The 52,348-nt window shown below is 42.9% G+C and overlaps 4 protein-coding genes across 5 annotated transcripts; 1 reads left to right on the forward strand and 3 right to left on the reverse strand.

Annotated features, from left to right (window-relative positions):
• Nucleotides 1–2,427: 2,427 nt before the first annotated feature.
• Nucleotides 2,428–23,998, forward strand: LOC113080962 (Fanconi anemia group M protein-like). Its single transcript, XM_026253033.1, is given in 28 exon segments — nt 2,428–2,514; nt 2,927–3,024; nt 3,026–3,332; nt 4,524–4,624; nt 4,626–4,697; nt 4,774–4,818; nt 4,820–4,852; nt 5,270–5,428; nt 12,245–12,376; nt 12,692–12,824; nt 12,906–12,998; nt 13,268–13,360; nt 13,462–13,643; nt 13,748–13,954; nt 14,400–14,604; nt 15,037–15,188; nt 15,655–15,810; nt 17,705–18,415; nt 18,502–18,748; nt 18,998–19,071; nt 20,085–20,156; nt 20,228–20,332; nt 20,425–20,578; nt 21,006–21,112; nt 21,319–21,693; nt 21,779–22,094; nt 23,309–23,600; nt 23,686–23,998. Coding segments are annotated over 28 exon segments (4,782 nt in total). The 5' UTR covers nt 2,428–2,465; the 3' UTR covers nt 23,798–23,998.
• LOC113080964 (heme-binding protein 1-like) lies at nt 6,211–11,201 on the reverse strand. The gene is made up of 5 exons (XM_026253036.1): nt 10,833–11,201; nt 8,503–8,597; nt 7,450–7,591; nt 7,144–7,327; nt 6,211–6,806 (listed from the first exon to the last, which is right to left on the reverse strand). The coding sequence occupies exons 1-5, from the start codon at nt 11,026–11,028 to the stop codon at nt 6,635–6,637; spliced, it is 789 nt and encodes a 262-aa protein (XP_026108821.1). The 5' UTR covers nt 11,029–11,201; the 3' UTR covers nt 6,211–6,634.
• A 103-nt stretch (nt 23,999–24,101) lies between the features above and the next one.
• LOC113080963 (mitochondrial basic amino acids transporter-like) lies at nt 24,102–28,514 on the reverse strand. Of its 2 annotated transcripts, XM_026253034.1 has the most exons (4): nt 28,393–28,514; nt 27,549–27,592; nt 26,118–26,201; nt 24,102–25,571 (listed from the first exon to the last, which is right to left on the reverse strand). In XM_026253034.1, exons 1-4 carry the CDS (start codon nt 28,424–28,426, stop codon nt 24,825–24,827), a joined length of 909 nt encoding a protein of 302 aa, XP_026108819.1. In that variant the 5' UTR covers nt 28,427–28,514; the 3' UTR covers nt 24,102–24,824. The 2 variants fall into 2 exon arrangements, with proteins under 2 accessions (XP_026108819.1, XP_026108820.1); XM_026253035.1 differs by lacking the exon at nt 26,118–26,201 and having other exon boundaries at nt 28,393–28,513.
• Nucleotides 28,515–31,861: 3,347 nt separating this feature from the next.
• Nucleotides 31,862–35,683, reverse strand: LOC113080961 (tryptophan--tRNA ligase, cytoplasmic). The gene is made up of 11 exons (XM_026253031.1): nt 35,576–35,683; nt 35,309–35,404; nt 34,984–35,194; nt 34,777–34,885; nt 34,214–34,333; nt 33,961–34,143; nt 33,762–33,862; nt 33,551–33,663; nt 32,473–32,646; nt 32,256–32,396; nt 31,862–32,135 (listed from the first exon to the last, which is right to left on the reverse strand). Exons 2-11 carry the CDS (start codon nt 35,396–35,398, stop codon nt 31,977–31,979), a joined length of 1,401 nt encoding a protein of 466 aa, XP_026108816.1. The 5' UTR covers nt 35,399–35,404; nt 35,576–35,683; the 3' UTR covers nt 31,862–31,976.
• Nucleotides 35,684–52,348: the final 16,665 nt, after the last annotated feature.

Genomic DNA, 52,348 nt, shown 5'->3' on the forward strand with positions numbered 1-52,348 from the left:
TTCCCTTACGAAAATTACCCATGGTTTTTAAAAAATAACACCACAAATCAATTGTTCTTGTAGCCATGGTAACTGCAAATTAACCATGGTTTGTACAGTATTAATATACTGTAATGTTTTTTTGTTGTTGTTTTTGCTATAAAAACGGACCTAAGCATCAATAGCCTTTAAAATGACTTAAAATGCTGTTATATAAAAAAATAATGAGGCCATAATGATTGGTTAATAATAACACTGTTACAATACATAATGTAGGCAAATAAAAATAAACAATTTATGTACATGTTATTACAAATGTCATGTGATTGCTGCTGTTACACTGGACGATCAAATCCTTGTTTAGGCGACTGACCAAACATTTAATTCAAATATTCACTAAATCTTTCATTTCTGGCCACCTTTTTGCTATAGATGACACAGCCTTTATAATTTCTTCAACAAAAAACGTGCATATCACACCCTTACAGAAATAAACCATGGTTTTATCATAGTAAAACTGCTTAGTTTCCTTTTGCATGATTTCTGAATCCTTGAGACTATAAAATAAATTAGAGTCATAATAAAGTTATAGCCACAGGTAAATGTGGAGAGCTACAATCGTGAATTGTAAATGATACAATTTATTCATTTAGTTTTTATTTGATTAAAGTTCTTTTTTCACCCCTATAGTAGGTGTTTATTTCATATTTGAGGAAGGGGGCACAACAATACACTCCTGCTCAGGGCACACATTTGGACAGCAGCCGCCCTGAAGGTGTTGTTATACACGTCTCTGGGAATGTGTGCTCTACACACACACACACACACACACACACACACACACACACACACACACACACACACACACACACACACACACACACACACACACTCACACACACTCACACACACACACACACACACACACACACACACTCACACACACTCACACACACACACACACAGTTTTCAGCTCTTCACTATATTAACACATGATGTATGCTACACATGTGTACGTCAGCGCGCTATGAGAGGATTTCACCATTTCTTTTGATAAAACTATCGTCATTCATTCGTATCGTATACACAGACTGACAGAAACGGCAATGTCTTTATGACAACCTGGCAAAATAAATCTCGTTATAACTTGAAGAAATTCAAACAGAAATATAGTAATATTGCACAGTAGAGTATGCTGTACTTCAAGTAGGCTTAATAGCTAATAATTAATAGTTTATTAATAAACACAGAAACTCTGGTTACAACCCACCAAAATAAAAGTTTGGTCTAACTCAAAGAAATTATTTAAGATATTGCACTGTAAAATATACTTAAAAGATATACTAAAACATTATTTTAAAGGAATATCACACAAGTTTTCATAGATGTCATTGGCTGTTAAAGTCTTGTGTTTCTTATAATAAATTGACATATTGATAACACTGAATCTTTTATAATGCTCTTAATGACATGTGGATGCATACTGTATGCATTAGTGAGTGTGTGGGGCTTATGGGGTCTGGTCACTTATTCCTTATATGAACTGTTTCAAATGCAAGACATTGATTGCATGAGATTAAGTTTGTAAATGATAGCCTGTGTCCTTTTGTAGTGTGTACATATATTTATCATCAAACTGTGATAACTGTGACTAAATTCAGTATATATACGTCTGCCATATGTTGCCACCCCTCAAAAACTCCTGCCCTCTTCTCACCACCCCATCAATATTTTTCTAGATCCGCCCCTGACTGTATTATAAATGTGTAAATTATTTCCTGGAGATTATTCAGTTTCTATTATATCGACTCTGTACAATTCGTCCTAATCTATTAGATTTTAAAGAATAGTAGAGTTAAAATATAATATAAAAAATTATTTATTATTAATAGCCCTATTGTTATTATTACGTGTTGCATTATTAACAAAACTACATTATAAACGTGTCAAATATTAGTTTCTAGGACATTGACTCTATCATTTTCTAACCACTATTAAAGTAAAGATTTATAAACCTAAACGTTAAATGTTGAGTCTGGATAAAATAATTTTATATAAGAAACCGTGATTAAATCAAGTTTTGTAGAACTTTTTAATTATTTTAACAGTAGTTTTCACTGAGGTTACCTCATGATATAATCAATACAGCGATAAAACAATCGTATTCAGATTGATTGCGCTTTTTATTGATTTTCGCTCAAGCGAACGTCGCAGGCGTCTGAACACGCGTTCCCCGTCTGCGCATGCGCACGCGCACGCGCACGCACGCTCTTTGACGCACGGTGACGTCAGCCGTCCGCGCCACATTCGAGTCGCCTTTTTCGCGCTTTCTGCTGTGTTTACGTTTGTTTCGATAATTAAAAACCGCGTTTGTGTCGGTTATGATCGTTAATAAACACACCGAGCTTCAGCGCGTCTGATGTTCGCTCGGACAGGATTTATCCGCGTTTTGTGAGTTAATAAGCTGAAGATGAGGTGATTCTACAATGAACGCTAATCAGAGAACATTGTTCCAGACCTGGGGCCGCAAACCAGGTGTGTACACACACACTTGCACACAGAGACACACACACTCTCACACTGGGAAACAGTACACTAATGATGTTTATTACATATGATTCATGTTTTTAAGGATGCTGGTTTCGTTCTAAACATGGAGGTTATTAACATGGACTCACAAATAATATAAAATATGATATTTACTTTCTGAATCTTGTCATGTCAACACATGGACCAGTCACTCTTCTGTTAATGATCCTGTTAATTACTGTCTTTAGCCCCAACAGCAGGAGCGCGTTTCACCCCACACTCCACACTTTTACAGAATCTGTGATTATTAAATTATGGTTACATCATCATACTGTATCTCTTCGCTTTACCGCCCAGCTCTAACTGAAAGCTGCTCTGTTTCTGGAACATATTTCATAACAAACATGATGTGTCACAGAGCCTGCTCCAGCTCCGTCAGCGGCTCCTGATGAAGAGGAGGAGGAGGATGATGATGATGTGATGCTGGTGGCTGTGTACGAGGCCGAGCGCTCGCTGCAAGGCTGCTCCAGAGCTGGGCTTCGACCCCTCGGCGGGCCGCGTCTGGATCTACCCCGTTAACTTCCCTCTCCGTGAGTACCAGCTGCGGATCTCGGAGGCGGCGCTGCTGAAGAACACACTGGTCTGTCTCCCCACCGGCCTCGGAAAGACCTTCATCGCCTCCGTGCTCATGTACAACTTCTACCGCTGGTTCCCCGCCGGCAAGATCGTCTTCATGGCTCCCACCAAACCCCTGGTGGCCCAGCAGATCCAGGCCTGCCACGGGGTCATGGGCATCCCACAGGAACACATGGCCGAGCTCACAGGTCAGCAAACACACAAGGTCATGACCTCAGGGGTCATGGGGACCAGACTCTAGTGCAGGAGTTCATGAAGGAAATCCAGTTTAACATTAAAGGAAAATAACAGGGCTGCTCAGTTTATCAAAATAAATATTGTTGGTTATGAAGAAGCCATTTCTTAAAATGATGGATAAATTACTTACAATGTACACTGATGACTGCTTCTGTGCTGCAGGGACACTGATTTGCATTATTACACCAATTAAAAAAACTAAAGCAGTCAGATATCAGAGGTTTTAGTAACAAAATTGATCATTTAACTTAGAATCCACAAAGGAGAGGAATATAAAATATTTATTCTATTTAATGTCAAATAACCAGGCTTAATAATGTTTAACTACAACCACAATTAAAACCGTACAAAACGTAGTGTTTTAAAATAATTAACAGTGCAATGAAACTGAATAGAACTACTTAAAATAAATGGTAGATACATAATAGACATGTTTACAATAAATAGAAATCCAAAAATGCACAATAGAACTTTTTTTTAACTTCATCTAAAATTAAAACGAAAATAATTTAAAAATTAAAACAAGTATTAATAAAAAAACAATAACATTATATCAGTGATACTAAAATTACATGGCATAGAACTCACAGGCTTATAAACAAATAACCTTTTTGTGATATTATTGTCTTTCTTATTCGTAATATTAATATTTATTATGATTTTTTATTAATTTGCTGTTCAATTATTTAAACTACTATTTAAAATGTACTGTTTAATATTATTATTTGTTAAAATAATTGTAATGTTATCTGTTATTTAAATATTTTCTTCACCACTAGAAGGTGCTGGTTCTCCATAAACTGCTGAACCTGTAATCATGACTGGATTGTGTGAAGTGTATGTTGGTTAGGGCTGGGAGAATAAATAATGCATCGAGACTCGAGAAAACATTTCTGAGATTTTCCGAATGGACAGCAGATGGCGCTGCATGCTTTAGAAACAGAACTCTGCTCGTTACCAAATCCTCACACACTTGAACCTAAAACAATCATTCATGAGATTACAAAAGGTTAATCAGGAGGGTGTTCACAGTGGGTTGTGTTTACATTAATCTGGTGTAATAAATGTATTCTGAGACGAGGTGAAGTTACAGACTCGATGCTGATGTGTGTGTGTGTTCTGTGTGTGTGTGTGCGCTCTAGGCTCGACGGCAGCGCAGCAGCGGAGGGAGCTCTGGAGATCCAAGCGTGTCTTCTTCTTGACTCCTCAGGTGATGGTGAACGATCTGAGCCGTAACTCCTGTCCCGGCCGCACACGTCCGGTGTGTAGTGATCGACGAGGCCCACAAGGCCACCGGGAACCACGCGTACTGTCAGGTAGAGCGTCACCTGCTTGATTGAGACACAGTGCATGATGGGAGATCAGTTCTGATGGTTCGTGTGTGTTCTGCAGGTGATTCGTGAGCTGAGCAACCAACGCAGCAAGTTCCGTGTTCTAAGCGCTCAGCGCCACACCTGGAGGAGACATCAAGGTGAGATGTGGAGAGATGCAGCACTGCATCAGTGTCTCATCAGTGGATGCTCTGCAGTGAATGGGTGCCGTCAGAATGAGAGTCCAAACAGCTGATAAAAACATCCTCTGGTGAAAAAGTGCATCTCCTGTTGTCTCTCACAGATTAGTTTAGATCTGTTTAAACGCTGCTTGATCTGCGCAGATTTCTCTCCTCATTCAGACCACTTTTCCACCGGAGGAAGTGTTATTATGGATTATTTGAGTTAAAATCATCTTAATGCTGGATTAGTTTCATCTTTTGTCTTCTCCAGATGTTCACTGATGGACTGGAGTGCTGTGGATTATTGTGATGTTTTTATCAGACTCTCATTCTGACGGCACCCATTCACTGCAGTGCTGAGCTGAAGTCCATCAGGTGTGTGTGTGTGTGTTTCAGGCGGTGCAGCAGGTGATCTCTAACCTCCTGATCTCTCACATCGAGCTGCGATCGGAGGACAGTCCAGACGTCCAGACACACGTCCATCAGCGCAGTCTGGAGAAGATCGTGGTGCCGCCGGGAGAGACGCTCGCACAGTATCAGACCAGATACCTGCAGGTACACCTCCGCTATCACTGCTCTCTGCTTCATCTGTTTTTATCCTCTGGCTGTCGTTTTATTTTGGCTAGGGATTTTTGCTGTGGTATTGAACTCTCAGTGGTTCGAAACAGTGTTTGTGAAGTGATTTCTATAATCTTGTGCTTGTTGTGTGTTTCATCAGAGCAGTGATGATGATAGGGCTATGACAGTGTTTGTGTGTGTTGGGGTCCTCTGCTGGGCTCAGATCAGCATCACACGTCTGCAGTGCTTTATTCAAGGTTTGCTGGGTTTATCCACGTCTCACCGGAGCGCTGGAATCTGTCAGAACGCTCTGCTGTATCACGCTTCAGCTGCTTCATCTGCTGCAGGGGTTTATTTACAATAATCTTATCATAATGTTTTGTTTTTTTAAGTCCCCATCGGATTGAGTTAAAACTTCAATTTCAAAAATGATTAATCATTAAAAAAAGAAACCTCCAGAATTCCACAGAAATTCTAAAATATAAATATATAATTGTAGTATTTAAAATAAAGTTTGAAGTCCCCATGAGATTTTAAACTAATGCATCCGTTCCAAAAAGATCAGTCATTCAAATAAATGGAATTAAACTTCAAATATAATTATTTTATAGTCTTGAGAGTTGTAAATATTTGTGGCTTTATCTGCCCTTCTGCAGCTCTGTGTGTGTAGTGGATGAGGATCTGTGTTCCTGGCTCTAACCCTGAACTCTGTCATTCTGTGTGGATTCAGGTTTGTTGACTCTGATTGGTTGGAGTTGATGTGACATCATCAGCCATGGTGTGATTCAGTAATAGTTTATTCAGATCAGAACAGAAATGTGAACAGAAGCATTCACAGTGGTGTAGTGTCTATACGAGCGTTTACATTCACAGCCGTCAGACCCTGATCAGAGATCAGCTCATTCAGAAAACTCTCACTGTGCTCGTTTGACATCTGTGCTCGTGACAGAGAAGCTGGAAAAATACTTGACAAAAATAGCACTATGACAATATTATATTAATATATGTGCATCTATATGTTGATCATCACTAGTAGAGCGAGAGACAGACAGAAGAGGGGAGACGTGATGATTGTCTTACAGCAACAGTGTTTCACAGAGTGACTGACATCCAGTTACACTCAGTGTGACACACAGAAACACGGTCAGCACTCAGGAACTACAGGATGACCCAGAGGTGCAGAGGACTGTGGGTAAGGGAGGCTCAGGGCCGCTCCAGGAACCAGATCTCGTTCTGCCGGTGGGCCGCCGCGGGGTTGGTGTATCCAGCTATGATGAAGGAGTCGCTGACGCAGACGGCTGGACGGTCCAGAGCCTCGGCCAGACTGCTGATCTCGTGGAGGATGGTCAGCTCGTTCGTGGCCCCCGTGAAGGCCCTGAGTCACATGACACACAGACGCTAGCTCAAAACCAGTTCACATCATTCGACTCGTCCCTCAGTTAGTCATGTTTACCGTAGTACACTTACAGTGGGAGTCAGATGATTCAGACTGTTTATTATTCTCATCAAATCTCATTTTTATTTAAGAACCAGGAACCATTTCTACAATATGTAAGAGAGTTTTAAGAGTCAGCCGATGCAGGAATAACGGTTGATGTAAAGCGCTCTGTGGTCAGCTGTTCTTCACTCGTCTGACCACATGACCTGCAGTGTAAGAGCATTACTGTAACGGTGCTGTGTGTCAGTGATAGTGAGAGGAGGAGGGTTCTCACCGGGTGTAGACGACCGCAGCAGGCCACTGCTCGATGATGATCTCGGGGTCGTGTGGCCGCGGCGGCTCGCTCTGGTGCGGGGGGGGCAGGTAATACGCTACGGTCACGGCTCGCGACAGAGTCCTGTGTGTCTCATCGGTGCGCACCACCGTCACGATCGGGATCGTCAGCCCCAGATAACGTCCTGCAGAAGAACAGACGAGTGTGTTTGGGATCTGACGTGACGCAGCGCTCAACTGTGTGTGTGATGCTGGATGTGTGTGTGATGCTGCTAGATGTGTGTGTGATGCAGGAGTGTTTACAGACCTGCTGAGTTCTGCTGGCAGATGTATCTCATGATCTTCATGAAGCCGTAGCAGATGCTCTGTTCATACGTGTCCTCGTGAACCGTGATGCAGGCCCAGTGCGCTTTCTCATAGTGACGCTTCTCGAACACCACCTCGCCGCACTACGACACACACACACACACACACACACAGAGAGTCAGAACCATCCCAAAACACCAAACAAACACAGAGTCACTGGAGGAGCTGATCAAACACATGCAGATACAAGAGAGAGGATCTGGTTTGCTGTAATAGTTTGACTTTTTTAACCCTTAAAGGGTTGATGTATCCTGGGGACAGAAGCAGTGAAAGGATGGGTCTTATATCTTGGTTTCATTTTGAAAGGGTGTCTATGTCTGAATATTTAGAAGAGGTCACTTGTTTCTACATTCTTTGTTTACCTCATAAAATAATATAAATATAGTACACTACATTATCTTTGCTGTAAACCTTTCTAACTTTGTTTCACTTCAGCAATAATCTTCTGTGTGTTCTTTAGAAAGAGACCAAACTCGAGTCTATTCCAGAGCCTTCAGGAATTGCAAACAAGCATTGATTAACAAATGTTGTGTTTTCTGTCAAATTATACACAGATGAAATCTGATTAAATCTTAAGGTTAAATCTTTGGTGAATAATTCCGAGAAGTAAATGTTAACTTTGAGCTGTGCTGTCATCTTGTGTGTTTGATGTTGGTTAGATTGAAATGCTCTGATGCAGTTAAGCTTCTGAAGATTCTCTTACGTTTCATAATATTCAGTTTTAGCAGCAAATTTGTCACATCTGAGCCCTTTTTATTATCCCATCAAGTGGAGTTTTTGCCTCCAGCTCTGGTTCATTCCTGGCTTTTGTGGAAAGTGTCAATTAGTGGAAGTAGGTGGAGTCTAATGATTTCAGCAGCCAATCAAAAAGTGACTTGATTTCATTATGGTCATGTCAGATTCAGGCAGCCGTGTTTGATCACATGCATCACTCGTATTGATGACTCTAGCTGTGCTAGTGTGACGGTGTGTTTGATTGGTCAGATGTACGCACCTTCTCCTTGCGTGTGAGGAGTGTGTAGGGCACCTGCTCCCGTGTGTGTGTGCCCTCGTTATTGGTGGTGATCTGATGGATGGGTTCAGCCATGTCTGTGGAAGATTGACATCAGCGTTCAGATTCTCCTTCATCACACTGAAGCCTTGTGTATTGTGACTGTGTCATGATGTTAGGGTTTGGCTGACATTTCCTCTCGCTGTGAACTGATCACGAGGGGCTCTCTGGCCGAGCGTTAGCCGCACGTCTGCACCGCGGGACGCTAACGAGCAGCGACAGCAAACACTGCATCAGTCAGATTACCCAGAACCCTCTGCGTGGGTGAATTCAGATTTACACATCAGTCAGCACGTACATATGAACAGATGAGATATACAGTCGTCTTTTTCTGCTCTTAATTTGACAAATTTAGAAACACATCAGAAGCACAATAAGAATCTACCGAATAATGTTTTTACTTTATAAAATGATGAGACATTACCAAGCTAAATTAATTTGAATCCAAAAAGTACACTAGGTTTTTATTTGTTTTTACTTCAAACTGTTTGATTTAATAATTAGAGGAATTAATACTTTAAATTTAATTGTGTACATAAGTTGTGATACGACTAAATGCGTAAACAAAATATCAATAACGAGCTGAAAAAATACTGCATAATGTGGAACCTACAGACTCTTATTTTGAAATGTTGTATTACAATTAGTTTTCTGCCCCCTTTCAAGGGCCTAGTTTTTATTCACAATTAAACTTATTTTACAAAAGCTCAATCACTCGACTGATCCTGGATCCGTCTTATTCACAGAATCGCTCTGAGTTTGACCATCACAGTGTTAACCATGAGCGGATGCTTGGATAAACTGCTTAGACTAGTCTTACTAGTTAGTCATCTCATTATCGTTAAGATTGGTCATGCGTGAAGTAGATTGGCCTCATTTGAACCGTGTGGTGTGAAGGTCACTAAACCACTACACTGACCGCTTCTGACAAGATAGACCAGCGGATAGTTTTACTACAGACTCAGTTTAAACACACTGTGCAGTAAGATTTAGTTCATTAGCATGAGGCATCATAAAAATACCAATCATTACAGCACTTACTCATCTAGGTCTCTGAACGTTAATTCACGTTGCTTCAGAAGGAATTAGTACGTGTAGAAATGAACTAATGAATTGTGTTCTTTATGATTTGCCTCATAATAAATCAGTTAAACAAATGAAATCCTACTGTAAAGTGTTGACTAGAGTTTTTCTGTTCATATCAGTGAAAGGAGTGAATCTCTTATTGTTACTGATGTTTGCTCTTCACGTGTGCAGTCGTGTAAAGCGCTTTACTGGACTGGATTTAGAAAGGCATTGGTGTGGAGCAGACGAGGCTGATAATCTCTGAGAGATCTCCGCTCCACAAACACACGTCACCTGATCTACAGAACAAACCCTGCACAGACGGGTCTCTCTCATACACTAACGGCTGTGTTCCATTACACGCAGAGAGCCCAGTTCTTAGGCGTTCGGTGATAATCTGCTGAAGTAGGTCACACGTGAATCATGGGAAAATCCTGACTGGCTGCATACAGTCTCAAAACAAAACATGGAGATTTAGAGCCATTTCACTTCCATATCATTCAGACTAGTGGAAAGAAAACATCCACGATACATATACAAGTGTTTATCTATTCGCATGGGTAGATTCCATATCTTCAAAAAGTTCGTTTTTTCCTCTTACAGACAAAAAACAGGCCGTTTCCATCTGTTGTTGCAGTTTTGTCGCCTGTCGCTTTAAATGCTCGAGCTATTTATATTAGGACGATTCTGATTGGTTGTTAGTGTTTACTCATAAGCTCCAGAAATCCTTCTGAAAATTATTACAATTATACTTCCGTTCCCTCATTGTTTTTAATAATCAAATATTTTGTGTGCTAAAACCAACATCCACTATAGAGAGTAAAGTTGAATTGACTGTTTATTATTCTGTACTGTGGTGTTTACGGTGTTTTATATCGATATGAGCCACAAGAAGCCATGGAATAAAAATACAAATGTAACGTTAATCGAAACCTTTCTCATATTTCAGACTTTTTCCTCAGAACAGTTGGTTTAATAGGGAATAAACAAACTCGTAATTGCCCTTTTGACGTTTCCCTCAAAATCCAGAGTTTACATCCCGCCATTTTGACTGTTTTCCTCAGAATTTGGAGGTTTATCGTTTTAAAGTCTGAATTTCGAGCTCTGAGGGGAACGAGCGTTAATCTGGCGCGAAACCCCGGCGCTGCGGTGCAGTTCGTGAGGCGGCTGTGTTTGAGGCGCGTCCCGCGGTTGATGTGTTTTTGTACCTGTCGGCACCTCCACCTGGTGCCCGCGGGCCACATCCCTCCAGTACTGCAGGAGCCTCCCCTGGTCCTCCTCCTCCGGCTCCTGCTCGTCCTCGGGACCGTCTGACAGCTGCTCCTCCGACATAGACTCCAGATCCTCCAGTGTGATCATATCACCGCCTCCGCCGCCGTTCATCCGACACCCGCCGGGATCCATCGCCGAATCCGGTGACCGTCGATACTGAAAGCCTCACTCTTGACCTGCGCTTACACGGATCTCGCCGTCATGCCCGCGACCCGCGGCGATCGATCGTTAATCTCACGTTATTAAATGCGTTCGGTTCGTACGTGTTGTTTTGCAGACGCGACGATCGTGACGTGTTTAAGAGCAGCGTCGCGATCACGTGACCGCACAAGCTCCGCCCACCCAGCGCAGAAGAGTATAAATACATCAGACACACCGACAGCGCGAGTACAGATGAAGAGTACAGTGTGAGATGTTCATGCTTCTAACTAGCAATCATGTTTTCAAACTATACATGTATATAAATGAAGATTGTGACTGTGTTTTTCCTGTTAATCTGCTTCAGTGTATAGAAAAACACATCTCTGCCATCTTTATTTGCCCTCTATCTCTAGCACTCTCTATTGTAATTCTATTTTATCTATTTGTTGACTTGACCCTCTAACGCTTGCTCTCTTTATTCGTTTTCTACTTGCTTACCTTATTTAAAAAAGCCTCTAACACAACAGCCTTCTCTATTCTTTTTAAATTCTATCTACTTGTTTTTTATTTTGTTAAACAAACACACACACACACACACACACACACACACATACACACACCCATACACACATATATATAAACCTTGCTATGGGTAGCATTCGACTAACCAAGATTTGTCATAGCACTTACTTACATATCAATGCTCTTCTGAAAGCATCTGCTGAATGTAAATGTAGAGCAGTATGTGTGTGTGTGTGTGTGTGTGTGTGTGTGTGTGTGTGTTTCAGGTCAGTTTTTGAGAAGCTTGATAATTTAATAATCTCCCCTGAGTTTGATCACACTTTAGCCAGAAATACACACATTAGTCCTTGAACTGCTGCTTGTGTTTGTGTGATGCTGTGAATGGAGATTTTCAGATGAAAGTTCAGGATTATCATTAGTCTGGAATGAACAGGAAAACACTGATTCTGAAACGCTTTATGTGTGTCTTCAGCTGCGCAGTATTTCTGTGGAAACCGTCGTGCATTGTCTGTGTTTGTCCTGAATCAGCAGTGATTGTTTGTAATGTCCATGTTTTCTCAGCAGGGCAGCAAACACTCGGTGAGTCTGTCAGATGAAGACGTGATTGTGTTGAAAGCAGACGTTCGAGTGCTGCATTGTGCTGCTGTAATGGTTTTCAGACAGCTGTGGCCTGTTTTTCCCGCAGGTTTTGGAGAAGTTCACGTCCCGTCTGACCCAGATGAGGCTGTTGAATCAGCGTGACCTCCGCTCTCTCACCAAATACCAGATCATTCTGTCCCGAGAACAGTTCAGACGCAACCCACCGCCACACATCCAGGTGCACACACACACACACACACACTTTACCTGTGTTTGAGCACACACTCTTGCTTTTACTTCTGTTTTATCAGCCTGAGATAATGAAACCATATGTGACCCCGGAGCACAAAACCAGATGAGATGCAACTAGTTGAAAATCTGGAATCTGAGGGAGCAAAATAATCTAAATATTGAGAAAATCATCTTTAAAGTTGTTCAGATGAAGTTCTTAGCAATGCATATTACTAATCAGAAATGAAGTATAATAAGTGAAGTAGAGATCCTCACACCGTCCTGTAATCCAGTTCTGAAGTGAATGTGTGTTTCTGAGCAGGGTCCGCAGCAGGGCGTGATCGAGGGGGATTTCTCCATCTGCATCAGTCTGTATCACGGCTATGAGTTACTGCAGCAGATGGGCGTCAGATCTCTCTTCCTCTTCATCCAGAACATCTTCTCTGGACCCAGAGGTGCTCAGACACTCACGCTGGTGTCGCCGGACGCTGATGCTCCTCTGCTCTTCACTTCAGCTGTGTTTGTTGTTTTCTCAGAGTCGGCTCGCGTGAGGAACGAGCTCCAGAGGAGTCCAGTCTTCATGGATCTCTACAGGGAAATGGAGAGCATGTTCACCACAGCGAGCCGAGGTCTCACAAATACACATTCTGTCATCATTTACTCTTCCAAACCTGTATGCCTTTCTCTCTTCAGTGAAAGCAGATGTTCAGAAGAATGTTCCTGCTGCTCTTTAACACACAAGTAGCTATGTTTCTGCTTTTATGTGCATTTTTAGAATATTGCATTGCAAAAAAAAAAAAAAAACATTGGATGGAAACAAGAGCTGTGCATAAATTATAAAAAAAACACATAAAAAGCTAAAGGAGAGCAGACGGTGTGTGACGTGTTTGGTCTGTAGATCCTGGAGAGCCGTATGTGTACAGTCACCCCAAACTACAGAAGCTGGACGAGGTCGTGCTGCAGCACTTTGAGACGTGGACCACGAGCTCAGGTAGATCACCTGACCAGATCAAACAGCCTCGCCATGTGTGTGTGTCTCTTCTTGAGTCTGATTGGTCAGATTGTGACCGAGCTCTGCTGTGATTGGTCCAGACTCGAAGCCATCCGCTGAGGTGAGCACACGTGTGATGATCTTCTCGTCCTTCCGTGAGAGCGTGCAGGAGATCGCTGAGATGTTGAGCCGTCATCAGCCGCTGCTGAGGGTCATGACCTTCATGGGTCAAGCGTCAGCTGGGAAAGGGGTTCGAGGGTTCACGCAGAAAGAGCAGCTGGAGGTACGAGAGCTCGTGTTCACACCAGACCTGTGAGAACAGGGGATGGTTGAGGTGCTCAGAGTGTGTGTGTGTGTGTGTGTGTGTGTGTGTGTGTGTGTGTGCAGGTGGTGCGGCGCTTCCGTGAAGGCGGCTTCAACACGCTGGTTTCCACCTGTGTGGGTGAGGAGGGTCTGGACATCGGTGAGGTGGATCTCATCGTGTGTTTCGACGCTCAGAAGAGTCCGATCCGTCTGGTCCAGCGCATGGGCCGCACGGGACGCCGGCGTCAGGGACGAATCGTGGTCATTCTGGCCGAGGGCCGCGAGGAACGAGTGAGGAAGACCACTCTCAGCAGTACACAGCAGTAAAACAATCAAATACACAGCAAAATGACTGAAAGAACAAATGTAATTAATAGAGTTCGATTAAATGAGGGATATTAAACCATAAGAGTAAAATGTTGTTACATATAATAAACCTTAAACATTAACTGAAATAAATAAAATATATTAAAATCAATAAAATTTTATATATTTTTTTAAGGTATTTGCTAAGGCAACATTTCTTATTTTTTATTTAGTTTAAAGAAACTAAAACTGAAATAAACATATCCAAAATATATAGACGGGTTTAAATTAAAACAAAAACATAAATACTAATAATTTAACAGATCTGGGAGAAAAAAAATGAAACAAAATATTATTAAAACCATGGCATCTGATTCTACTAAAAGAGCACAGGTGAGGATGACCAGTTGTGTGTATGGCTCTCTCACAGACGTACAACCAGAGCCAGAGCAACCGGCGCAGCATCAACAAGAGCATCATGGGAAACAAGCACAGCTTCCAGATGTTTGCTCACAGTCCACGCATGCTGCCCGCAGGGGTCACTCCCACGCTGCACAAGATGCACATCAGCTGCGGTCAGTTCCAGCACAGACCGGTGAAGAGCGGCCGCTCGTCCCTCGCTCGGCAGATCAACGGTACTCACCTCACATCACAGACCATACGCTCCTGGATCTGTGAGAAACTCATTACACACACAGCTTATCTTCTACATTTTAGCTTTATATTCCAAAAACATTGCACTTTACAATCATATTATATTTGTTTACATGAGTTAACATTTCAACATCTAATGCATTTTTAAGTTGTTTAGTAACAAAATTAATATATACTGTAAAAAAACATCTTGTTCTATGATAGTGCACTTTAAGCAGTGATTGATAAAGAGATAGTTCATCCAAAAATGTAAATTCTTCCACAGCTTGGCTGAAAGAAGATATTTTGAAGAATGTTAGCTGACTTCTGTAGTGAAGTTAGAGATCATGTGGTTGTGTCGTCTGTGAAGGCCAGATCTCCTGGTGACTGTGTTTCAGTGAAGTGTGTGTGTGTGTGTCTCGTGTGTTCTGCAGGAGGAGAGCAGAAGTATGTGAAGGACGACGGGTTTCTGACCGCAGCTGAAGAGGCCGAGTGGATGACCAGCATGAGACTGTCTTCAGATGAACCTCAGCCGGTCTTCAGACCATCGACCTTTCTGACCTTCAGAGACCAGCCGTCAGAGCAGGTCAATACAGACCAGAACACAGCGAGAACCATCCAGACATCAGTGTAAACCTGTGCTCACTGGAGATCTACTCTAATATTCAGCCTTGCGTTTCAGATTAAATGTCCATGCGTCTGGATTACAGTTTATTTATCGAAATTAATTTGACATGAACCAAGAGAAACATTACCGTCTACATCCACCAGAGGGCGCTCTATACTGCTCAGTTCTCCTGTAGTCTACACTGAACACATAGAGCGCCCTCTCGTGGCTGTAGAAGGTAATGTTTTCTCTCAGTTCTTGGTTCTAAATAAATGTGACTAATAGTCCGGTGCGACTTATATATGTTTTTTTTCCTCATCATGACGTATTTTTGGACTGATGCGACTTATACTCAGGTGCGACTTATAGTCTGACAAATATTGTAGTTGTTATACATGCATTAATTCTTAAGTGTGTGTGTGTGTGTGTGTGTGTGTGTGTGCAGGGAGCGTGTGTGGGGCCCGTCCGAGAGCTCTCTCTCTGGGAGTGGAGACACTGGCAGAACGGGCCGCTCCACACTCACAGCCTCGGACACTCAGACCGCTGCCTTCATTTCACCTCCATCATGGAGCTGATCGACCGCATGAGACAGCAGGAGCAGGTGACACACACACACACACACACACACACACAGAGAGATACTCTCTCTCTCTCTCTCTCACACACACACAGATACACTCTCTCTCTCACACACACACACACGTCTCATGTCTTGATACGGATCTCAGAGTCTTAGTTGTCGAGGTGAAGCGTGTTTGAATCTGTGTTTGCTCACTGTGTTGTTTCTGAATGCGTCTCATCAGTCATTAGCAGGATTGGTTTTCAGAAATGGATCGTCTGTGTTTGTTTGATTTGTTATCTGTGTTTCATACGAGCTCGTAGAAGACTCCCAGGAGCTCTGAGTGACAGATGCTGTGAGCTTCATCTTTCCTCTGTGTGTGTGTGTGTGTGTGTGTGTGTGTGTGTGTGTGTGTGTATAATGTCATGGGTATGACACAGCTATTACAAGGAGAGGGTGACTTATGAGGACATAACCCATGTCCCCATTTTTCAAAACACTTATAAATCATACAGAATGAGTTTTTTTGAGAAAGTAAAAATGCACAAAGTTTCCTGTGAGGGTTAGGGTTAGGTGTAGGGTTGGTGAAGGGACATAGAATATACAGTTTCTACAGAATAAAAACCATTACACCTATGGGATGAACACACTTTTCACAAAAACAAACATGTGTGTGTGTGAGAGTGTGCGTGTGTGTGTGCACCTGTGCGTGTGTGTGTGTGTGCGCGTGTGTGTGCGCGTGTGTGCGTGTGTGTGTGTGTGTGTGCGTGTGTGTGTGTGTGTGTGTGTGATGCACCGCTTGCAGACAGTGATCATCCAGCTCTATGAACACATCCAGGGCATTGAATCGTTTCCAGTAGTTTAAATGACTCCTGTGAACTGAATCAAACATCCTTAAATCAAGATCATTTACTGCAGATGCAAAATGAAGCTATGAAGTCTTGAAAAACTGATCAAAGTGAGTCTATGATTAAAACACAAATAATTATCTGCCAAAATATATGTATGGATCTGATTTCCCTTTGAGTTAAGTCGTTTTTTTAGTCCATTGGCAGATATTTGTACTGATATTAATAAAAGTTATTTCCTTTTTCTAGTATTTGGGAGATATTGCAGAGATATTCAAGCTTGTAAAATGAGTTCGGTTGAAAGTTGTATTTTCAGCATTTTATTTTACTATTTCAACAGTGTTTACATTCTATATTTGATTTGCTTTACTGAGTCTCAACAAGTTCTTGAACAAGTTTTCAGTTCACTTTCATCAAACCTGTGGAGAGCCTTCAACCAAAACTTTATATGTGATTTATTTAAAGTTAGTTATATATATCAAATATATATCTTCTGTAGCAGACAAGGTTGCGTCAACATTCCCTAATTCTCAGCAGAGTACTTGAGGATCTGATATCAGTAAAACGATGTGCTGAGTGACGTCACGATCGGCTGGAGGCTGTTTCCACTCGCTGTGATCTGAGCGTCTCTCTGCACAAACGCTCTTATGCAACGCTTCTCAGAACTCTTACATAAGCTCCGCCCACAGGAAGTGGGTCATGACCACGAGACACTGGACACGCCATTCTTCAGCGTGTCACAACAGCAGCTGGAGACGCGTCTGATGGGGTCAGATATTGATCTGCTGTGTTTCTGCAGTGATCAGATCATCCACTCAATCTGCTGAACTGGATTAGTCTCAGTAACACAATCATTCTCGAATACTGCCTTCGAAACAGAAGATCCACTTTACTGTGCACATAGTAACTGCTGACACATATAAGTGCAGTTATGAACTAAAATTCAAGATATTGGTGCAAAAAAACTCACCCATTTTTTTGCACGCTTGACTCGTATGACTGGTTTTGTGCTCCAGGGTCACACATGCAGTCACTTGTGTGTGTGTGTGTGTGTGTGTGTGTGTCTCATTGATCTTCTCTCCTCACAGGACGACTGTACTTCTGAGTCTGAGCTCATGCTGAATCTGCAGAAAGAAGATGTTGATGCTGGAGGAGGAACAAAACCAAATCCTGACAAAATCCCTGGCCAGAAGAAGACTACACCAAACACGGCTGATGGTGAGAGGAGACGCACACACACTGAGCACTGCTTGGATGAAGATCAGAGAGGAGAGAACACAGAAGAGCTGGATCTGATGGATCTGTTAGAGGAAGAGGATCTTCAGCACATGTTCTATCAGCCTGAGCTCTGTCCTAAACGCTCGGGTCACAATCTGACCACCGCAGCCTTCCAGACCGTCCTCGCCAGCGTCAGAGATCTCCTGTCCAGATCTCCACCGAAGCACTGCCAGATCAGTCTCCCAGAGATCCACACCAACCTCAGCGGTCCACCAACAGACTCGTTTCAGGTGACGTTCAGCCTGATGGCGGACGAGCCGTCGTTTGTTGAAGAGGAGCAGGATGTGGATCAGAGATCCGTCTCTCCAGGCTGGGATCAGCTGTTTGACCACGCTGAAGAGCCGAAGGAAGACCAGGTGTGCTTCAACGAGAGCGTGGATCTGTTCGGAGACGATGAAGCCTTCCTCCAGATGAGTGTTCCTGATGTGCAGACGCCCGACAGGAGCACAGGACCTGAAGGAAAGCAGCAGACTCCTGCTGACGGAAGCAGAGGATCCGAGCAGGGCTTCAGCGGCTCACAGGTACGAATGAACCCATTACCACAAATCATGATAAAACCGTATCAGATTACCGCGATCTGTCATGATCAGAAATGTTCAACTCGCAGGACTTCTTCTCTGTCAACTTTGACCTGGGCTTTGACTCGGAGGAGGATGAACCGACTGATCTGGGGTCAGCAGACGTCTGTGCATCAGCTGTGAGAGTGTCTCAGTGGAGGACGAGACCCAGCGCTTCCACACCAAACCACTCCACCCTGCCTCCAGCGACCCGTAGAGCAGAAGATCAGCTGCGCTCGCGTCCATCACCGCCCAGATCCTCACACACGACGCCTCGAGAGCGGCCCTCATCCACAGGTGACCGGCTCCTCGGATACTGACATCAGTGTCCCGCAGCATCAGTGTCTCAGACGGACGAGTCACAATTATACATTTCTCTTTATGACAGAAATCATTAGGATATTAAGTAAAGATCATGTTCATGAAGATATTTAGTAAATCTCCTACTGTAAATATATCAAAACTTAATGTTTGGTTAGTAATATGCATTGCTAAGAACTTCATCTGAACATTGTGTGTGTGTGTGTGTGTGTGTGTGTGTTTCAGGCGTGTTGAGCAGTGACAGCGAGGATGAGACGAATCTGAGGACTCATAAAGTCAATCCGGTGGTTTCTCCAAAGGTCAGATTTGTCATGTGACTCTAGCTGTGTTTCCATCCTGGTATTTTTGATGCAAATTTTGGGATATCACATAAAAAACCACAGATGGAGGGGGGGGGGGGGGCGATATGGAAAAAATATCACGGTTTCAAAAAAGTTAAACCAAATGAAAATGAAATGTTTCTGTGGAAAAGAGCTGAAATAAGATTTTGTATTTTAGTTTAGTTTAGGTTTACGTAAATTGGCATGCAAAAGTTTGTGAATTATTTTAACAAAATAAGAAAGATCATTCAAGATGCATGTTATTTCTTATTTAGTAATTTCCTGAGGAAGATATTTTACAGAAGAGATGTTTAGATAAAGTCCAAAAGACCAACAAATAGCTGAAATGATTAAAATAGCCCCATTCCAAAGTTGTTAATAGTGTGTGTGGTTCCTTTACTCAGGCTTTTGATTTCAGAAGCTGTTAGTCTCGTCTCGTGACTCTATCAGTGCGCACGGACCAGTTTATCCAGCGCTTCCATCACCGTTTTCCTTATCAGGAAACAAGTTTATCAGACTCAAGTTTTTGTTCATGCACATTTTTAGAATTTATGCACATCTCGTCATTTTCCATTCAACCTTTTTATATGTGATATTCCAAAATGCTCATAAAAATACATGGATGGAAGCATGACGTGTCGATTTCTTTTCATATTCATGCTCTTCGTTATTTATTACATAGAGCAAACAACAGCAGCAGCAGCTTATTATTTTATTATTTATACTTTGCACCAGTTTCCCAGGAAGGGTTTTCCTCTTGAACACAGTTATATTTGCCAAGCTTTTATGCAATATTCCAAATTAAATATGCAACTGTTGATAAAACAAGTTTTTTAGGTCTAGAAGTGATGGAAACACACATGTAGTAATGCTTTTGTGTGTGTCTGTGTGTGTGTGTGTGTGTGTGTCTCTGTCTGTCTGTGTCTGTGTGTGTGTGTGTGTGTGTGTGTGTCTCTGTCTGTCTGTGTGTGTGTGTGTGTGTGTTCCTGCAGCAGTCACAGATCTGCAGTGATGTTGATTCTCCGGTCCAGGCTCGTCGGAAGCATGCGGCTGCGCTGAACACGGTACACTCCTCGTGCTGCTTGTGTTCACGGTGCTTTAGCTCTCGTTGCTTCACTCTCGTTCTGTTCTTCAGTCTGAGGACAGTGATGGAGGTCTGCTGTCAGATGATGATGATTTTCAGGACGTGTGTGTTCGTCAGCCCAGATCTGTGGAGCTGCATCACGTCACGAAGCCTCCAGTACGTCACCTCACCGTTATCTGTACAGCACTTTTAGTCTGCCATTGAGGAGAGCGTCAGGAGTTCATCTGATTGTGTCTTGTGTCTTGTAGAAGGTCCGTCGTGAGGGCCGGCAGTTTCTGGACGAGGAGGCGGAGCTCTCTGAAGATGAAGATGTTTCCTCTGATGAAGATGAAGGAGATGACCAGAATCACTCGCTGCAGGGGTTTGTGGTGAACACTACTGAGTGCTCTCAGGGTCTGAACGGTGAGATCCACTGCTTCTCCTCTGATCCTCCGCTGACACAAACACCACAGCCACGCATTTCACTGATCAGACGTGACCGCTGTACAAAAAAATACAATCTCTCACGGTTTAGCAGTAAATCATCATATTATTCTGATTTCTGAAGATCATGTGACACTGAAGACTGGAGGAATGATGCTGAAAATACAGCAGAGCATCACAGAAATACATTACACTTTAACACAGATGATTAAATTAGAATAATATTTCACAATTTTTACTGTATTTCTGATCAAATAAATGCAGCTTTGGTGCACACACACACAAAAAAATCTGACAGACCCAAACTTTTGAATGTTGTAATCTCTCCCTGTATTAGATGTGCTTCTCACATGCAACCGTGAATGAGATTTCTGTATATTTCTGTGTGTGGTGTCCTGGTGGTCAGACTCGGAGATGCAGGCGATCTATCTGAAGTCTGTGAGGAGTCCAGCGGTGCAGAACCAGCTCCGCATGACCTTTAAACCCAAACACAACGTGGATATCTTCTCACAGGTGAGCTGCTGAGTTAAAGATCTGCTGAAAACACATCGTGACAGTCAGCACATCTTCTTTAGGGTTAGAGTTTCCATCTCATAGATGCTGGATTAATGTTCAGACAGAAGCTTTATTTTATATCATGCTGTATTCCTAAATGCACATCAAAATATGCGGATGGAAGCGTGACTGTTGAGTCCGTTTTAATGGAGACTGTGTTTCAGATCCCAGAACAGGACGAGACGTACGGAGAGGACAGCTTTGTGGTTCATGGGAGTGATGATGAGGAGGGTGAGAGCGACGGTGATGAAGAGCCTGTGGAGGTGATCCATGAAGACTCGTTCGTGGACGGGAGGAAACAGTACCCCACGCGCCGCAGAGTCCAGATCCGACAGATCCGAGCGGAGAGGAACGGGACGAGCAAGCGCTCGCGGATCATCCGGGTCCAGGACTCCAGTGAGGAAGAGGAGGAGGAAGAGCAGACAGCTCCTGTGTTTAAAGAGCCGCAGCGTCTCCAGAGCAGAGACGACAGGAAGCGGCAGAGACTCAGCGATCAGGCGGCGCTGTCTGAGGAGCTCCACTTCCTCCCGGAGAGACCGGTGAGAATCACACGAGCGCTGTTACAGATCAGTGTGTGCTTGAACCACAGCTCTAACCTTATATATATATATATCCCGTCTGCAGGGGACCGCAGTGACTGCGCAGACGCTGACCCCGCCGGCCGCAGACGCTCCTCTGAGAGTGCTAGTGGACAGCCGCTGCATCAGCGGGGGGTCAGAGGTCGTGTCCCGTCTGCGTCTCAGACACGGCCTGCAGGTTCACGTCTGCTCTCTGACCAGCTCAGACTTCATCGTGAGTAACCGCATGGCAGTGGAGCGTCAGAGCGAGTCCGAGCTCGCAGGCGTGCAGAACCGCAGACGGCTGCAGGACAGGATTCAGCGTCTGCAGACGGCGTTCGAGCGCGTGTGTCTGATCATCGAGAGAGACCGCAGCAAACCCGGTGAGAACCGCTTCACCATCAGAAGAACACTGCCACAACAAACATCTCCTGATAATATACTCACGAAAGAAAGTGCAGTCATGTTTCTTTTAGTTTTTTACCTTATTTTAATCGTGTATTTCGCTTATTTAGGCTAATAATATAAAAAAAGGAATAGTTACATTACTTCTTTATTTAATCACAAACAGAATCTTAATGTTATTTGTGTATTCTCCTAACGTTCTGATAATATCGTGCATCCCTAGTTTCTTCTTTCTCTCTTCGGACTGTGTGAATGTTCCTGAGACGGTCGTTCTGATCTCCTGTGTGTGTGTGTGCGTATTTGTGTGTCTATCTCTGTGTGTGTGTGTGTCTCTGTGTGTGTGTGTGTCTGTGTGTGTGTGTGTGTGTCTGTGTGTCTGTGTGTGCGTCTGTCTCTCTGTGTGTGTGTGTCTGTCTCTGTGTGTGTGTGTGCGTGTCTGTGCGTGCGTCTGTGTGCGTGTCTGTGTGTGCGTCTGTGTGTGTGTGTGTGCCTGTGTGTGTGTGCCTGTGTGTGTGTGTGCGTGTCTGTCTGTGCATGCGTGCGTGCGTGTGTGTCTGTCTCTGTGTGTGTGTCTGTGTGTGCATGCGCGTGTGTGTGTGTGTGTGTCTGTCTCTGTGTGTGTGTCTGTGTGTGCATGCGCGTGTGTGTGTGTGTGTGTGTCTGTCTCTGTGTGTGTGTGTGTCTGTCTCTCTGTGTGTCTGTGCGTGCGTGCGTGCGTGTGTGCGTGTCTGTGTGCGTGTGTGTGTCTGTCTCTGTGTGTCTGTGTGTGCGTGCGTGTGTGCGCGCGTCTGTGTGTGTGTGTGCGTGTCTGTGTGTGTCTGTCTCTGTGCGTGCATGTGTGTGTGTGTGTGTGCGTGTCTGTATCTGTGTGTGTGTGTGTGTGTGCGTGCGTGTGTGTGTGTCTGTCTCTGTGTGTGTCTCTGTGTGTGTGTGTGCGTGTCTGTGTGTGTCTGTGCGTGCATGCGCGTGTGTGTGTGTGTGTCTGTCTCTCTGTGTGCGCGTGTGTGTGTGTGTGTGTGTCTGTCTCTGTGTGTGTGTGCGTGTTTGTGCGTGCGTGCGCGCGTGTGTGTGTGTGTGTGTGCGTCTGTCTCTGTGTGTGTGTGTCTGTCTCTCTGTGTGTGTGTGCGTGTGTGTGTGTGCGTGCGTGTGTCTGTCTCTGTGTGTGTGCGTCTGTGTGTGTGTGTGTGCTCAGGTGAGGCGGTGCGTGTGTTTCAGCGCAGCCGCTGTTATGACGGGACGCTGGCGGCGCTGGTGAAGGCCGGTGTTCGGCTGCTGGTCAGTAACGGTCCAGAAGACACCGCCACTCTACTGACCGAACTCACACAGGTGGAGCGGAGGAAAGGTCAGGCCATCGGCGTGCCCCTAGAGGTCAAAGGTCACCGGCAGCAGGCTCTCCAGTTCTACCTGACGCTGCCTCACATGAGCTACATCAGCGCACTGAACATGTGCCATCACTTCAGCTCCGTCAGTCACATGATCAACAGGTGCGTGGTCCACACCTGACACTCCTGAAGTAGTGCAGGACACGGTGAAGGTGAAGGTGTTGCTGTGATGGTGTTTGTGTTTCAGCTCGGTGGAGGATCTGCAGGCGTCTGCACACATGAGCCGCTCCAGAGCCCAGGATGTTCACCGCTGCCTGCGCTACAGCTGCGACCCTGCTCTCATCACCCACCCGCTCTGAACACTCTGCACTTTAATGCTTTATCAAACATGGATTTATTTTTATGGATAATCAGGATTATATCGTCTCTTCATGTGACGTAAATGTTTTCCGTTTAGGAAAGATTATGAATGTTGCCGCTCCGGTGATTCTGAAGTATTTATGTTTACAGGTAAATGAGCAGGAACTACTCTGAGAAATAAAAGAGCTCCATCTTTTTAATAATCGCTCGTCTCTCTTCTCCTTCGGTGTGTTTGTGGTGTTGAGCCACGTCACATTCATTCATGAGAGTTTGTGAGTTCATAATCAGAGAAATAATCATGAATGTGTTTCTATATTTATTGAGTGTTGAAGGGCAGAAGGCTGTCTGTCTTTGTGTAACACTGTTCCCTTGAGCTTCATCAATCAATAATCTGTCTGTGAAATCCCTCATAGCTTTTACATTCATACAAATACCAGAGAACAACTACAAATGATGCAAATATATCGTATATACAGAAATATGTCAATTACAGGCATGTCAAAGTCACGTGTGTAAGGTGCATGTAAAGATTAAATAATTGCAGAATGACTCTCTGTGTGTAAACAGGGGAACATGTGACGTTTCTCAAACAATCTTTTAAAATCATATGCATTCATCTAGTTTCACTAATCTGGATTAAAATAGTGGAATCAATTTTTTATTCTATCTTTGCATTTACTTTTATGTTTAAATGGAAATGTGCAAAAATTGTACTTATAGGGTTGCAACAGCTTGTCTTTTTCTAGTCCTAAAAAGTGCATAGTAGTATTCAAAGAGCACATGTTGGTATTTTAAGGTACTAATATTTACATTCATGCAGACACTTTTATCTAAAGGGACTTACATTGCTTTCAAAGTACACGTTTACATTTCATCGGCTTTTTCTGGGAACTGAAGCCACGAACTTGAAGCTTTATAACCTTTATGATATTCACCTTTTAGGTGTAAATACGGTACAGGTTTGTCCCAGTGACACGCTGTTGCATTGTTAAAGGTACACCACAAGTCTTTCTCCAGGTCTCTGAGTCACAGGCTGCTGTGCTGCAGACTCGGCCGCATCGCCTCGCAGTCCTTCACACCCTCATCATCCTCGCGCATGTACATGAGGAAGAGCGTGACGGTGGCGAAGGTTGTGGCGTTGACGGGAAACGCTCTCAAGAGAGTCGAGGTCAGGCCTCGAGTGAAGGCCCTCCATCCTTCCCTCCTCCAGCTCTGACGCACGCAGTCCATGATGCCGTCGTACCTGTTGGCTCCGCCCACTCCGTCCGCCTGGAGGCGGGACTTGATGACGTCCACGGGATACGTGGAGATCCAGGACGCCATTCCCGACATGCCGCCCGCCAGGAGCAGCTTGGGAATGATGTATCCGTCGTCGGCGTCGCAGCCCAGCGCTCGCGTCAGAGTATCGTAGGTGAGGAAGTACACGCCGAAGCCGGGCGTCTCGCGGATGACGGTGGTCACCATTCCTCGGTTTATCCCTCGGACTCCCTCCTTCCGGTGGATGCGGATCAGGCAGTCCAGAGAGTTCCTGTACATCCTCCTGGAGGCGCTCTTCTCGCCCGTCCCCTGCATCTGCATGCGTGTCTTGGCCAGCTCCATCGGGCAGCAGATCACACACTGGATGAGTCCGGCCGCTGCGCCCGCCAGGAACTGGTGCACAGGGGTGTCCACACCCAACATGCGCATGGCGTTCCCCTGCACGCCGAACACGATGGCGTTGATGAAGGTCAGGCCCATCATGGGTGATCCGATGCCCTTATAGAGACCCCGCATCTGCAGCCGAACCACAAACAAACACAGGAACTATGTTTCCATCCATCTACTGTTATATGCATTTTGGGATATTGCATAAAAACCACTCGATGGAATCAACAAGGCCCTCAACTTAATAGGAGATTCTTTAAAGTGGAAAAGGTTCTTTGGATTATCAAGATGTTGACTTGTAGGGTCACTGGGGAACCAGAAATGGTTCTTCTATGGCATTACTGAGAATCCACCATTTGGAAACTCTTTTAATCCAATATAAAGATTCCATGGATGTTAAAGGATCTTCATTAAACCAAGTGTCTTTAATTTTTCATCAAAATGTGTTCCCCCTCTGAAATAGGCTTAAAAAAAGGTTTATATTAGTATGTTTGTCTTGTTTCTAGTGAACTTAGTAAAATTATCTGCCAGTGGAGTAAGTGAAATATTCTTAAAACAAGAGAACTGTACTTACCCCACTGGCCTATCATTGTACTTTCTTAAATTAATTCTTAATTTTTTCCCCAAGTCTTTATGATCAGTGTAAACCAGCCTCGTCATTAACCCTGTACTGACCGACTCCTGACGGACGATGGACTGGAAGCAGTGATAGGTGCCGCGGTACAGGGGCTTGTCCACGCTCTGGACCTGCAGTCGCACCTAGAAAACATTACACCTGCTGTGATCAGACACCTCAAACAAAGCAGAAAACACACAGAAGAGAAGTGAATCTAGAGCTGCTGATGCTTGTGATGCCCTTTGCCTTTTAGTACAGAAACACTCCGGGTTTCAGAAAAGAGTTGGTTTTATGGCAGTGACTCACAGAAACACACAACTAATGACAATAACAGACCATAATACTCTACATAATACAGTCTGAGCCTTCCGTCTCTCAGTTGATGCTTTTTAATGCAGGTATATCTTCTAAAGGAAAGCGTCTTGAGGTTTACTGGGCAGTTATGCATTCGATAGCTGCTTTTATCCAAAGTAACATTTGTGTACAGGAACACACAAACCTCCTGATAAAACATTGGAATATTTAAGGGGTCATATACCAGCTTTGCTAGGACAGTCTGGCGCTTCTGACTCACAGTCTGTAAGTATGTTATCATATGTAAAGAATGTGCCACTGATGACTCAAACTTGAGTTTTGAGCACAAAATAATGTTCTTTTAGCACCGTCATATGACCCCTTTAATGCAATTTTATCATTTTAAATAGATTTTTATTAATTATACAACCTAATAGAAGGCTATTTGTCAAATCTTGAATCAGAAGCAGACTTGACTGACTCTGTAAGACAGTTTCTGCACATGTGTTTGGTGTTTAACATGAGCTTTAGTAGTAGATTCACTCTTAAGAATAAAGCAGTTTTTTGCAGTGGTGTCACACAAGATGAACATGTGACCCTGGAGCACAAAACCTGTCGAGGGTCAGTTTTTTATAATATGAAAGCTGAATAAATCAGGAATCTGAGGGAGCAAAAAAATCTAAATATTGAGAAAATCATCTTTAAAGTTGTTCAGATGAAGTTCTTAGCAATGCATATTACTAATCAAACATTAAGTTCTGATATATTTACAGTAGGAGATTTACTAAATATCTTCATGAACATGATCTTTACTTAATATCCTAATGATTTTTGTCATAAAAGAGAAATGTATAATTGTGACTCATACAAGGTTTTTTTTTTTTTCAGGTTTTTTTGCTATTGCTAAAACTACTCAAGCGCCCTAAGACTGGTTTTGTGGTCCAGGGTCACATTTATCCTTCCCCAAAGAAACTTTCAACAACAAAAATAATAATTCTAGAAACATTTTTCTTAATTTTTAAAATAATAATCTTTTTTTATTTTATTTTATAAATGTGGGTGTTGAGGGTTCTTTATGATGGAGCCACTAATAAAGATCCTTTATTTTTGAGAGTAGAAGCAGTATTTTGGCTCCTCAGAGATCCCTCAGTCAGTAGTTCTGCTGAGTTCTTCTGGTTCAGTCAAAGCAGACGTACCTTGACCGTATCAAACGGATGTCCGACCAGCACACCTGCGGCTCCTGAAACATGAACGACAGAGAGTGAGTTAAAGCTGTTTAACACTGTCATCGTGATCAGGAACGTGTCAGAGCTGCTAGTGACTGATGCAATGTGTTTGAGATACGAGTCTGAGGTCAGCTCTTCAGCCTTGACCCGCCACACCTGCGTCATTCATGCATGAGGCAAGAGCTGTTTGACCGGTCCGTGTAAACATCACACAATCATCATCATCATCTGCAGACCACAGATCATCTGCAGCTCTCATCACACTGCTACAAACGATTGTCTTGTTTTCTAGTATATCTAAACATTCTAGAATCAGGATGAATTATCAAGACAAATCTGGTTTATCCTGTGAATTCAGATTATTTGTCTTGCCCCATTGGTAGATAAATTTGCTTGTTTTAAACAAAAACTAACACAATTATTATATTTCTTCTCAGAAAACAAGATGATTTTCCAGTAAATGCATCCTGATTCAAGAACGTTTAGATATTTATACTAGAAAATAAGACTAACGCTAAGAGAATCAGCTTCTGCAGTGCAGGATGAGCATGTGAAGGATTGGCTCAGATTAAATGCATGAGGATCAGAATCATTGATGATCACATTAAAGTATTTAATGACTGTGTTGGATCCCGGCGTGGGATATTAGTCAGAAGAGATGTCTGGAGTCAGTGAGCTGGTAATCAGTAACCAGTCTAACTAGAGTTATTCTCTACTTCAGCGGCTAGATTAGTTCTCCTTTACTCTGTGTGTTTAATGACTCAGTGTTGAATGTTTCAGTGAGTGTGTGCAAATCAAATGAAGCATGTCTTACCTCCCATGCATCCTGCAACAAAGTCCAGAGCCATTCCTCAGATGAAGATGAAGATGAAGATGAGTGTGTTCGGCGGTCAGTGGATCTCTGGAGCGGCTGCTGCTTCTGTGCGGCTATTTTTACTGAATGAAGTTGATATGAAGGGGAAAGTCCATCTGTGACCAATAGAAGCTCCAGGATGAAGAAACACCCCCATCATCATCATCATCATCATACCTGCTTTGACACAATCTGTTTTAAAGCGCTAAATAAATAAAGGTGACTTGACTTGACTGAAAGAAGAGTCCGAGCCAGGTTAAACTAAAAGTAAATTAACTATAAAGATATTGTGACTTGTAATAAAATAAAATAAATTAACTGAATTTTAACTGAAAGTTAACATTTAAATTGATGTACTTAAATAAAAATAAACAATAATAACGACAAGCACAACAAAATATCTGAAATCAAATTGAAAGTAGAATACAAACTAAAATTCAATTTTATTTCGATAGCGGTTATCACGATACAAAATAAAGAATAGAATAGACAATGAAAGGTCAGTGCTAGTAGCTGGTCAAGTGTTGGCGAAAAAGATGAGTCTTCAGATGTTTTTTTGAAAATGGCTAGAGGCTTGATAATAGAAGAGCATTACAATAGTCCAGTCTGGAGAGAACAAGAGCTTGGACAAGAAGTTGGGTTGCTTGCTCTGACAGGAAGGGTCTAATCTTCCTAATGTTGTATAAGGCAAACCTGCAGGACCGGGTCGTTGTAGCAATGTGGTCTGTGAAGCTCAACTGATGATCCATCACAACTACTAGGTTTCTGGCTGTCCTCGAAGGAGTTATGGTTGACGAGCCCAGCTGTATAGAGAAGTTGTGATGAAGCAATGGGTTAGCTGGAATCACCAGCAGTTCAGTCTTAGTAAGGTTAAGCTGAAGGTGATGGTCACTCATCCAGCTAGAAATGTCCCTCAGACAGGCTGAAATGCGAGCAGCTACCGTCGGGTCATCTGGCTGGAATGAGAAGTAGAGTTGGGTGTCATCAGCGTAGCAGTGATAAGAAAGCCATGCTTCTGAATGACAGATCATAATGACGTCATGTAGATGGAGAAGAGAAGTGGTCCAAGTACTGAGCCTTGAGGAACCCCAGTAGCAAGGTGGTGTGACTTTGAAACTTCACCTCTCCAAGACACACTGAAGGATCTGTCAGAGAGGTAGGACTTAACCCACAGGAGAGCAGTTCCAGAGATGGCCATCTTTCTGAGGGTGGACAGGAGAATCTGGTGATTAACAGTGTCAAAAGCAGCAGACAGGTCCAGTAAGATGAGTACCGAGGATTTTGAAGCTGCTCTTGCTAGTCGCAGGGCTTCAGTAACCGAGAGCAGAGCAGTCTCAGTTGAGTGGAAGCTGGTTGAACACAGCTCGCTCAAGTGTCTTTGAAATGAATAAAGAAGGGATACCAATGTATGTTTTCTAGAAGTACTGGATTTATAGATGTTTTTTTAAGCAGTGGGCTTACCCGAGGGAAATGTTTGTGACCTCAGGGAGCGTGATGGATAGTAACGTGGTATAAGGCTACTTAGGTACGCAGGAGCTAAACCATTTAGGGCCTTATAAGTGAAGAAGCAGGGCAACCACCTAGAAGTGCATTACAATAGTCCAGTCTAGAGGTCATGAATGCATGAACTTTTCTGCATCAGAAACAGATAACATGTTTCGTAGTTTGGCAATGTTTCTAAGATGGAAGAATGTTGTTTTTCATGATTTTCAAAAGACAAGTTGCTGTCTAATATAACACCCAGATTTTTAACTGTGGAGGAAGTAACAGTACATCCGTCTAGTTGAAACTGTAGTATACAAGATTCTGTGTACTGTTTTTTTATTTTAGCTGTGTAACAGTTATAATCAGTGCTTTAAGTGGGCCGGTACACACCTGTACTCAGTACCACCACTTCGATATATATCTCTTGAGCGTACCGTCACCTCTCCGTGCGCCCAGAACCTGTTTTTATCGTACTGGTACGTTCATTTGGACATCTATTTTAAAAGAGGTTTTAATCTTTGCCTGCCTGCCGCTTTTCAGAGCGCCCCTTCACAATGCACCCTTCCTAATTCGTCCCACAGAGAGCAGAGACTACATTACCCATACACCCTTGAGTTTTACAAGTGAAGAGCGCATGCGTGGCCAGAGAGAGTGTGTGAAACGCGTACAGTCGGCTCGGTAAAAATACAGATACAGTGAACAACACTTAACATGCTCTCCTCGTTTCAGACTCTGAGTACTAAAAGAACAGGGTCAGAATCAGATGACTCGCTGGCTGACACCACACAACACCGGAATGAGGTCAGACGCAAGCTAATGCAGTAATGCAGGAGCTCTTTCTAAGGGTATTGTTTCAAAATCCTTTTGCACATTTTATTTATGTTCAGTAACGTTAGCTCTTTCTAGCTCAAGCAAATCCACAAACTAATAAAATTATTTATTAATTTTTATAAGGTCGTCTGTTGACTGCTGTATATAAAAGCCCCTTCAGTATAGTTATTGTTACCTCAGGGGATGTCATCAAAAAAAAAAAAAAAACAGAGAGAGAGAGAGAGAGAGAGAGAGAGAGAGAGAGAGAGAGAGAGGGAGAGAGAGAGAGAGAGAGAGAGAGAGAGACAGAGACACAGTATCTGTTGGTTTTAATTCTTCTAGAACTCTTTTCCATTTGGTCTATTCATGAAAAGATTTTTAATAAAGTGAGGCCAGACTTTGATCTAATAATTTTTGATTATTTTATCATAATTTTCTTTTTTAATCCAATCTACACTTTAAACACCTTTTGTAAATTGTTTCTTTAGAGGGTTATTTAGACTACATATTTATTTGTTGCCTGTTTTCTTATCATGAAAATAATCCTGGTATGTTGTTAAAGTATAAGTAAACCTGTTCATTTATAAACCGTCTGTCTGGTTGGGATCTGATTGGCTGAGGTGTTTACAGAAACTGATATTAACACCAAAGCTGTGCAGTAATCATCTGATCTTGTGTAACAAAGAAACAGATTTCACTCCTGATTCAGACCAGAACACTTTTTCACTGGAGGAAGTGTTATTATAGATTATAGACTCTATGTGTTTGAGTTAAAATCATCTTAATGCTGGATGTGTTTCAGGTTTTGTCTTCTCCAGATGTTCACTGATGGACTGGAGTGCTGTGGATTATTGGGATGTTTTATCAGACTCTCATTCTGACGGCACCCATTCACTGCAGAGCATCCATTGATGAGACACTGATGCAATGCTACACTTCTACAAACCTGATGAAGACACACACTCATCCTGATCTCAGATGAACTTCAGAGTGAGCAGCTAATGTTCATTTATGGGTGAACTATTACACTAAGAGTTTGATCAGAAACCCCTCGTCCACATTAACACACTTTCTGTCAGATGTGTGTGTGTGTGTGTGTTACAGATGGACTGTGATTGATGCAGTACTGTAATGATGACATTAAACACCAGTGTGTCATTATTTATTAGTCACAGGTGGCATCAGCTTTACAGGACGCGACGGCAGCATGATGAAGATGAAGATGATGATGAAGGTGTATCTGCGAGTCTCTAGTGGTTGAAGTGTAGTTTGCGAGGGCTCATGAACTGCTGGACGATGTCGTCCGTCACGAGTCTGCGTCTCTCCTGATGTGCGGCGATCATGGGCTGAAGCGTCTCGATCAAACTCTTCTTCAGTTCTCCGGTGAGCAGCGCACCGCTGCTGTAGTCCTGAAACACACAGTTCACTCGCTGTTAATACAGTTTTAATTCTAATAATAAACAAATATGAGCCTAAGCCTGTAAACAAGGTTCAGATCAGTATATTTTCGTGTGTTCGTCTGATCTCACCTGTCTGATCTTCTCCAGCTCATCATCGTCTTCCAGGAAGAAGCTCAGGTACATGAAGGACACGTCCACGTCTGGATTCCCACCGCACTTCCTGTGCTCCTCGACCGTGTCCTTCCCGCCGGAGAAGGCGTGTTTGTTGATCTGGAACAGGAAGAGGAACAGGAAGAGTCAGTCTGAGCTTCACAGGATGTGAACACACTCTGGTGGCGAGCAGCACCTTGTTCTTGATCTGTTTGGCCGAGTCGGTCAGGAAGATGGAGGAGTTGGCGTCGCTGGCGCTCATCTTGGTCTGAGCTCCCTGGAGCGCCGGGAAGAAGGTGGAGTGAAGCAGAGCCGGCTTCGGATAACCGATCCGAGGAGCCACGTCCCGCGTCATCCGGAAATACGGGTCCTGAGGAGAAGGGATGGGAACCCAAAATCAACTCCAGTTACACTAGTGTGACATGGGAAATGATCCGAAACTCCCTACCTCTATTATATTTCATTATTATTATTATGAAAAGAGGCTGTTAAATATGCTTTTGCCTTTGAATCATTCATTCAAGAGATTCGTTCAAAGCCACTGATTCATCCAGTAATGAAACGAGTCAATCCTGAGTGAGTCACTGAATCATTCCAACTCCATGAGATTCTGTTTAGATGTCTAATGTTTTTTTCAGAATTGGGAGAGAATTACAACCGGATTAAAAATAAAAATAAATAAAAATTTATCCAGAATCATGCGTAAATGTCAAAACGTAAATGTTCTGCGAAAAGAAACACAGAAAAAATACAACCCACAGAAGCAGCATCAGTGTCACAGACGGATATTTGGAGAAATACACAACAATACACTGTATGAGTCACAATTATACATTTCTCTTTTATGACAAAAATCATTAGGATATTAAGTAAAGATCATGTTCATGAAGATATTTAGTAAATCTCCTACTGTAAATATATCAGAACTTAATGTTTGATTAGTAATATGCATTGCTAAGAACTTCATCTGAACAACTTTAAAGATGATTTTCTCAATATTTAGATTTTTTTGCTCCCTCAGATTCCAGATTTTCAGATAGTTGTATCTCAGACAAATATTGTCCTCCGAACAAACCACACATCACTGGAGAGATCATTTATTCAGCTTTATGACTGGTTTTGTGCTCGTCCATCACAAATGTTTGATATCTAAATGTTTGACTATATTTTTTTAAGAGATTGGAAAGGAAACTGGGAATCTGTAAGCAGAGCTGAACTGATATAATTCTCTGGTGAGGAGCAGACGTCACATGATCAGGAGCGGAGCGTCTCACCTGATCGATGGCACACGGGATCAGACACTGAACGTCCGTCCGCTCGCCGAAGATCTGCGGGAACGAGCTGCTGAAGGACGGAGCCGCCTGGATGGCCGGGAAACTGATCTTACCTGCAGAAACACACGATTAAACCCCACACACACACACACACACACACACACACACACACACACACACACACTCCCGTCCGTCACAGAGACGCTCTCACCAATGCAGTCGCTGTCTGTGAAGCCGAAGATGCCTTTGACCTGGTTAAACGTCACGTGCTTCTGGACCTTCACCACGTTCCTGTAGAACGCAGGACTGGCTCTGTCAGGACAAACAGGACATCAGCATCTCCACGGTCATCAGAAACAGCGCCACCTGCTGTCTGCACTGACACACTACACGAAACACTGAGGGTTTACCCCATGTAGTCCAGGTCAGAGAAGATGAAGGTCTTGTTGACGTCGAATCCGCAGGCGATGATGTCTCTGGCGTTCTCCACTGTGTACCGGTGACACTCGTCCAGAGACAGATCCTTCCACAGATACTTCTCATCATCGGTCATCTGAATGACCAGAGGAACGTCAAACACGTCCTGGAGCCACCTGTGACACACACACACACACACATCAGCGCTCGCACACACCCCGCTGAACCTCACTGAGGAAGACTCACTTGGTGAAGATGAAGGGGATCAGGTGTCCCACATGCATGGCCTCAGAGGACGGCCCTCGACCCGTGTACAGATAGAAGGACTTCTGCTTCTCGAACGCGTCCAGGATCTGATGCATGTCCCTGAGGATCACACAAGTTTTAATACAGCTTTACATTCACAACTACACACTCACGACCACATTCAGACTGTCACAAACTAGTATTAATAAGGGAAAATATTACCATTTAAATATTATTAATATATCATTTCATTTTAATTATGTAATATAATTATTACCTTTTTGGTACTCACTATAGAACTGTACTTTTATATGTATTACTATTATTTTGTCTATTTGAAGCTTTTTACAATAAATTTTCATGTTTAAAAAATATATATAATTTTAATTATATTTAAATATCCTTTTTTAGTATTTTAATCATTAATTCATATATAATTTTTTTAATCTATTTACTTATTTTTTTATAAATGTTTTACTATATTTTATTGTATTTAATTATTAATTTAGACGCATTTATTAGTGTATAATTCTCTGTCCGGTGCTGGTGTGTAATGAAGACACCTGTGTGAGAAGAAGATTCCTCTGCGCAGGAAGCGGTGCGGTGTTTTTCCCGTGACTCGGCCGATTCTGTCCACCAGCTCCTGATCGATCTTACTGCTGCCGAACCGCACTGACCGCAGCAGAGTGAGCTCGTTAATGCATTATTCATCACACCTCATATACATGAAATCAGAGCTGCAGCAGATCTGCCACATAACCTGGACTGACCGATGAGTTTATCGTAGTCGACTCCTTTGGCGCTGCTGGAGGAGACGCTCCAGGGATCCACCTGATCATCTCCGTCCTCCAGCACTGCTCCGTGCTCCTCCAGCATCTCACCGTCCACCGGAGGACATCCAGCCTTATAGTCCTGACCGGTGACACGCTTGTAGTCCAGCTTCATCTGCAGCAGCAGCTGCACCGCCGCGTCCACATCAGCCTGAAGAAGTAAATAATCACATCACATGTCAATAATCGCATCTCATCACATGTCAATCATCACGTCTTGTGTCATGAGAGCTGAAGATCATTATTATTTCAGTGTCAGACTCACTTTGGGGCTCTTCTGAGCTTTCAGAGATCTCACTGTTTCTCCCTGAGCTGTCAGCTTCTCGTACAGATCCATCGGGCTCAAATCTGACATCTTCACCTGTAAAGATGAGGATGTGATTAGTAATATTGTGATACATGTGCCTGCCGCGCGACATATGCTCAACATTTAAACAGCGCTCTGAAATCATTGTCATTATCAGCGCTCACGCCAGTGATAATAACACGCTCATTTCAGCATTAAATAACAGTGAAGAATAAATAAACGCACCGTTTTGTGTTGGTGATTTAACTCATTCAGCTTGCATCAGACACACTGCGGCCGCGTCACACTGAAAACTGCCCGACGGGAATCAGTCACTCTACATCCAGCAGTTCCGGTCAAGTGCGAGACACGGAAATGTCAGTGAAAACTATTTTTTAAAACACTTTCAGTCATACTCTGTTCTAATTTCATAACATTAATACAATCGCAGTGTTTAATGTAGGATGTGTGCTTTATAAACATACAAATATCTAATGGAGACTATTAGTTTTTCTGTAAATACCTCCCGGACACGGATTTAAAACGAGACTTTTATTTTGTGCGGAAGTTCCTCATAGATTCGCGCTTCCGGTGTTCGCTGTCTGAGGTTTCAAATCAAACACCTGCGCGACAGACGCGAATATTAATAATTTAAACAAGAACAAATACTCATAATAACGAGTTTAAACTAATATGTGAAGACTTATATTATGATATGGACGTGACGGATCAATATTTACTACGAACTTTGACTGGACAGTTAGTTATTCGTCGTTTTATGTGAGTTCATGGATCATTTAGTTTCTTATGATGCTTTACTTTTAAATGATGGTAATATAAATTACAATAAACTCCAGATACATTTGGGGTTTTATTTACTGTAGAAATAGTAGCTTTACATGTTTAATAGAATTTATAGATTGTATTTAATACAATCTGAAAATTATTTTGCATATTAACAATATAAATAAAAACAACAATACACTAAACATAATGTCATTCTACGCTAAAACGTACCTTTTTGAAAATCGTTTATATTTCAGTGACAACGCACTAATATTTTCAAAGTCGCTTTAACGCGAAACAGGAAACTTATGAATATTCATGTAGGCTCCGCCCACTAACACCTAAAATCTCCGAACACCGGATTGCTGTCTCCGATTAGAGACCGAGTGACAGTATTTGATGGGTGAATGCGGGTTGCGGGAAAAATACAATTATTTGGTGGAAATATCTAACAAAATAAAATAACTAGAAACAAATAAACCTTTATTTATAATACAATTAAATAAAATAGACTTTGCGGGAGGATTATACTGAAGAGACCATAGACAGCGACGTGTAGCCTAATTCGATTCCGAAATAGCGAGATATTTAAAGGTCAAATTGGATGGATTAGAAGCACACAGACCGGATGATGTCCTCCAGTGGTGGAAAAGACGAATTTCCGAGATTAAGCAAAGTAACACGCCATGTAGGTTAGCAAGCGCACCATCAGAGAGGGCTTTCATACTGGAGCAGAGACGGATTAAACTGAAACTCTCAACAGTGAACCACATGCTATTCCTGCATGGGCACATTAAATAGAGAGGTTTTTTTTAGTCAGTTCAGTTTATTTACTTTTTATTCATTTATTTAAACTTTTGTTATTGAGGAATAAGGATATTTTGTGTTAAACGTTTGAAGGAATTGCTCAGGACCCATACTTTTCTTTTGAACATGAAATAAATCCAGTTTTTTTTATTATATAATTTATTAGGCTATATGGCCTAATTATTATAGGTATATTTTTTTATTTACATTTGTTACTTTTTTACTTTATATGTTCTAAATTCCTTGTTCATGTTCATCCATTTAATTAAACCCAAATAAAACGAAACTTTTGTTTATTTTCCGTTTCTTTTTTTATTTATATTCAACGGGGAACAAGTGAAAAAATAACAAGAGTAGCAGGCAGAATATGCAATGTATTAAAAAAAATAGAAGTGAAAATTTATACGTTTACCCGCGGGATTTTGCGGGCGGGAGCGGGACGACACTTGATTGGTTGCTGGCGGGAGCGGGACGGAAAAATACCTCCCGCGCAGGTCTCTATCTCCGACATCGTGCTTATGTAATACTATCTTGCTTACAGTATAACAAAGTATATTATTTACTTATATTAAATTATATATGGTTTTGGTTTACCATAGATTTGCACGTCATGCGAGTCTCTGTCATTAAACCTTTGTTCATCATTTGGCTGTAACAAGCACTGATAACAAGGAGACAATCAAAAACACATTTATGAAATATACCCTTGTACCATATTTTTCAGACAGTTGCTCCGTCGCATCAGTCCAAAAATACGTCATGACGAGGAAAAAAACATATAAATCGCATTAGAACCAAGAACCAAGAGAAAACATTACCGTCTCCAGCCGCGAGAGGGCGCTCTATGTCTTCAGGGTAGACTACAGGAGAACTGAGCAGCACACAGCGCCCTCCGGTGACTGTAGACGGTAATGTTTTATCGGTTCATGTCAAATTAATTTCGATAAATTATTTGCACCTGACTGTAAGTCGCAGGACCAGCCAAACTATGAATAAAAGTGCGACTTATAGTCTGGAAAATATGGTACATTATTAATAATGCAACACTGGGTTAATTTAACAGTTTTAAAATGCACTACATAATAAATTGTTTTCTAAAGTGGACTCAGTGTAAGTATGAAGAAACTTGAAGGTTCTATGATTCTGACAAACATTTCTGATAAGCATTTCTATGTGTATTCTAAGAAAAAAGTGAAAATAGTATTTCCACACACAACTTGTAATGAACAGCTTTGTGTTTTAATGAAATAGATGTACATGTAACAGAGAAACAGTAAGATCGAGGACATGTGTCTCGTGGCCACTTTATACTTTCCTTTTATTATCATATTTATTTAATTAACAAGTGCTCCATATGTAGAGGCGATAGTTTTTATGCTGTAGTTGTTCATAAATTCATATGAACATGCTGCATGTTTGACCACAATCAGAGAAAACTCTTGATCTGAAAACAACATGTAAACAAATCAGTCGACTGTCTCTCGTGAAAAAAAAAGTGTGCCGTACACACTTTTGCATTTTATAATTCAGTGATTTTTTGTTTTGTTTTAGTCAATTAGTTTTGCATACATATTATTTAAAAGTTATGTTTGAATTTTTCAGTAACCTTAACAAACATCACAGTTCTCAAATGTTTGTATTATCCCATCTAACAAATCTGGCAGAAGTGGAGAAACAAAGATGTTTAGCACAAACACACATTGTAGATGTTTACGTGCACCAGAGATGTCGCTTTATTAGAATCGAAGAAGATATCAGTAGTGACTGACTTGTTTGGCACAAACACATCCAAAGAGATTTCTACTCGTGTGAGAAAACACTTAATGATATAAAGACAATACAATAATAATAATAATAATAATAACAATAGACGGTGTGCCTTGTTTAGTGACGCACAATGTGTTTAACCTTTGAAACGTTTAGAATTGTTGATGTATTTTACTGAGTTTTAAGCAGAATGTATGTTTGTTCTTTTACAGTACACTATCTACAGGATAGATTAAAACATATATGACATAAGACTCCTCGTGTTTATCTATGATCCTACAGATTTGGTTTCAAAAACAATATCAGTAAACTATTTCTTATTTCAAATCTGCATCAAATTTAAGATCAATCTCAAAGTAAAAGGCAGAACTAAAGTCTGATTTTGTGGTGGATGTGTTCAGATGTGATCATCTTAATTCAAGTGATGAAGGATTGTGAAAGTCTAACAGTGTTGAGTTCTACTGTAAGGTTAAACCTAAATGGTTGAAAATAATTAACAGTTGAAAATAAACATTCATTAGAAATTAAGAAAAGGAATCAAAAAGTAATCAAAGGTAATCAGTAACATTACATTAACAAAGTAATTTACAAAGTAACACTACTATTACATTTTAAATAGGATAACTTGTAATCTGTAACCTATTACATTTCTGAAGAAACCTTCTCAAAACTGTTTTTACGCTACACTTCTGTCATATCCACATAAACTGTGTCACCACTGATAAACTATGACTAAATATTGTAGAAACTTAATTTTCTGTAAAGTTTCTTTGCAATGATTTGTATTGTAAAAAGCGCTATACAAATAAACCTGAATTGAATTGAATTGAATAAAAGCATTGTCTTTTGTCTGACCGGCCGCCATCTTTGTTCAAATGTCATAATTACAAGTGTACTAATGTAAAAGACTACTTTGGTTTCAAATGCTGTAACTTTTCATGATTTTTTCATATGACCACAAAATCAAAATTGAAGAACACATTAAGTGGAACTTCACTAATAATTTTCCTTCTAACTTATTTAGTTAATACAAAATTAGATAAAATATATGTATACAATTTCCCTGGAGCACAAGTTTATTTTTTATATTCTATCAGCAGATAAATAGGGAATGTCTAAAGGTTGTTTTTTCCTATTTAAACATTTTCCTATTTTAAAACTTTTCTATGTTTGTATAATTATTCTGACTAAAGAAATATACATAAAACCTTTATTCACATCTTTGTTTCCCACAAGCAAAGGCCATATAAAATATCGCTCTTATGCAACAGAGACTTCAGCACTTCTTCCCGTCAGAGTCCAGTTAATCTTAAATGAATCTATCTCTAGTTTTAATCTTAAACTGTTACAACATCTTAAAGGCGTAGGCTAAGCAAATAACTGTTTCTAAACTGCATAGCATCATTTCTTTTATGAGAAAAACATATCACAATACAGCATTTAGAAAGAAAGTTCCAATTGCAACTTAGTTGCAAAATGCATTTCCTTGTACAATCATCGCACAGTTTGCAAAAAGCAGGCATTCGTGGCAGTTTTAACTGACATACCTGACAGTTTTCTAACTATTGAGCAAATTCTAACTGCATATATTTCTCATTAGTGGCTTTTAAGGTTTTTATCTGTGTAAGGTTTTAAATGTTTGGATTTTTAACAGACATTTGTAATTTCAAAGATTTGATATCATCTGCAAGAGATTGCAACTCCAAAATTAAAGTTTACCAACTCATTCATTTCTTTCAGCATTCTCATATTTTTATTATTATCCTCTGGTTTTCACATCAGTTTAATTATCCTTCTTATCCTAAAAACAATCTCCTGCTCTTCCATCAGCTGACATGCTCTACTGTTTTACTCAACGTTTCTCTTTCCTCTTCCTCCTTAGAGTTACAAATGATCTGCTCTTATCATCTGATCTTGGGTGTATCTCTCTATTTGTTTCATTGGATCTTAGTGCTGCGTTTGACACTATTGACAACAACATTCTTTTGAATAGACTTGAACACTTTGTTGGCATCAGTGGAAGTGCATTAGCATGGTTTAAATCCTACTTATATGACCGCCATCAGTTCGTAGCAGTGAATAAAGATATATCATATCGATCACAAGTGCAGTATGGAGTACCTCAAGGCTCAGTAGTAGGGCCGCTACTCTTCACTTGCTACATCATTAGAAGAATGGCATCTACGCTAATATTTGTCTGTTTCTCTCTTGTTCCGAGGTCACCGTGGCCACCAGATCCAGTCGGTGTCCAGATCAGAGGGTCACTGCAGTCGCCCGGATCCAGTACGTATCCAGACCAGATGGTGGATCAGCACCTAGAAAGGACCTCTACATCCCTGAAAGACAGCGGAGACCAGGACAACTAGAGCCCCAGATACAGATCCCCTGTAAAGACCTTGTCTCAGAGGAGCACCAGGACAAGACCACAGGAAACAGATGATTCTGTCACAGGTCGGAGCGGACCACAGGTGTTGCGAGTCACGCCCCTTCCTAGTTTCCACCTCGAGGAGGTCCCAAGAACACCCCAATGACCAAACACACGAGAAGAGTTAAGGATAATTAAAACAACTTTATTTAAATTATTTAAAAAGATAATTTAGGGAAGGAGAAAGAGGAATCTAAAATTAGATTTTCGTCTCTTGACAGGAGGGGACTGGGCCTGAGAAATCTGGAGGTTGTTAGGTAAATGATCACCAGGGGAGGGGGCAAAGGGCTCTTTCGTCCTTTCCAGAACTCCCACCAATCTCCTGACTGATCCTAGGTCCTTCCTTATCGCTTGATTTCCCGTGGCGCCCTTCTCTTCTCCTGAAGGCAACAGAAACACACGATGAGTAATGGGTGAAACGGAGAAAAATGCCTTGTTCCTATATTCGTTGCTCTTCGGGTTTTACTTCACCAGCGTCTGGACAGCTCCTCTACTCCAATAGACCTCCTAGGTAAGTACGAGGTAACACACAAGTCCCTGAGGGCACAGGTAAGTAACAAAGGTAAGTATGTAGCAAGGTAACTGGGTCTTTCCCCTGGACGTACACCGGTGTATTCGAGGTGAGTAGCTTTTTACTCGTAGCACAGGTAGGTATTTAGCAAGGTGACTGAATCTTCACGCTGGGCTTACAGAGCGTATTCAAGGTCAATAGCTTTTAGCTCGTGCAGACGGGTAAGTATTCAACAAAGTGACTGTATCTTCACGCTGGGTTTACAGAGCGTATTCAAATAGCTTTTAGCTCGTGCAGACAGGTATGTATTCAACAAAGTGACTGTATCTTCACGCTGGGTTTACAGAGCGTATTCAAGGTCAATGGCTTTTAGCTTTCCCCACAATATCCACACAATACCTTGTCTTGCATTCACACTTCACCTCCTTCAGGCTGGATACGGGGAACAGAGTTATGGGCGGGCGTAGGTGGGATAGGTGGGCACCGCCACGGCAGCCTACGTTCTCTCCAACAGGAACTTTTCTCGGCCTGGAGGGCGAGTACAGACAACAGGGACACGGCACAGCACTGCAAAACTTCAGGTGTACACACGTCAAAGACAGACTCACCCACTGCAATACACACACTTCAGTGATTTTTTTAAGGTCGGTACTCCACACCCGGTCGGATTTCGTCCTGGAGGAGTTTACAGTCGCTGGTACGGTAAATGCTCCAAACTTTGCGGTGTAGCCACAGCCAAATAACATCCGTTCACCCCCACTTTACTTCGGCTCACCCACTCGTCTCGTCCTCCACGATGGGGCGCTCAACAAGCTATTAATCACTCCAGCAGATATTAGTTATCCATATCCAAGTATGAACAATGATATAAAAACAATCCAATGTACTCACAGTCTTCGTGATGCTGATCTTCTCCCGCTTTCTTTCTCTCCCCAGCTTCTTACAGACACCCGGAAGTGTTATCGTTGTTCCACAATGGCACTATTTTCCTGCGGGACCTTCATACAACAGACACGGGTGAGTATGGCTTCTTTCCACAAAACTTCGCTTTGGCAAACCTGTTCCAGTAGTCGTATTTAAATCCTCCAATTCGCTTAGTGACTTCACAATTGCTCTCATCTGCTTCGCGATACTCCAGTGCCCAAAACACTCCGTCTCACTCGTGGCGTTCCTTGGGAAGCAAAACAACACTCCTTCCTGTATCTTTAACGCTCTCTTTATACTCCCTTCAGCGTCCAAACTGCCCCATCTGCGATCGCCACGTCATTGAACACACCTGCTGAAGATTTCCCTTGATTCGGGCCGTCCGGAGTTTCCGGAAGTGACGAGGGCTTACACATTTCGGTCCTGGCGGAACTTCTCCTCTCACTTTCGGTTCCGCCCTCGAAGTCACTCCGTGACAATTCTTCTGCACAATCTGACTTTGCTGCAGCCTGGAATTGAACTTATAATAATAATTCCTTACATTTATATAGCGCTTTTCTAGACACTCAAAGTGCTTACATAGTCAGGGGGTATCTCCTCATCCACCACCAGTGTGCAGCATCCACATGGATGATGCGACGGCAGCCATAGTGTGCCAGAGCGCCCACCACACACCAGCTTACTGATGGAGAGGAGACAGAGTGATGAAGCCAATCAGCAGATATTAGGATTGTTAGGAGGCCATGATGGTCAGAGGCTAATGGGCGAATTTAGCCAGGATGCCAAGGTCACACACCTCTACTCTTTTCGAAAGACATCCTGGGATTTTTAATGACCACAGAGAGTCAGGACCTCGGTTTAACGTCTCACTTGTTGACAGTATAGTATCCCCATCACTACACTGGGGCGCTAGTACCCACACAGACCACAGGGTGAGCTCCCCCTGCTGGCCTCACTAGCACCTCTTCCAGCAGCAACCTAGTTTTCTCAGGAGGTCTCCCATCCAGGTACTGACCAGGCTCAGCCCTGCTTAGCTTCAGTGGGCAACCGGTCTTGGGCTCCAGGGTGATATGGCTGACTTATGTTTTCATCTGGTCAGAGGAGAACTGACCCCCCAAATGAGCCTGGTTTCTCCCAAGGTTTTTTTCTCCATTCTGTCACCGATGGAGTTTCGGTTCCTTGACGCTGTCGCCTCTGGCTTGCTTAGTTGGGGTCACTTCATTTACAGCGATATCATTGACTTGATTGTTTTGGCGAGTGGGGCGGGGCCGAGGGACGTGGGAACAAGGAGTGAGGCCGGCGGAATGATTGGGAAATCAGCGACACCTGCGACCCACCGCCGGTCTCGAGTCCCACGTAGGAGATGGAAGGATATAAAACTGGAGCGACGACAGTGAAGGACGAGAGAGGACCAGGCCTGGGCTTTATTTTATGTTTGTTTTATTTGTGCGCATCAGTCGTCCGTGAGGGGCTGATGCGCTGTTTTGTTTATTTCGTGATTATTAAAGTTTCATTTTGATTGTGCGCCGGTTCCCGCCTCCTCCTTCCCGATGATTATGGAGATTTTATTATTACAATTGCAAATAAATGCACAGACACTATTTAAACTTAACAGAGATGACATCACTAAATTCAATCATGAACTGCCTTTAACTGCATTATTGACACACTGTTTTCCTAATGAATGATGTTCAGTTGCTTTGACGCAATGTATTTTGTTTAAAGAGCTATATAAATAAAGGTGACTTGACTTTGTCTTTTGACTTCTTTGCTCCAGTTCCTCTGGATCCTCTCTACAACGAGATTTTATATTCGTAGTATGTACATTTTTAATTTACAGTCATTATAGTCAATTTTTTATTTACCTGGTCCATTATCACAGTTACAGAGTGATAGATGATTGTGAATATTTTGAAATGGAAAAATTATTCCTAAAGAATCAACAGACTCGACACAAACAATTCATTTGATATTTGATACTTTATTTTTTTTTTTTTTTTTTTTTTTTTTATTCTACTTTTTTACATTTTTAAGTGCTGCCTTTCTTGGCCAGGGACCATTTGAAAAAGAGAATATGATCTCATTATGATTTCCCCTGGTTAAATAAAGGAATAATAATAATAATAATACCTTTTGACTCTCTGTGCTACAGTTTTGGAGTTATGAGTTATTACTTTTGTGTATGCCACTCTGAAAAAAACTAATCTAAAAATGCCTTCAGGGCTAAAGATAAAAGTTATATTTATATATTAAATATATAGATTGAAAATAACCAAAACAATCCAAGGTTTTTATTTAGCACAGGGGCTAAATTAACCAATAACCAGACGCCACCTGATTGTAATATTCCATCAACGTTTAATAATAATGAGTTTATGAATTTATTCACTGATAAAATATATAACATCAGAAATACAATAACAAATGTAGATTCTACATTATTTAATGACCAACCTACTTCGAGTGTAAACTAAACAAGCCAATGCACATTGGCATGCAATTATTGCATCCAGCTGCCGCTGATCACAGCATGAGGATAAGAAGGCAGCAGATGCAATGCATACCTGTCACGTTCGCACAAAGGACAGGAAGCAAATGCAAGTAAACAATCCTTTATTAAAGAAGTATGGAAGTCGTGCTGACCATCTTAGTCTTACCGGGAGGAGCGTAGATGATGATGAGGTCTTCTCTGCAGAGATCCCACCAGATAGTAGCCTCATACTTACTACTGGGCTTGGCCTTTTACCGGACAAATGTAGGCGTGATGTCCAATACTACCACAGTAGAGGCACAGACCCAGGGACCTCCACCTCTCCTTCTCCTCCCGGGAAAGCCGAGCTCGCCCTACCTGCATGGGCTCGTGATCGTAGGAGGGGCCACTGCTACTGACTCTGGCATCCGTATGAGCTCTCGGTGTGGGATTGGGTAGGCTACGCCGTTCCACTCGTGTCAGTCGTGCATCTACCCTTAGTGCCAGCTCAATGAGTCCATTGAGTGAGATCAGGAGGTCCAGGGCGTAGATCTCCCTCTGGACGCGGTCAGCCAGCCCATGCAGGAACATGTCCCACTGCGCCTCCTCGTTCCATTGACACTCCACTGCCAGGATGCGAAACTCGATTAAGAAATCCGAAACTGATCTCTCTCCTTGTCATAATTCGGCTAGCCTCCTAGCCACCTCTCTCCCGGCGACGGCCCGATCTAGGAACGGGCGGTGTGAGCAGCGCAGTGGGGGCTCTGAGGATGGATCTACTGATTCAGAGACAAGATACCGTTTGGCAACTACATCGAGACATTTGGTAATTCCATGTCTGGTCCCTGGATGGGATGAGGAGGTTCTAGGTCACATACCCCAGGAGCTAGTGGACACCATCAATTCGGCAATAGCACTGTCGATGAGACACGCTTACGCCTTGAAGTGGAACCTGTCCAAAGTAGGCGCGCGGTATGCGCGCTCATAATGGAAGTGAAGCGGTCCGTACTGCATCGAGTTTAAAACATCTCAACTGTTCGGGAAGCACGTGACATAAAACGAGGCCAACTATTGGCTATTCGCTACTTCTCCTGCTGTACTGGCTGAGTAAAACCTCCGGTGGCTTATTACTGCCACACTTTGGTCACGGCAGATTTGAAATATGCACGAAATGAGCCGCTTATGGCAAATAAAAGTGATTTAGCAACTAATCAATGACTAAATTAGTTGACAACTATTTTAATAATCGATTTTAATCGATTAAATTGATTAGTTGTTTCAGCTCTAGATGTCACATCCTGTCGCCATGGTTGCTGTACCGCCATTGAGCTGCCAGGTCTCCGGCTTGGCTCCTTAGCGAAAACCTGGTATGCATTGCACCTGCTGCCTTCTTATACTCACACTGTGATCAGCCGGCTGCTGGATGCAATAATTGCATGCCAGTGTGCATTGGCTCGTTTACTTTACACTCGAAGTAGGTTGGTCTATCGAAGCGATCTCCCATTTTCATCAGTCACCGACCTGGCGTCTTTTTTCAGGGAAAGAGGGTTACCATACGTAACCGAGACGTTTCATCCATCGCACCCAAAGATAAACGGCATCACTTTACAACTATAGGACAGGAAGAGCTAAATAAACGTATCACTGCATCTAAACAACAACGACTTCTGAATTTGGAACAAACCAAAGACAGATTTAATAAAGCAACATCACCCTCCTCCAGAACCATGTGAAGAATAATTTCTGACACGACAGCATCTGGCAACTATTGGGTATTATAAACAAACCAAATAAATATATCAGTGCCATGGTTTTGTCTTAAGATGCATATCAGTAATGTTTTTTTCTAAGGCATGTTTATAAAAACTATTTCAATGTTCAGTGTTCTTAAATAATCCTGGCTTAATCCAAGTCCTGTTTGTGAAACCAGGCCTAAAAGTTATAAGGAATGATGAACAGTTCCATTATATTTTGTATAGATTTTACCCAAAAAAGGGGTATTTGCATTCACATGCTTAGAACTTCAACTGAAACACAGAACAGTTTTTCCCCATGGAACAAAATTATACAGTATGTAAACCTGAACATAGATACACAGTCAGTATTTGTCATCTGAAAAATGTTAGACATAATGTTTGTAAAAAAGGCCACACGCAGGTTATATTCATTTGGCTAAGCTTCCCCTGCAATACACCACACTCAACGCACACGCAGCATCCATCCTGTGAGCCAATCAGGACTACATGCAGGATGCGAAAGGTCAGCGGTCCCGCCCACAGAACGGAGTTAGAGCGATCGGGAAAGCGGACAGATGCGAGCTGCACTGTAGCGATTTATATTTGCCAAAGTTGTGTGCGTGCCTAAAAAGTGAGTAACAGTCTGCTCATCCATTGCTTTCTATATTGCTTGTGAACATTGAACTGCTTTGAGTGTTTATAAATTAATGCATGCGATTGACAAAGACGAACTCGCTGGTAAAGATGTTCGTGTGTATTTACATACTAGTTATCTCACATATACTACCTCTATGTTTTAAGGACATAATCTGTGTGCTATTTAATCATTATATGGTTTATTTAATATATATCTAATATGTATCGCTCATTTCTAAGAGTTAAAGCACTCTTTTGGCGCATGCGCACTAATGTTCTAGACAGAGCGGCTCCATCTCTGTCCTCAGCGCTGAGAGGTGTCGGATTTCAACTGTGCATTATTAGTCATTTCTAACAGCGCATTTTCCCATATAATTGCACATGTTTCTTATTTGATTGTTAAATCACTGTATTTAATATATTCTCTGTGTAGATACTGTGTTGTTGTTATACTCATTGTGACCACTGTTGTTATTTGTATTTATATATATATTTTCTTTTTATCTTTATTTGTAGAAAACCACACACACTCATGCAAATTCTGTGGTGACAATAAATGGGTTAATCCCGTACAAGTCTTTTACTGGACGCCCCGTTGTGGATCTGTTGCCAACCAGCAAATACATTTAAAAGAGAAGAGCTACCTGTAGCCACTCAATTTTACATGGTCCTTCGAGCCGGATCCCAGATTTACTACGGAGAAATGTCACAGCATGAAGAGGATGAGCCGGTCGTGCGTGCCAGGAGGAAGACAGTCCTCCCCGTGCGATATGAAGATTATAATCTCAGCGGCTTCACTCTCCCAGGGCTGTTTCCTGAATCCATGTCACCACATTCTCAGCTTCATCCTACAGTGCCTCCCAGCCTAGAACCAGAGGACTGTGCACGTGCAACTGGGATCACTCCACAACAGTTTACCGCACAAAGAGCTTGATAACCCTCTACAGTGGTCTGACGATGAACCATGGGGCTCTGAAACCAGCATCCTCCAGCATGAAAATAGGGACCTAAGACTTGCCCATGACAATCTGCTACAGACCCTGCAGACAATGCAGCAAGAAAGGGACACGTTTCAACAAGCTACAGATCGGTATTCACAAGAACTTTCTCAGTTAAAACAACAAATGCAGCAGCTACAGATTCAAATGGTGCAGCAACAGCCTGCAGAACAGTTTTCTCCACCGGTCACTCCTACGCGACCTGTACCTGCACCACGCCGTTTGTTGAGAACACAACAGAGTGATAAGAGCATTGCACCACTGTCAGCCCCACGAGTCAGGCCTGCTGAGTCAGATCAGCCTGAGCACAGTTCTGAAACATTCTTAGCTCCAACCGCTGTCCCCAGCGCAAAGCCTACCTTGCCGTACCATACATCACATTCTGAAAATGTCAAGTGGGATGAATCAAGGGTGGAAAGAACCTATTATTCCAGGGCTGAGATGCCTGACAGGCTGAGTTGTACATCATATGAGCCAGAATCAGCAGTCCCTCCATCCTTCAGGTCTCCCCGACGCTCTCACCTGCCATGCAGAGCATCCAGTCCGGTTCCGCCCGAGCTAGAGCAGATGTACCGAGGTCCAACCCCCACAATTCCAGACTTCGTATATCCAAACCCTAGAGAATTCTCGCGGCTCAAGATAGCTCTGGAAAATATTCTGCCAGCTACAGCCACTGAAAGATTCAAATTCCAAATACTTACTGATCACCTCAAACTAGAGGAGGCCCAGCTTATCGCCGACTCATACAGCCATTCACAACAACCTTTCACAAAGACCATGGCAGCACTGGATCAGCAATACGGACAGCCACATCAGCTCGCATTGCAACGCATAGCAGAGCTCATGGATGGTCCAAACATAGCCAGTAGGGACATTAAAACATTCCGACTCTTCGCCCTCAAGGTTCGTTCCCTCGTCGGCATGTTAGAACAACTAGGAAAGAGGGGCACCTTTGAGTTGCAGTGCGGCTCTCATGTCTCCCGGCTCCTAGGGAAGCTGCCCGCACGATCTCAGGTCAAGTTTTCGGCGCTTTGCACATCCCTACCAAGTGCCAATCCCCACCCTTCTTGATCTGTCAGAGTGGCTAGAGTATGAAATTCAAGTGCAGGAGGACACAACAAGGTTTGCAGGAGCCGGTCGTCGTGGATATCCAGCACGACCACGAGAAGTGATCAGAGACCCCAAGACATTCACTAAAAGTGCCACCATTCTGCTTGGCACAGAGAAAGCACCTCCATTGACAAAGATGATACCTACGGCCAACAAGCCTGTTTTAACCCCTTACTGCCCTTACTGTGACCACCACAAACACTCCCTCAACAACTGCAACAATTTTAAGCAGCTTACCATAGACCAGAAACGGAACTGGATTAAAGACTGCAACAGATGCTGCCGCTGTGGAAGGAATCATCAAGCTTCAGAGTGCAATCTGAGAATGCGCTGCAAACAGTGTAATAGCCGTCACCTTCTGGTCCTTCATGACATCAATCTCAGGAGTGAAGACCTCCCAAAGACTACCCCAAATGAAGGTACTTCTGCTAATGCCTGCCTCCTCAATACTATGAACGAGATACTTCTCATTCGTAAGCCTCCTGCCAGTCGAAAGGTTCTTCTGAAGATTGTCAAGGTCATTCTTCGAAACGGGGCACACAAGATAAAAGCTTATGCCATCTTAGATGATGGAATCGGAGAGGACCATCCTTTTGCATAATGCTGCTCAACAGTTGGGCCTGAAAGGTCAGCCAGAAGATCTTCCACTTCGGCACAGTTAGGCAGGAATTACAAATGCTCACTGGTGCATCAGTGTCATTTCATATCTCCCCCCTGTCTCAGCCCAGCAAACTGTATCGCATAAAGGGTGCATTCACAGCCCAGCAGCTAAGTCTTGCTGAACACACACATCCGGTTAAGACTTTGAGAGAGAAATACCACCACCTCAGAGGGCTTCCTTTGAGCCATTAGAGTCAGTTCGCCCTGTCTCTGCTCATTGGATCAGACTATCCCCACCTCATTACAGCAGTGGAGCCAATCCGTCTAGGCCCCCCAGGGGGACCAGCAGCTATCAAGACTCGTCTCGGATGGGCTTTGGCAAGGTCCTGTCACAACACCTGCAACATTGAGAGTCACTGAACAACAGTGTCTTTTAACCTCAGTAGCACCACCTGAAACTGATCTTCTCAGACAAGTGGAGAGACTCTGGCAGATGGACGTGCTTCCATGGCAAAGTGAAAAAATGAGCACAAGATCCAGACAAGATCAGGAAGCAGTGAAAATTCTGGAAAGCAAGACAGTGAGAGTAGAGGTGGATGGCGTCAAGCGCTATGCAACCCCACTTTTGCGCGTTAAAAACATGCCAGACCTTAAGGCTCCCAAAAATGCTGTTCTCCCACATCTGCGGGCCATAGAGAGAAGGCTGGCCAAAGATCCAGAGCAAGCAGCTGCCTACACAGCAGAAATTCAGAAACTAGAGCGGGCAGGTTATGCAGTCAAGGTGGAACTAAATGTTGAAGAATGTCTAACCAACACCTGGTACATTCCCCATCATCTGGTCCAACACAACGGGAAGAACAGGGTTGTATTTAATTGCTCATTTCAGTATCAGGGCCAAAACCTTAACAAGCTCTTGCTCCCTGGTCCTGTGTTAGGCCCATGCTCTTCTTGCAGTGCTGCTCAGTTCAGAGAGCATTCCGTTGCTGTCCAGCAGTGATATAAAGGGGATGTTCCACCAGATCAGATTGCTTCCCGAAGACAGGCCACTTCTGCGATTCCTCTGGAGGGATTCTAAATCCACAGGATCCACCTAACATTTATGAATGGGCAGGTTCTCCCCTTTGGCACCACATGCAGCCCTTGCTGTGCCATCTTTGCATTACAAAAACACATCCTGGACCATAGCCAACCTGGGGAAGACGTCCGCCATGCTGTACTGAAGTCTTTCTATGTTGATAACTTTCTGCAGAGTTTCACCTCAGTAGAGGCAGGCAAGGGTCTCGTTGACAAACTCCGGAGCTTATTGGCAGAAGGGGGTTTCGACCTGAGGCAGTGGTCCAGTAACCAACTCTCCACCATAAGCCATTTACCTCCTGAGGCCAGATCTGACAGCACTGAACTTTGGATTTCACAAGGGCAGAGCAACACCCAAGAATCTGCCCTGGGACTCCTCTGGAATCACAAAACAGACACACTTTCATATAAGTACTGTCCCATACAAACACTGAGACCACCATGCGCAGCATTTACAGAATCATAGCAAGTCAGTATGACCCCCTGGGCTATCTCATTCCCTACACTACCAAAGCCAAGCTTATAGTACAGCGCCTTTGGGATAAGAAAAGAGACTGGGATGACCCGCACTTACCTGCAGATCTTCTACAGACCTGGACAGAGTGGGTGGAGGAGCTGCCTGCCCTACAACACATTGTCTTTCCAAGGTGTTATACCAGTCCAATCAGAGATACCGACATGAGTCAGCGAGAGATACACATCTTCTGTGATGCCTCTGAGCGGGCTTATGGCTCAGTCGCTTATCTCCGCACAGAGGATCAATGTGGGGAGGTAGAGGTGGCCTTCCTCACAGCCAGGTCACGAGTGCACCCAAAAAACAGCAGTCGATCCCCCGTCTGGAACTCTGTGCTGCACTGACTTGGGGCACAGCAGATAACCCAAGCAGATGACATAACACGGGGGAAAAGCCTATGTAAGCTAGGGCCAGATAGCCTTGGTACCAAGGGCCATCCTTTCTCAAAGGTCCTCCAAATCAGTGGCCAGAAATCCACACCCCATGCCTGCAGACGAAAGTGAGCTTCGTAAAACAGTTCCCTGCCTCCTTACCTGCTTCACAGCCAGCTTGTCATTCCCTGACTTCAGCCAGTATAAGACATTTGAAGAGCTACTGGAGTCCAGGGCCTGTCATGGGGCGGCAGGCAATCCAACAGCTGATGACTACAAGATGGCGGAAA

This window comes from Carassius auratus, unplaced genomic scaffold (genome assembly GCF_003368295.1).
Source record: "Carassius auratus strain Wakin unplaced genomic scaffold, ASM336829v1 scaf_tig00032662, whole genome shotgun sequence".
In the NCBI taxonomy this organism is placed as follows: domain Eukaryota; kingdom Metazoa; phylum Chordata; class Actinopteri; order Cypriniformes; family Cyprinidae; genus Carassius; species Carassius auratus.

Bases quoted from the DNA above. Each gene is read 5' to 3' on its own strand.
- LOC113080964 (XM_026253036.1), bottom strand. From the start codon at position 11,028: ATGGATCCCGGCGGGTGTCGGATGAACGGCGGCGGAGGCGGTGATATG. The intron at 8,598-10,832 runs GTACAAAAACAC...AATCTTCCACAG, and splicing joins CCAGGTGGAGGTGCCGACAG to ACATGGCTGAACCCATCCAT. The intron at 7,592-8,502 runs GTGCGTACATCT...TGTGTGTCGTAG, and splicing joins TCCTCACACGCAAGGAGAAG to TGCGGCGAGGTGGTGTTCGA.
- LOC113080963 (XM_026253034.1), bottom strand. From the start codon at position 28,426: ATGGCTCTGGACTTTGTTGCAGGATGCATGGGAG. The intron at 27,593-28,392 runs GTAAGACATGCT...TTCATGTTTCAG, and splicing joins TGTTGCAGGATGCATGGGAG to GAGCCGCAGGTGTGCTGGTC. The intron at 25,572-26,117 runs GTCAGTACAGGG...GTTCGGCTGCAG, and splicing joins CCATCGTCCGTCAGGAGTCG to ATGCGGGGTCTCTATAAGGG.
- LOC113080961 (XM_026253031.1), bottom strand. From the start codon at position 35,398: ATGTCAGATTTGAGCCCGATGGATCTGTACGAGAAGCTGACAGCTCAG. The intron at 34,144-34,213 runs GTGAGTCTTCCT...TGTGTGTCACAG, and splicing joins ATCCCCTTCATCTTCACCAA to GTGGCTCCAGGACGTGTTTG. The intron at 32,397-32,472 runs GTGCTGCTCGCC...TTCCTGTTCCAG, and splicing joins CCAAACAGATCAAGAACAAG to ATCAACAAACACGCCTTCTC.